Source organism: Scomber scombrus, chromosome 9, assembly GCF_963691925.1.
Source record: "Scomber scombrus chromosome 9, fScoSco1.1, whole genome shotgun sequence".
Classification (NCBI taxonomy): Eukaryota; Metazoa; Chordata; class Actinopteri; order Scombriformes; family Scombridae; genus Scomber; species Scomber scombrus.
In genome coordinates this window covers 8,862,019-8,934,107 of record NC_084978.1, presented here as the reverse complement: position 1 = coordinate 8,934,107, position 72,089 = coordinate 8,862,019, and positions in this window count along the sequence as shown.

Below are 72,089 nucleotides of genomic sequence, written 5' to 3'. Positions count from 1 at the left end.
CAGGACTACAGCTACACTGTCAGTACCAAGCTGCCAACACTTTGAAGATTTTGATAACGAGAAGTCTGTTTTTTTACACACTGTGAGTGCGTAGGCTGCGGTCACATTTTAACAACTGAAATGAAACACTCTTAAATCTGAAATTGTGCAAAAAATACTGAAAGCATGGTTTAGAATGCAGTATCACATACATACTAATACGATTAGTTACTGTAGTTTTGAGTGTTCAATAAATAATGGGTTTTTTTTTTTGTTTTTTTCCTTTATTCACCCAGATGTGGTCAGCCTGTAACCAGGAAACAGAAAATGCCCCAGGTTGATATGTCAGCAAGCATTCATGCTGTTGAAGTAACCCTGAGAAAGACAACAGATTTCTTTCCATCACCTACATCAGTTTTCTATAACTGAACCTCCCACCTGGAAGAGAAGAACTGCATATACTTTTTCTACAAGGATCCATCCAAGAATTGCACATTAAAAGCCAAGGAAGGAACACGACACCTGTGTAGGGCGCAGAGCCCATTTGATAATCAGTAGTAAATAACATGAGGACACTTTTACATTTAAAAGGGTTTCTTTCTTAAATTGGCACTGAATAGGGAGAAATGGTGTAGGTAGCTATTTCAAAATGCATCTAGTCTGTTTTGGTCGCTGTCTGATAGTGATGTCCAAGCTGGTGCACCTCAACAAATCCACAGTGTTTCTCTGAGACAGGCAGAGTGTGAGGTATTTGGCAGTTTGCCCTTGACTGATGAAGTGTCATCATGAGATTTTGTGTGTGATTGTAGACCTGGGATTGTGTATGTGAGCATGCGCAGCACCTGTTTATAGCACTCAGTCTCTGATTTAGAGTAAGTGATTGTGTTGGATTTGATTAAATAAAAATGACAATATGTTTCTTGCGTTATCCTTGTAGAACTGGTTACTGCACTATCAATAAGAAAATAATGTCCAAACAATAAAAAAAATAAAATAAATAAAATTACAAAGAACATTAACTTTACTACGAAGTTGGTCATAAAATTTAGTCTTAGTCTTATACTCATAGTCATGAGATTTAGGTGATAATACTAATGTGGCTGTAATCTTGGGCATATTAAAAGATCCTCTCCAGAAAGGTATTAAGACATAAAGATAGTCTGCTTGGAACCATAAAGTGTCTGATATGATTTTCCACAAAAAATAAGCGGTGTGCATCAAAGCAGAAGGGGGGTTAGTAGGCAGATCTGTTAGCTAAGCTAAAAGCTAACACAACCAGGCCAGCCATTCCATCATTCTTTTTGGTCAACGTTCATTCACTGTATAAAAAATTGATCTGACCCAACTGAGACAGAGTGTTCATCAGAAGATGAGGAACTGTTTTGGGTTTTTTTTTTCCTGATGGAAACTTGGCTAAATTGAAACATGCAAGACTCAGCTTTTCAACTCAATAGGTTGCTCCTCTTCTGTTCAGATTGGAATCAGCTGTCAGGGAAAACTCAAGGATGTTGACTCTGCATATAATTATCTTTCATTATAAATGATTGGTTCCTTAGATTTGAAACATATGAAATCCTGCCAGACTGAATCTGTGTTTTGGAGACTGTCCTTCGTACACTGCAGTTTCAAAGCAGAAATGCTCAGCCATGGCCATGACTGCTTATTTTGCCAATGATATGTCTTGTAGCATTAAAAAAAATACCTCATAAACATGTCAACTAGCTTAAAAACGTGATTCTCATTGGAAGAGGCCTTTTAACAACAGTAAATAACCACATTGACACCACTTTGTGTCTTTTTGGGCTATTTGATGCTTTTTATTAAATATGTACAGATATTGTAACTCAACCTTCGCTATATGATTATTTTTTATCTGAAGGGTCACAAGTGTATACTTTTATAATAAATGTTGTTGGATGAAAATGAAAACTCTTTCTTTAAAGAGGTTGCTGCCTTTGGTGAGAAGCTCTGCAAAAAATACTGACCTAGTGGTGAACTAATTGCTGTCTCTATTGTATAGGCTGTTATTACAATACACCTTGTGATAAGTCATAGCAGGAAAACACAAGTGTAACATTCATATTAGTGATGACTGCATTCCAGTTACATTTACTAGTTCCAATGCATATATAAATGGAACTGAGCAATCATTAGTATTATTAGTGCCACCTGTGTCTTTTCTTGCTATAACAAGTCAAAATGTCTGCTGTGAAAAAGGTTTATGCAGTTGTTCAGCAGGTGCTGGTCCAGGATATGACTTATATCCCTTGTTTTAAGGGGCCAGAAACCAATTGGATTATAGATCTTTGTTCCTGTTCTGTAAAAACATTGCCAGATAGAGAGCTGTGGCCTGGCAGCCTGCTCTAACCCATTTTCAGCCAACCTAGGATGGTAGCACTTCTTGTTATCTAGACATTTCTCCTGAACTCAAGCCATCTCTTGTTTTAGAATTAGCAGCTCCTAATGTGCTACACACAAGTACGCAAACGCCAATGCTTAGACTTGCACAAGATTGATGTCAGACCTTGTTGCATTCAGGAATGTGAACATGAAAAGTCTTAATGCAACAGAAGTTTAAGCTACAGTCACAAAGAAACTTCAAGCTAGGGTCAACATGTGTATACACTTCTATACAAGGTATTTTATTTAAAGGCTAACATTAATGTTATCTAACATTAGCTATAACTTTACCTATATGGGTTATCTCTCATTTTACTAACACCACATGTGTAATGTATAATTGGTAGGAGGCTGGTTGTCATGCAAGTAAGCAGGTGTGACCACAAATAGGATTAACAGCCTCTGCAAACATGGGTCAAACATTCAACCCACAGCAAGAACAAAATGTTTTCCAAAAAGTTTTTTTTCTTTCAGTTTTATGTCTTGTAATTTGAGGGGGAAAAAAAATGTCACATGGCCATGCTGCCACAGATCGTTTACAACTTTTGTGTTCAGTTGTTTGCTTGACACAAACATTTTCATACTGTAAGAGGTACCTTAATGGCTATAGTACATCGATTGGCATATATAAAACTTTTATGACATGTTACATTGTTCTTAAACAATATAATCACAAATAACAGTTAAGTAAAGAAGAAAAATACCACAGAACACGTGGATCAAAGTCTCAGGTTTTACATGCTGTTTGTGGTTCCTGAAACAACCCTGTCACAGTTTGAAACAACCTCAAGGGATGCAGCACTTTGGAGAGAATAATCGACAAACATCAAATTCACAAGAGAGCTTTGCAACAGTGAAGAAAAAAAAAAGTGTCTGAAACTGCTTGTCATCTTTGTTTGGTGCATTCATTTGTATTCATCAGGAAGAAAAAAAACATAATTCACCGAGCAACATCTTTTTGTATGACCATGAATCATGGGAAATATATACGTAGATTGTATGCATTTATTATTGTTACTTCCGCTTTTATGGCACAGGAAGAAATATTTATATTCACATGTATAAATGCAAAGGTTGGTATATTGCAATGGATGGATTTGTGAGTAGCGCTGTGCGTTCTCAAGGTGATCTATCATGCTCCTTATACCACTTGTCAAATCTGCTGAACTTGCTGTTTGCTTTTCTCAAAGCTTTTTCAAATGGAGCTGACACTGTTTTCATGTTAAAAATCCAAGTACTCAGGCATTTTCATTTTTATTATGCAAATGCATGTTCAATTGATAGTTTTTGGGCTGCATTACGATGAACAGTTGTTAAAATGTTATCAAATACCATAAATCATGTCCAACAATGTGTTTTCTTTTCTTTTTTCTTTTTCTTTTACAAGTTCCACAGCAGCAGGTTTATTATTATCACTGTCAGTACGATGCGTTGTTATCCACATTTTTTTTTACACTGCCCAAGGCTGGTAGCATTACAGGGTTGTTGTTAAAAAAGGGATGCAATTATGGGAAAAGGTATTATCAACTAAGTCCAAAATTATATCAAAATAGTTGTCTCTTACTTCACTGAATTGCTATGATTTTACTTTTAAACAAGGCTACATGCAAGCAAGTGTGCAGACACAGCAGGTTTTCAAAGTTTTTGAAATGAAATGAATCCAGTAGTATTAAGGTATTATGGTGTACCTGGATATCTAGAAATCCTGAAGGTATGATTTTCGATAAAGTAAAAATACAAATGCTCCTCTTTCTATTTAACTGATGTGGAAATGCTGTATTGAGACTATGTATTATAGTGCACAGTTTGCATCACCGGAGGTCAGTGTATTGGTGGAACAAGCAGCTGAGCTGATAAAGATTGCGACTGCGAGCAGTGGGGATAATGTTACAGGACTAGTAAGAAATAAAAATGCCTCTGCCTCCCTGTTTGGGAGTATTTTGATTTCAGTCCCGATGATAAAGGTGAATGTAAAATCCATCCAGTAATTTGACAATACCTGGGCTTACAGGGGATCAAGCCTTGGGCCTCACAACATGCATCTCCGAGCCCAAGAGGCCCAGGAAAAAAACAACCTTGTTACCTGTATATAGTTTTTTGTCTCTGGTGTTTGGATTTACTCAACCAACTGCTTTCCTCTGGCGCTGAGACTGGCACAATATACGCACTGAGCTACTCCTTAAAGGAGCTATGCTACTTGTGTAACACATTTTAGTGTAAAAAACATATCAAAAATACATTTGAAAAAGAGATCCCAAATGCTTAGGCCCCGCCAGGAGTCAGCTTAGGCTCAGCGGGCCGCCGGGCTTGTAATACACTGACAGAAACCCTGCATGCCACAATAACTTCTATCGCCAGCGGCTCATTTCTTACGTTTCTTTTTTTTTTTTTTTCACACAAGTATACTGTATACCCTGGTGAAATGTCAGGAAGGTATGAAAAAATAGATAAAGCACAAGCCTAGTATCCAGTGTAGTATCAATGGTCTTTTTCAGTGACACCCTTTTCTTTGTTAGGATGATGCTGATTCTGTAATCCATCTAATGATTGTTTCACATACAATAAACATAATTTAAGATGATAGATCATTCTAATATGGCAGCACAGACGAACAAAAGGTAATTTATCACTGTGTACAAGATACCAAAAAATATACTGTGTATATGAAATTTGTATTTTAATATATAGAATATATAATTAATCATTTAAAGAACAGGTTCACAATCAGGTGCCTAAATACACATTGAGACATTTTCTTGCTGTAATCATTCCTTCTGTTCATACGGGCCATTAAGAGATCATTTCATAATTCACTTTCAATGTAAAAAAGCCACAGGACTCCTTCCATATAAGTAACGGTAAACATTTTCTGAAGCTAATATAAGGCTTCAGCTGTCCAAATTATTTAAGTCAAGTGAAGTCTTTTCAGTGCCAAATGCCCTCTTTTTGTTGTGATCCATCTGCTGCAGAAGGACAGGAGACTGTGGAAGATATACACTTTATGTGACTAATTCAGACGGCTGAAAGCTCACATAACCTTGAGATAAACTTTCAAATACATTTTCGTTCAAGAGGAGGATTGTGGATTTTTTCCACCATCACTTACATTGTAAGCACATTTGGAGGGAATCTTTTATTGGTCAGCATGAACAGGAGGAATAATTATAGCAAGCAAAACCTGTTTCAGAGCATGGGCCCCTTTGAAAAACTGAACCCATCCCTTTATTATTTTTCTCTGCTGATTTTAATATTGAATGGTCCAATCTTCAGATTATTGTCTTTCTCTGTTTTCATATTTAAATGTTAGTCTTATTCAAACTTAACAAAAAACAAACAAAAACAAACTGTCCAAGTGCATGTGGTGCTTCTGTAACCAGCTTCAGACTGCTCAATGCTTGAACGCCGGAACAGATCATACACAATCAATGTCTGTTCTGGAGGGAGTGAGAGGGTGCAAGGTCAGTCAACAAAGTAAACATCCCCTGTTCTCACTGCAGCGGGTGTTAGAGCCCATTATGTGTGGAAGCTCCCTTTGGATGTGTCCTGCTGTCCAAGACTATGTGCCCTCTGGCCCTCATTTGAAAGAGGGACGTGACCTTCAGGCCGAGGACTGAACAGCACGGCACTGAGCCTCACAAATATGTATTATTCAACACAGTGAGGAAGCACACAACATGATAGTTCACAATGATAAAACATACAGAAACAAGTGAAATGTTAATGTTGTAATGTAAATGTTAATTTTCTCTTCTGTGTTACAATGATATGTGGGTGTGCTTGTATGTATCTATTAGTTGCAGCATGACATCATATTATAAGGACTCCCCTCCGATATCAAACATAAGCAACATAAACCATTCAATTTTAAGGGTTGGCTTTTGGTCAGGGTTACTCACATAATGGTAGGTTAAGCTAGCTCTCCAGGGAGCAAAAGTAAATCACTGCATGACTGTACAAGTGCTGTTGCACTTCTATCCTTTTTTAGGACTGATTTGAGTTTTAAATTTGATACAATGATGATATTTTGGAACATTTTGACTTTTTGACCAGTACTCTACTGAAATTCCATCTCTTGAATATCAAATTCTCACCGCCTGCTACTCTATAAAAGTGGCTCTGAAAAGCTTTGCTTGCTTGCTCCTTTCCAGAGGACAGCAAATGTATTCAACTTGGATTCACTGATATATATATATATATAGGAGCTACTCCAACCTATACCTATCATAATTAGCCTCTCTGAATTCTCACTATGTTCCAAACAACAGTTAGAACGGTATGGTTTGTAAAAATTGCTAAATCTGCACTTCTGTTGACGCTACAGAGCAATTACGATGTGATAGCATGACATAGGTGTAGTGTGTTTAGTTATGTTGTTAAGTTTTTATACATTTTTATGTGTTTGTTGGGGTCACTATTAGAGTCTGTTGTAACTACTGAATACAAGCTGACTACAACAGCTGCACTCTATGACAGAGAAAGCTGAATACTGATCTGAGCCGCTCCTTAAGTCAATAAGGGTTAAATAATTGATACTCTGGAGATAGAACGATACGATTAGGGGATAGGGAATGCAATGTGTCAATGAGGGGTCTCATAATTATATATAAGTATGTCGGCTCATTTGCCTCTTCGTGAATTCCATTTCAATTCATTGTCTCTCATGAGGAACTGTAAAGTTGGTTAATGACTATTTTGACACATCCTCTATCACAATCATACAGGCAGTTTTACCACACTGATAGACAATAACATAAAACATTTTAAAAACTTTTCAAATTCAGTTAAGGCCACTTTTCATTTTAAATGTGTCTCTACTAGTTAACAGATATGTGTCCATGTGTCCAAATAAAGATCGTCCAATGGCTAAAACCCACATAGATTATTCAATTATTGTAACTGAAGTTCTACATTTGGGTCCAATTTGCACGCTGATTCATTTTCTCCAATTGTCTGACAGATTTTATTTTTCAGCTGGCATCCATGTCACATCCAAAATTATAGATTTACCCTTTTTTTATAGTATTAATCATTTCATAAGAAGGAGGAGGACGAGGAAGAAAGTGTCACATTTTTTAAAATGATATAAACCTCTTCACTGAGTCATAGTTTACCAGCCGTAATTCTCCCAGACAGCTGGTGAGTGAGTTGCTGTTTATCTTGTCACCTTCAGTATGCCATACACAGCTCTGCATCCACTGTGTTTGCAGTCCTACATATAACGCATCTTTAACTAACTCTACTGAGGGAACTTATTGTATGTATTCTGAGCTTGGCAAAAAAAACATCTCTGAATTTGAAATGGGAGGAAAATGGAGAGACATCCCAGACAGCAAGATCTAATCTAGAAAGTTGACAGGCAGAGCAATCAACCTTCCGAATCATTCAGGATGATGGACGGCTAATTTTCTTTTTACATCTTAATGATTAATCCCCCTGCAGTGAATATTTAGATTTTTAACAGCCATGCGGCATTCATGCTGATGTTGATGGCCTGACTAACAGTGGCACTTATGCAAAAGCATAAAAAATAGATGCTCAGAGAATCCGCAGTGGTTTCCCAATATGCTCATACTACAAAAGCTACTCAGAGGAGTTACGTTTGCTGCCACTCCAAAGTCACTGCTGGGTATTTTCATTGGCAGAGGCATAAGCATAAAGGCAATTATACAGTGCCTGTGGGGTGAACTCTCAGTGTGACCCTGGCTCACATCTGAACAAGGTGTTTGTTTAGATTAAACTCCACTTCTCTTTCTACTTAAGAAGATTTTTGGCTAACACAACAGGTTTTTTAAACCAACTGTTGACTGGGATTTTGGAGGCAAGAAAAATATTCTTGACAAACCTACAAATTTGCACCAGATATGTGATACGTAAAAAAATATTATAAACTGTATTTTATTTCAACAAATTAATCATATGTAATCCTTGTAAATTCGGCAAAATAAGTCATGGTTTGGAGAAAAAATGGGGGGAAAAATACTTGGGTGATTAATTAATCCTTATTTTCTAATAATTTTTTGTGCGGCTGGAATCAATATTCATCAATATTATATGATAAGCTTGAATCCCTCTGTTAATTTATTTGTTTTAGTAATCTTAACTCAAGCACATTGTTGCCTTCATTTTACAGTATACCACTAACGTAACAGCTCAGTGTAGCTTTTTGTGGAAAGTATGTGTTATATTGCAAAATGTCGATTGTCAACATATCTAATTTGTTTTCCATACAACATTCTAAGAAACTGAAGTGTGATTCAAACTTTCAGAATTTAGGCAAAATTTTAATTTAACATTTAATTGAAGCATGAGGCAATATAAACATGTATAATGTCTTCTAATTCCACAACACATGTTGCCTGTGAATCAAATCTGTGAAGGCATATATGTTGAACATATGAACAAGTGCAAAACTGTACAGGTAACATGTCTTCCCGGAGCTATAAAGTAGGTTTGTATGTATGTAAGTACTACTTTATATAGTCATTTTGTTATCTGACAATGTAAGAGAACATTGAAAAGCTCTAAAAACAAACACTACACATTGTCAAAGTGCTGTGTGTATACACAAAGATTTGAAATTGTGGAGATTCAAGCCTCAGTGACATGACACACCAGCAGGGCTCGGTGGTGTTTTGAGTGCAGTGTCACACAAAGTGTGTGTTAATTTTTTTAAATTGATGCCCAAAGTGAAGACTCAGAAGTGCGAAGTGGATTGTGATTAATGTCACAGTGTGGTTTAATCCTTTCTGTTTCCAGTAAAAAAGAATCAACCCCCCTCAAAAAAAAAAAAAAACCCTCAAAGGCTGAATCTGGGTTGTTACATATAAAGCTGCTACATATGTAGTAGATTAAATCCAGGCATAGTATTTCTGAATGACTTTATGATATTTAACCAAAACCACAGCTTTCATTTGGGTGAAAGGTAACCAAAGTACAAAACAAAGTAACTCTTCAGTATTGAACCAGGCCTACTACTACTTTCCCTACCTTAATAAAGTGCTGACGGTGCCTCAACATGATTAAACTAAAAATGTTTTAGCATGCTTTAGTTGCTGCTAGAAAAAACTGAATTGCAAAACTGGGTATTGAAGAGAAAATTAATAAAAATGTCAGCATTTTGCTGATGTCTTCAGTGTCAACATTTTGCAGCTTTGCATATAGCTGAATGCTCAAAGTGGAAACATACAGTCATGTTACAGAATCAATGGCAAGGTGTGAACTTGACTGACTACTCAGTGCTTTTAACTTATAACATCATTCCCCTCTCTTTCTCTGTTATTTTACATGTTTCACATCCTCTCATTTGATACACTATGTGCTATGGATGATTTTCTGATTCTATGATGTGCTGTCTTGGGAGACTATTGAATTACAAAGCAGGCTTTATTTAAATGCTTTTCTAAACTACCCTGCCCAGTATATCACCTTCCAATGATGATTAGCTCCACATCATAAAGACAAATGCCCTCCTGTAATAACTATACACATTAAAATAACAAAGTTAATTAGCTACGGTCACGTTAAGAGAAATGCTAGTCAGAGAAATTACAGTACATACATTTATGATAAATTGCCTCCATTTTGGAGGTGATGAAAAAAACATGAATATTTTAGTTAAATAAAAAAAATCTGTCCAAATTGTCAGCTCTGAGTGGGAGAAAAAACCTAAGTACTTTTGGGTGACAGTGCCCAATATTCAGTTAATGATCTCTCTGAAAACCAATCTTCATGTGAATACAATTTAGAGGGAGCTAACTGCTGTAATATGGGGGATCATCATTGGTATCACTAAGATGCAACCCAGTTCTATGCTCCCTGTTGATGAAAATCTTCAAGAAGGAAAACAATATCTAGCAGCTCATTGCAGAGATGATAATTGTTGTTCCTAACAGAATGCATGGTGTGTGGGAGTGTGATTAACCAGCTTGGCTTGAGAGCTGGCACAAGGGCCAGCCTCAGCAAAAAACAAAAGCAATACAGTACAGTGTAGTCATAAAATTATCTGTGAACAAAATGTACTGCATGGTGATATATCAGTTACCTGCATAACCAAATGACTTTATAAAATGCCAAAGAGCATGATTATTTATTTTAAGCCTGTGATAAACCAACCCCATGATTTTTCAACTTCTTCTTCCTTTATTTCACCAGGTAAAAGTGTTATTGAGATTAAAACCTCCTTTTCAAGAAAGACCTGGCAAAGAGAACAACATTAGCATTGTTGTGCTAACACACACTACAAATGAGTGAACACAATATCCAGTTAATATGCAATGCAAAATTATAGACAAAATCCAGTATACAGGTATGATTTTCCAAAAGCATCTCAGATAAAGGAAGAATGAAAAAAGCAACCACACTGACCAAGTACTATTTTCCTGATCTTTTAGAATTTACTTAAATAAAACAGTAAGCAGCACTGACAGTTTTTAAGTCCTTCTGTACATTGTTCCAGGAACAAAGAGCATGTGCTGCCAGTGCCTAAATATAGCCATGGGAAACATAATAATGCAGTAGTTAATCACAGCAAATATTGTTCGTCAAGAGTAAATATTTTGATGAATAAAAACTAAATACACTGTGTCTGTGAATAATTTTGTAATATGTTTAGTATCATCTATCTATCTATCTATCTATCTATCTATCTATCTATCTATCTATCTATCTATCTATCTATCTATCTATCTATCTATCTATCTATCTATCTATCTATCTATCTATCTATCTATCTATCTATCTATCTATCTATCTGTCTGTCTGTCTATCTATCTATCTATCTATCTGTCTGTCTGTCTGTCTGTCTGTCTGTCTGTCTGTCTGTCTATCTATCTATCTATCTATCTATCTATCTATCTATCTATCTATCTATCTATCTATCTATCTATCTATCTATCTATCTATCTATCTATCTATCTATCTATCCAGTGTCACAGGCATGTGTGTTGCATGTCTACCATCCGACATGACCACCTCCCTACAACTTGCATGTGATACATCGGTGTTGCGTTTGCTACTTTAAAAAAAGCAGATGGGGAAAAACATAACGTAACTGCCTAAAAAGTTAGTGGGATGTTATTTTCTTCTATCTAGGATAGATAGATAGGTACAGTAGATATGTCTGATACAGTACAGCCAAAGCCATTCATTTTCATTACTCACGTGCACACAGACTCTAGATTGATTTGTTTTATAACTTAATACAAATACAGGAATCATTATTTCTGACTAACTGGAAATATCTAAAAGAAAAGTCCTTTCACAGTCTCAACCCTTTCTGAGATCTTTCAGTGTCATTACATGAGCTTAAACAAATAATGTGTATTGACAGAGGACCATTACCTTGTAATACCTCTCTCCTTTAGCTGTGGTTTTAATGATTCATTCATCTTCCACCCCATAGTTCTATTTAGGCTAAATGGTTCCTTTGCAGTTCTCGAATCCGATGGTCTTGGACTTGAGAATCACAAGAGGATATTTTCTGTGTTCCTGGAAAGATGTGAACCTTTGGCCTGCTTCCCACCTATTGTAGGAGTGCTGAGGGATACACAGTGAGAGCCAGGTGAGACTGGAGAGCCATATGGAGGAGTCACTTGGTTTCATAGTGTGAAGACTCTGCTGGACATTAATGGTGCCATTGTCTGAAGCCATAATGAGCCCAGGGTCAGGCTACTTCCAAAATGTCTTTGGCACAGTTGTCGTTGTAGGTGTAAACAGTTGGAAATGGGACATAAACATGATTTAAGAGAAGACTTCACAGACGGGAAAAAAAAAAAACTCTTTAGTATTAATGCTCTGTGTGAATGCTCCCCAGACTAAACTTTTGGTCTTCAGCAGTAAGCTGCTCATTATCCATACACAGATGCATTATTCAGAGGACACACAGAGAGTCACATTGAGTCTTGCTGTTGGTGGTGATGGTTTTATAACTAGTGGATTCCACATTTGCTGCAAACATAAAACCTATGCAACTCTTTACAACAGGTGTGACTGAGATTAAAATGTAATTCTTATTCCATTTTTCATAGAGCTTCTATTTGTTTCAAACGTTTTTTGTCAGATGTTCAAGCCTTCTCACCATTTTCTGTCTAAAAAAAAGAAAGAAAAAAATCTACAATACACCAACAAAACTTCTCAGAGTAGAAGTTCTGATAAAGTTCTGATCCCCACTGTTGCTATGCAACCACAGAAAACTACATTGAAGCATTGCACTTTTACCCAGGTTTGGGTATTATTGTTTATTTTTTCTTTCAGTTGGGTTCATAAACATGCTTAACATTGTAAGGAAGTTTTAAGAAAGATTTTTATTCCATTGAAGAAGAAATGTATTAGTGCAGAGAGAGGTCCCCAGCAGACCTCCAGATATAGCTCTGTTTGTCTTTGGAAGATTTTCTGTATGAAACATATCTTCTTACCTTTTTTCAATCTGTCTTTCTGCATCGTTCATCCTAAATACCTGAAGGTGACAACAAATGGCCAATGCTCTAACACCAGTTTTAACAGTCATGCTTGTCAGAGCTTCACAGATAAAGCATCAGTGAGAGTAGTAGTGGTAACAGCAAGACATTGCAATCCATAACACATCTTGTTTAGGCAGTGTCTATTTTGTTTGGTCAATCAAAGCACAAGGTTTCAAGATAAAAAGTTATTTAGTCTCCCAAGTGCGTCAATGTTTATAGTGGAATAAAGTATATTTTGATATTCGTAGAGCTAAGTATTGGGGGCTGTTTGTTCCATTCATGTAAAATTTCGTTGACACCCCATAGAGGATTATCCAGCCAGATCACGTGTGGAGCTTTTTTTTCTTAAGTGTTTTCTTGTAAGTGTTATTTATAAGAAGTTTGCTGTTGAGTAGCCTTTTTGGGTCTAATCCCATTCCTTGTTCAAGAGCAGGAAACCCTTTTAGTTCCACTACTGTAATGACTGCAAGTAAAAATGTCTTGTGTGGATTAGTCTGGGGATAGCAAGGGACAAAACAACCATTTTTACACTATCCCTCATTTACATGACAATATAAAACTACATTTTATTTGGTTAGTGTTCAAACACATTTGGCAGTTCAGGCAGCACTTAGTTTGTATTAAAGTAATCAGTATTTAATCAGTGAAAATACATTTTGTTGTGCATGCATAAAATAAAACAATGGATATAAATGTACTCTAACATTCACTATATGTCTGAAAAATAAAATAATAAACATCTTAGCATTTAATCGCCTACATATCCATGGTTTGTACTGCACATGCACAAAGAGTTTTTTCTTTATGTATACTGGCTGATAAAACTTCCACTCAGGACTGTGTGGAGATGTACACACCCTGCCTGATTGACAATTCTACAACTCTACTGTTAGATTTGTAGTAGCAGAGAAGACAATTTACACCACAGTATAGCTCCACCTAACTTCATCCAGAGCAAAGCAGCCAGATTAACACAAACCACATTGTGTCCTCCTAGTGTTGTCCCAAGATGGCACTAATTTTCACTACTTCAAGACGAAATAGGTTTTGCCACTAACTTCTTAGCTCAAGGCTATGTCCTATGATCCTGGTTGTGGGACAAAGGAGCTCTGTGTTGAGGATAAAGTCAGGGTCAACCACCTTCCATCTTCCCTCTGGACCAATGGCTGTATATTTTCTCCTGTGTGAGAGGAAGGAGTGTTCAGTTAGATGTAACACTGGCTAGAAATATAGCCTGCTTGATGGGCTTCCTATACCCTGTCAACTATCAGCAGTTAAAGCAATAGATTTTGAATTTTCATTGTAACAAATGCTGTACTACCAATGATACTGTAGTTAACATATGGAAAGGGTAACTCTTTGTACATGTGGGTACCTGGGTCATGTTTAATCGGAGGCAAATATCTTCTACCTGCATTGACAACTATGTGTGATTAATCCTCTTTGACAGTGACTACCTCATCTGTATCCACTGACTTCAGAGAGAAAGGTAAATGGAGCGTTTCTTTCTGTCTCGCTTCCCTGTTGCAGTGACCCTTTTAACCAGTAGCCCCCCCATGCGTCTTCTTCCTCAGTTGGAAGAAAATGACAGGTGGTCCCACAGTGAATCAAACATCTTGTGCACCCACTTTCAGAGCGTCACTCAGTGTGGCTGGAGCTGTGCAGTTCCCTGGTCAGACACTCAGGAGAGGATATGCTCTCCACTTCAGCTGTCAACTTCCTCCTTTATGGATCAACTTCCACACTGCTCTCTGCAACCAAGCACTGACAGAGGGAATAGCTTCTCTCCTGAGGAAGAAGGCCACCACTTCGCAGCTAATCGCAACAACAGGCGGATCGTTCTCTTATGACTAGTGAGTACATAATTCTTTTTTGACAGGTTTGAATTATGCTACTTATTGTTTGCCTAATATTATGCCAATTATACCTGTTGTATTTAGCCTGTGTGTGTGTGTGTGTGTGTGTGTGTGTGTGTGTGTGTGTGTGTGTGTGTGTGTGTGTGTGTGTGTGTGTGTGTGTGTGTGTGTGTGTGTGTGTGTGTGTGTGTGTGTGTGTGTGTGTGTGTGTGTGTCAATCAGTTAGTTTCAGTGGAGCCCTAAAAGGAGGGGAGAACAGAGGAGGAGGATGGGAGTGGGGAGGTGGAGAGGAGTTTATAGGACACACAAGAGGAGGGACACACAAGTTATGTAGCCTGTAACAGTTTATTTTGTCAGATGGCCTTGTATATTTCACTATATACTGTGCTACATGTGTTGCACTATTTTGTAAATCCACAGATGTTCTCTGTGGTGGTTATGATATTACATGTTACAGCCTGAAACACAAGTCGGACAAGATCTGGTACCCTTTCTATTTAGTTTTAGGTGATCAGCTGCTGTTTGTTTTTGTTTTGTGCCGTCATGTTATTTGGTTAGGGGACATCAATACTGTGTTGATGTATGATTGTTTTGATGATTGAAGTAAAGCAAAACACAAAACCCTTATGTACAGTATATTAGGCTGGGATCAATAAATCTTCTAATCTATTGCGGTATTATTTGTTGGTGTTTGTTGTGTCAGAATTCACTAGCACCTCCTATAAACAATCCGGCCTCCCCATGGACCCCCCAGTAATAAATCTCTGGAGCCACCACTGACTATAGTGACTTTTTGTGTGATATTGTTGAACAGTTTGAATTATCAATTCACTCACTGTAAAGCTTCCACGTTGAAACCTCACAGAAGGGTGTGCTTGACTTTGCATGAATTTACAATAAAAAAGAATCAAGAAGTATCACAACTTGATAAAAAAGCAGAAGCAGTCACACATATGCAGAGAATAATTGAATAAAGTCTATACTGCATATCTCCCACTCTGAAGAGCCTTCGTTTTTTATCAGTTAGTCTTTAACTGAAATAATAAATGTCCTTGAGTTTCGATCACATTCATTTGTGATGGATAGTATAGGGATACTCATATAATTCCATGAAATATCTGCACTTCTCTCTTATTCTTAGCTTGACATAGCTTTGCTGCTATAGCTGGACAGCAGTGACCCATGGAGGGTGGTTCTCCATTGTGTAAAAACCTTTTTTCCCAGAGAGCTGGGAGTCCATTGCATGTATCATAGCCCTCCCCATAGCACAATTCATCAGATGGACAGAGCATGTAGGAAACTTTCAAGGACATGCAACCATCTAATTAGACAGACAGTGCATGCATCTGCAATAGGTGTCCATTACACATGCACATACTGAGGAACTGGAGTTATATTAAACAAACTTGTGTTCTGTGGTCTATAAATGTCACAGTTTAAAAAGTAATTTTCCCTTTTTTCGAAAACATGTTGTTGTTGGTGACTGAGAGACAATATGTAGCTGTTTAAAACCATATATTTAAGCCAAAAACAATAATAGAAAATGATTTTTAAAAAGTGTGTACAAGAACATTATATTACATGTATATTGAAAAGTAGCTTTTATGCTGAATGCTGCCTCATGTTGGCTCACACTGGCAGTTGCCACACAATCGCAAAGTGATCTTCAATTAACCCGTCAATCAAATGTAGTTTTCACCACGTTCAGGATTCATTTCTTCCATCAGTCCAAGGTGAAAGGTCTCATTTTGCCATTAGTTTCTCAAAAGCCTTCATATGTGCAGCAATTTAAATCTAACAGGCTTAATAAGGGAAACTGAGGACCACACACCCCGGAACTGACAGACTAATGCACAATCCTGAAGCTTTTGGTGCTGAAACCGTAATTAATTGAGAATAATTATTGCTTTCACAGACTGAATTACATTAGAAAATGGTTTCAGGACCTTCTAAATGACTTGGTGAGAGCTTGGTTTAACTCCCCTTTGAATATTTTTAGATGAATGTTTGTAGATGGGACAAAACTTTACTTGGTATCCAATTATTCACTCATAATGCCAAGAAATAAATTACATAACAACACAAACTAATGAATACTGAAGCCTGACCCCAAATACTAATACAAAGGAAACATAAAATGACACCTTGTCACGGCATCTTATGCAAGGGGATTTTTACATGCACTTGAGTAATTTATAAATACCTTAAATTATTAATATATATATATATATATATATATATATATATATATATATATATATATATATATATATATATATATATATATATATATATATATATATATATACACACACATACAGTATATACTGTATATACATATATATTAGGGTGTGCATCTCTCCAATATATGACGATTTATCATGTCCTGAAAACCCTCATTCTCCACGACACAGTATGGTCTTAAGTCTTTTAACAATGAACCGGGCTATTGAAGCTGTTATTACCTTAGCTCTAGCCGAGTTGTGTCTGAGTTTTGGCTGGAAGAAGTCTTGTATGTCTGTCTTTGTGCTAGCGGAGCTAGCCTCCTCATCGCCTGTTTGCCCATGCCGTCTCACCAAGTGAGTGTTGAGATTTGTTGTACTACCGGTGTACGATTTTACACTCTTTGCATTTACATGAATATACTTTAAGCTGGACGGTGCATTGTGAATAGTGTCGGTGTCGGACATTTTTATCTTTCCCTCGCAAATACAGCTCTACCTGACGTGACTATGACGAGCTTTCAGCAGAACATGAGCAACAAACCGATTCATAACTTTGTTATCGGGCCATCGGCCAGTTCATGCTACGTTTAGACCGATTCAGGGGTCTGTGTACCGATGCACTATCATCGTTTAAATCAAAACCGATTTTCCGATCAAATCGGTTATTTGTTACACCCCTAATATATATATATATATATATATATATATATATATATATATATATATATATATATATATATATATATATATTTTTACCTGTCTTGTCTTTTCTCTTGCCAAATTAATGACGTGTGACCCTTTTGCATGTGCATTTAGTTTTTCACTTGAATCTGAATCAAGTTTATTGCTAAATAGGTTTGCAAATACAAGGAATTTCCCTTAGTGATAATAGTCAAAATTATACACAAAATGAAGTAGTCCTAAATAATATGATAAACAAATAATTTATGATACAATATAGGTAAAATATATTCTAAGCAAGAAGATGTGCTGCCGGTTTAAATATTAACTGAGGTTTAAATATTCAATTGAAGAGAATGAGATGAAATGTAGTTTTATTAGGATTATAATTATTATTATAATTATTATTATTAGTAGTAGTATTATCATTATTATTTTAAGTTGTGTTACTGTAATATGTTAGGTTGGATTCAAGATCACAGATGTGACACAACATTAATAATCTAACTTTTAATATCCAGGGGAGAGTCTCTGTCAGTGGGGGTCACGGGCCATGTTAATGAGACTGGCTGAGATTCCAAGGAAATTGAGAAAATCATGTATATATATTTATAAGTGTGATAAATTAATAATGCACATTATGTAAAACCAGAATTTTGTTAATAGCTATAAAATAAATTAATATAAAATATTAATAATATAAAAATATCTTGCTTCTGTGAGTGAACAGCTATTCAGATACAAAGGAAATAGGTTTCCAGCAGTGTAATGAGGATACCAAACAACAAAAAGAAACACGGCTTTGACAAATACACATCTGAAGATGCATGCATAGGAAGTCCCATGAAGCAGTCTACATGGTAAACATGCTGAACCTTTATTCTCATGTGAGCATGTGCATGTAATTGCATGTGTTGCTGACATGTACCAAGGCCCCTGCTAAAAAGCTAATTAGTCACAGACTGCCATTGGCTCTTGCATGTATTAGTAAACAAAATGTCAAAAGAAACTGTAATGTCTACCTTTCTAGAGGGGGAGGAAAATTAATTCAAATGCTTTCCCATGCTTTTATTTGCCTACATCTCAAGCACAGTCCCACTGCAGCCACCTTGAAGGTTATTTCATCAATAACCAATCAATACATACAAAATTTCAAACTGTAAACATTGCTCTCTCTCGCACTCTGCTACTGACTTACTTTGATTCCTAGATGATGTCTCAGTATCTGTCTCTGGGTCAGTATCAAAATCCTGTTATAGAAAAACCTTTAAACTCAATTTTGTGAGATTTTAATGTTTTATTGAAACGGTACTCTGACTTGATCCTTTAGATGGATTATGTTTTATCACTATAAAGCTCATGAAACACATTGATATCCTAAGGAGCACTACAGAAAATGTACTAGCCATGGAAACCAAGGTGAGTCTTATTTCATGCTTTTCAAAAAGCTTGTTTTTATTCATTTGAGTATAAGTATAAGTTGTTCAAATAAACACAGAAATTGGCAGCACAACATTTAGGGTCCATTACCATTCAGGATGAGTGCCAAACTGGCCCAGAGCAGACTTCACATATAGCATGAAAAAGATGCAAGTTCAAATTCTTACACTGAGAGAAACTGAAGACCACGGCATGGCCTTAATTAAGATTAAGATCTTTGAGAAGTGGATAACTCCCATATAAAGTGTGAGCTCTAAAACTATATGCAAATATGACTTAAAGAGGATGTATGTGATGCAAGATGGCCTATAGCCTATATCAAAGCTGCAAAATAACATCAAATGTTAAATGACAAATTAAAGCTACAGATTCATTTGAAGCAGTCTTTATTGCTAAAGAGATTTTTATGGCAATCAATATATTATTTGTTAAGATATCCAAGTCTGGACCAAAGTAGAAGAGTGAGTGCCCAAAAGACAGACTGACATTGACATCCCTAAAGCCAAGTTGCAGTCAAATTTTGTGTAAGACACAAATGCACAAATCCAGTGATGTTGTTGCTGCTGGTCTTTTAGGCTGATAAAAAGATAGAGATAAATACTGGTGGAAGATGATGAATCCCAGAGTGAAATATGCCCCATATTTCTTGCCTGTAAAAATCATATCCCATTTGGCCATTGATCAGTAAAGTAGATTAAATAGAAAACACAAGTACTAACAGGAATTTTGTTAATCAATATTTGTAAGGCTTGTATTTTTTATATTAGAATATTCCCCACACTTAGTCTATTGACTAAAGTAAAACAGCTACTTGTTTGTTCACAAAGCCTCAGGTGCTGAGCTGCCAGTTGGATCAGGATGGAGTTTCAAAGTAATCACTGGTCCTGTGAGTAGTGTTAGATAATACTGCATTGATTTGCATGCAGAGCAAAACTATTCATGCTGAATAGTTGGATTTTAGATCAGGTTGTAAACAAGAGTGTAAAAAACCTGCAAAAATGACCTAAAAAACAGCATGTTAACAGCAGATAATAGTTATTAAAACCCAACACAAACATAAAAATACCTTGGCATTATCTGCACCACATTTAACATCTTATACATTCAGCAAAATAATTGGTAGACCACATAAATGACATATTGTATGATAAAATGACGCACTGTTTTTACATAATTGTTGCTGTTATGGCAACCAGTTTTCAATAGCTGTCCTTGTAGAAGGTTTGTGAACGTATACATGGAGACAGAGTAGGTGTCCTTGTCCTCGAGGATTTACAGTAATAAGCAACCTTTTGCAGACTAGCCGGATTACCTCACCAATCTGCCAAACACTACTGCAAAGAAAGAATGTGTCAGGCAATGTTATTTGCTGGTCATACAACTCTGCAAACAAAACTCATACAATTGAAAGGACATAGCATTATAGTAATAGTGGAGTACTATTATGCAATGTTCTGGTTTAACCTCCAGAAATCCAGGCAGAATGTTTTTCATCTTTCTTCACATCACTTTGGTCAATGAGGACATTCAGCACATTGGCAGGTTAAGTATGTACTGTACCTGAACACCAATATGCCATGTCTGTAACACAGATAAAATAATCTGTGTACATGTGTATCTTATGAACACAGTCCATTGAAAACAGAACACCCACAACAAACTTGATACATCACTACAGCGTATTACTCTCCCCAATCTATCTAAACTACTCTAAACACTACGGACAAGATGCATGGCATTATATGGTTCCCAAATATACAGTATGTAAAAATATAAAGGTTATAATTACATAAACATAAACCATCAATCAAATTTTATAAAACTTCCAACCAATAGCAAAATAAAGTAGTAACAAAACAAATCTCATCTTTCACCAATTATCTATCTTTGGAACTAACACTTTACAAGGTATTACTTTTGGCACGCTGCATGTAACTTAAATTTGCAGTTGGATAATTAAAGGTTCCCACTTTGGATCAGGGCTTCATGAAAATATTTTTATGTTTTTTGCATTTTTTAGCAAATCCCAAGAAGAATCACAATGATCCCTGATTTCTGTCAAATTATACCAATGGGCTGCTGTAGAAATAACCAATTAGTCAAACAAAACAAATAAGGAACTGTGAGGTAAATGAATATGTATAAAAGGGTAATTTACATTGTTTTTTACAGGGTCATATTACAATATTGATACAATCTAACACAGTAGTTAATTAGCCACAATAACAAATTCTAGTAATTATAGGGAAAATAATTCAATAAAATACTAATAATAGTTGCCACGATTGAGTAATAAACAGTTCATTTATTTTGTCTTTGAGCAGTTACATATTTTTTAAATTCAGTGACCATATTCATCTGTCCATATGTTCTTGTTACTCTACCAGTTTCTTTCTCTGACAGTTCTCATATCTGTTTTTGCTTCCCTTCCACATTCTGTATCTGTTTCTCAGACTGACCCAGTATCTATTCATGTATTTTTTGTCAGAGTTGTTTCTCTGTTTCTGAGCCTGTTTCTTCACCTGCATTACTGTAATAAATCATGAGTTAAACCACAATATACAGTTGATGTTTAGTTTTTTTTATTGTTCAAGTGCAAATTCATTCACACAGGTATCACTAGGCTGACATCCCACGTATCCTGTTGAAAAGGTATACTGACTAACTGTTGACAGAAAGTTGTGCCAATTGCTTTCCTAACATTGAAATAATGTAATGTGTTTTCAAAATACATGAAGTCTTTATATTTCCAGTTAACTAGACGGTTTGTTACACAGAACCATCTGAGAAGTTATCCTTGGAAACTGTTTGGGAAAGGGCAGGCATTTGCATAAAATACTTGGCAGTCGATTGGATGAACCATCTGTCTATCACTGTCTATCACAGGTTAATCAGTCAGATCAATGAACCAATTCCCTCACCCACCGCCTTTTTCCCCCGTCGCAAAGACCTGCCCCTACTCTGCCTCTGATTGGCTAGTACTTCCTATTTTCATTAGTTACATTGGTAGGGTTTAGCCATAGGGAGTAAGGGTTGAGTGAGGGTTAAGGTAAGAATATCAGTGTCAGTGTCAATTACAGGCAGAGAGGGGCAGGTCTTTGCAGAATGTGGCTGGGGAAAAAAGAACCACCTTCCTAGATGATCGAGCCTGGCAAGACTTGTTTCAAGTCAAACCCATCTCTCTCTCTCTCTCTCTCTCTCTCTCTCTCTCTCTCTCTCTCTCTCTCTCTCTCTCTCTCTCTCTCTCTCTCTCTCTCTCTCTCTCTCTCTCTCTCTCTCTCTCTCTCTCTCTCTCTCTCTCTCTCTCTCTCTCTCTCTCTCTCTCTCTCTCTCTCTCTCTCTCTCTCTCTCTCTCTCTCTCCTTGTTTTCGGTCGATCTCTATGCCACTGACTGTCTAATAAGTATTTATTTGTTCTGGTACTTGGATTTTGTAGGTTGTGTTGCTGTCTGTTATCAGTTTTTTCTCCCTCTTTATTATTAGCAAAAATCAGTCAACATTCAAGCAGCAAGCTTCTTAAGATACAGTGAACCAAGCTTTCGTGGATGAAAATGCAGGAAAGTCACCCATGACAAATTACATCAACTGTTAATAAACGTAAATGTAAGCCGTAACCTGTATTCAAGCCAAAGATCATTTGAGAGAGAAGATGCTTCCACTCGCTGTGTGTGTGAAGTCTCCTTTAGTGAAACAATCTGATCATTTATGTCACGTTGATGTCAAAGAATTGAATCTTGCTGTTGAAGTGAAACTTTAAACTATTTACAAATGGAAAACGTATCACTATTGTCACGAATGGGAAGTGGAGCAGGTCGACCCAAATGCAGTGAATACAAACAGGGCTGAGTGAGGCTAAAGAAAATGTCTAATAAAGGCTTACATACAGGCAAAAATAAAACAGGACCAAAACAGGCGGAAATCAAACAGAGTATCGAACACAGACTGAAACCAAAACCTATATACACAATGGGTGATTAAAAACAGGACACAGGTGAGTAAAACAAGACACAGGTGAAATCAACTAAGGTGGGAAAACACTAAAAATAACCACACACACACACACACACACACACACACACACACACACACACACACACACACACACACACACACACACACACACACACACACAAACACACACACACACGCACAGAGGAGAAAGTCTTTCAAAGTAAGACAGGAACTAAAACACATCAGAAACTACAGATGGGATGTGACAAGTATAAGGGTTTTGTATTAGGACTTCCAGTTATGAGGTGCATGAGGCTCATGAAATATGACATGTGCTGTAGAAAAGAGGCTACGGCCTTTGATGTTATGTATATTCACAGTCTAAAATAAATTAAATATACAAATAGTTATTTATATACCTTTGTTAGGTCCAAATGTGGGTTGCTCTTTGAAATGTGTCTTAGTAAATTAGTGTGATCATGTGTATTAATAAATATTGAAAAACAAAACAAAATAAACATTGTGCCACTAAGGTAAGCATTAGGCTTGGAGGCTCTCATATAGCTACTGTCCCTTGATTTCAGTCCTGTTGAACTGCTTGTGGTGTAGTTGTACTAATTTCCTGCTTCAGCTGGCATGCACTTTATGTTGCTTTCAGTGGTGATACAAGTACTCAAATTCAAGATATGTGGACTATTGGTTTTGCAGTATAATTTCCTCCATGTGTTGCTTCGTTTTAGAGGTTAATCTGTACATCAATCAGATCTAAAACCACACTCTTTGCCAAACTAAGCTTATGCATGTATTGCTGATTATCTACTGGATCTTGCTTCAGTAATGATTGAAGCATGCTCCCAGTCTTTTGGATTTTATCATTTACTGCATAGCTGAGTGTTTCAGCCGTTTGCTGCATATCAGGTGGATTGTGGGGTTTAGATTGTTACATCTTGTTTCATTAGATAACATATTCCCCTAATGGTCGGGGATGCTTAGCAGGGGAATGGCCACATGGCAGTTGGTACCTAGGCCCACACAGAGCAGATTTGTCATAATAGCTGGCACTGGGCTCTGAATGTAATGTGGTTTTGGGCGGAAGTTAGTATCGTCACTCCCCACTTCCTGCTGTTTCTTGTGGGTCAGAGCCTAGATGCCAAACACTAATTTTACATAAACTACTTTCAAATAACAATCTACTCATTGTGAGTTGGCTGACTGAAATACATTGCAGTATACTTTATCAGCCACTTTTTGTTAACAGCACTGAAATTTAGCTAATTGATTTGGAATATAAGGTTTTAAAGGTTAAATCAAAGAGACACATTAAAACATTTAATACTTTCGCATACACACACATACGATGCACTACATGGAAGCTAGGGGTGTGCTTGTGTGCATCATTCAGCCTGACATTTGGTTTTTGCAGAAACTGTCACTCCATGTGTTGATTATTGAGTTGATCTCATTAGAGCAGGAGACTAGACCCACCATGTGAAGCATTCCGCTAACAGCACTTCATATTTTCTGAGGCAGTTTAAATGGAAAACATGCTATCAAGGCAAAATAAAAAAAGAGAAAAATATTCTATTAAACTGTGTTGTGTAGCTAGAATTTAATAAACCTCTACAGGTTTATTAACAGTATACTGTACTCAAAATGTCCATCAGTCAGTTTCAACTTGATGTTCCATTTTTGTTATTACATGTTGTTTTGCATATTGTTAGTTTATGCTGTCATGGTTATTATATGTAATTTTGACTTAGAAAGGAGAATCATCAGATGTGTCTTAATAAAAAAAAATGTTTATTGTTTTCTGATTTATGCACCTGAAGTCTGGGCACAGATGGTGTGGCCTCTGTTCAGCTGTTAGTTGTCTTATGTTCCTCAGGAAACACATTAACACGTGTGTCGCCTGGCTTTTTTCAGCTCCAAGTTTCCCCAAAGGCTACGTCTAACAGCGTCTGCATCTTTTTGTTCTCATTATTGGGCTAACAGTGCACCTTCATCAGTATGGAATCCCAACCCTCTGCAAACCATCACAGCCTAACCTTTAAATCACTTGTTAAATATGTACCACAGCCATACAACCTAATATAATCATAGTGCTGACATTAAACAGCTATGTTAAAAATGGAGGAAAAATATGAAGAAAAACATTATAGCACATTTTACTGTATAAAATAAAAAATGATTTGTTGAAAGTAATGATTATCCGATCTTTTACAGCCGACTGAAAAATGCTGCTAATTGGTATCCAACCTTTTATGAGACCTCTAGGAAGTGTTGTTTTTTAGTTGGACAAAGTTATTTAAGATTAAGTAAATATTTATATATGATATTCCATGTTGTGTACTTCTAGGCTGTACAACTGAACACTCTACCTTAATTTGACCGAGCACAATGCTACAGAAAAATCTTTGATTTTTCATGTTATCACTACCTAAGACTTGGTACACAGAAGCTACTCAACTACCAGATATTTTCTTGGCAATGACAAGCTTTTAAGTAACTGTAGCGTTGTCTACTTTAACTAAGGTAGGGTGATTTTATTGCCACTTGCATTGACAAAAATAGAAGACAGTAAACTGCAGATTAGTACGAAGGACAGGGTTCAAACAGGGGATTGATGTCCCATCATGCACTGGCTGAGCACACAATGGATGAGTTGCCAGTTTAACACAGGGCTAACACATACATAGAAGAAAAACATTCACACTCACTCTCACACCTACGGGCAATTTAGTTTCCATTTCACCTTCCTTGCATGTCTGTGGTTTGTAGGAGGAAACTGGAACACCAAGATGAAACCCACACAGACATGCAGAGAACATGAAAATAATACATTTTGTGTTCAAATAATACTGGAGTATTAAACACAGAACTTTCTTAACATTATGTGAATCATTCACTATAAAAGCTGAGTGTTTTTTGTGTTGGCTTTATAAGCATTCTAAACAAGGACATGACATGATAAGATGTACATTTCTGCAGCTACAATAAATGCATCAGTTTAATGAATGAATAACCCAACACATTGATGGATACATTCATATAAATAGGAAAACAGTTACAGATACATATCTCAGCTTTACTCTTAAATCTAAAATCAACCTTAAAAGATAAGGTTGGCAATATTCTATATTTTGTGTTACTCAAAAATCCCATGAACTGATCCTTTTAACAAGCATCATTTGTATTGCCAAAGCCTGTTATATCTTATTTCTTTGAGCCATAGACCTCCACTGTGGTCGAAAATCTATTAAAAACACATCATTGAGAACCATTCTTGCAGTGAGCGATCCTTAATTAGCATGGACATGGGCACTTTTTTCTTTGTTTTTAGAGTCAATCCTACATATAGTGTCCCACTGCTGTAAATACTAAGCACCTCACTCATGCGTTTAATTCACAGCTAAAAATAGTCTCCAGCAAATACCCTATGTAGAGTTTAGCTGAGTATGGTTTGCAAAAAGTATAGTGCCCAGTTATTACATTAACACCCACACAAAACAACAACAACAACAACAAAAAACTCAAAGCAAAATTAAAATGAATGACTCACTTGGGGCTGAGTGCCACAGATGAAAGAATGCATTAATGCCTTCTGACTTCCCCACTTTTATTAAGAAACTAATGCATTGTTGTTTTTCATGGGATTTTTTTACAAAAAGAAAAATATACAATATAAAACAGAACAATAAAACTACAAACAAATAAAAAAAGAAAAAAAGCTAAATCATTACATTCACCTTCATATATTTTATTAGTAATACACTTTGGGGTTCTATAATGTATCCAGATTACTTTTCATTTAATTATCAGATAGAATGTTTATGTTGAATAATATTATATATTTGTATATATACAAAGTAGGTTTATGTATGCTTTTGTTTAATGCAATTAAATGAATACTTTATGTTGTGATAGACAAGTGAAAATGTGACATGTTTTTGTTAATAGCCTATTAACAAACACATCAGTCACACAGACAAGAACGCATGAACCTCACATTGTGACATACAGGAAGACAGTATGTCACATATAATGAATTACATCTTTGAATCACAACATAATTTAAAACCTAATGATGAGAATACTCATCATAGTCTTGGTTAAATGTCAGCACTGAATAGTGTGAGATGGAAATCAAAGATGTGTAATTAAAGCCGGACCTCCACACCCCTACTAGTTTTTACTGCACTGTGGACATCAAACTACTTTCAGCATAGGCAATGAAGTTTACTATTAAATATTAATGGTAACACCTCATAATGCAATACTCAAAACTGTGAGCGGTTAAGAAACAATAGAAGTAATTAGGAACGAACAATGATAATTGATGAATAACTCTGAATCAAGGACTATATAGTAGAAAAGGGTGATTTGATTTGACTAGATAATTGGCCTGAATTATGGTGTGAGTCTTAGTTCATGAATACCTGTAAATCGACATACTGTCCACTCTCTTCATGAGTCATTTGTGATTAACTCTAAATCAGCCAATGACTAATTACTTGAACATTATATGGTCTTTGTGAACCCTCAATGAAATGGTGTATGTATGGTGTATCACACTGAGAAATCACTACGTAATCCTTCTTTTCTTTGTAATTCCTTTTAACTTCATGATTGCCTTTACCATTACTCTCTTTGTGCCCCCACAATGTCATACTCCAAAACTAACATGTAACTACTGATATTGTGAGAATTCTGATGTTTCTGGTTTGTTAATTAATCAATTAGTAAGCAATTGGTAAGTAATGAGTATTTTAGTAGTGAATTTTATAGCAACCTATTATTTACTATGTAGTCCTCAATAAGTTATTGAGGAACTACTTATTAATTATTAATCATCAGGTCATTGCTGATTTGATAGTTATTTATTCCTTTTTAACTACTCACCATTTTGTGTTTTAGGAGACAGAATATATATGCAGTCTGTACAGGCAAATTTTGAGTTTCATTAGCTGCTATTTTGTTTATTTTTCTCTACCTCCATTGCCAGTTAACTTGACTTGGTCACTTTTCTTTCACCTGCTTTGAAGTGCCTCCTCTCCAGTATATTATTTCTGCATATTTTTACAATTTCTGGCTCCTTCTTGTTTGGGGACAAATTTATAAAGGAATGCTGTCAGACTCTTCAACTTCAACAGTGAAAGGGAAAATTAATCTTTAGCTGAGGAGAGCAGATCGTCGGGCGACAAAGCAGCACAGCCATTAGGGCTGTGGAGGAGGCCAAATGTGCTTGTGGTCGTAGATCGACGCAAATGACTGCGCCAGGGGGACAACAATTCCCCTCTGACGGAGCTTCTGGTAGATGATCATTAGTGTGCTGGGTTTGATTGATATGGCACATTTCCGATGGCAGGTGGACGGCTCATCTCAACATGGCAGTCCCCAGTGATTAATCTAATTTTAAGCTGCATCTGGAGGAGTTGACTCATTTGAGACGGGATGGTGTAAATTAAAGTGTACTGTATAATAATGCTGCGCAGACTGAGCAAGTCTGGCGATGGATTGATTAAAGCTCTTGATCGACCATTTTGAAGTCAAACCTTTCAAGTATACTTTACGTACAGGTAGGAGCTGATGGTTGAAGTGGTAATGTAGTGTAGTGCTGATAAAGAGCATGTGTGGTCAGCAAAACAATTAACCTTGACAAATAGAGGTAAGAATACAACAGCGGAGGCTTAGATGCCCAAGGTTAATGATTTGGGAGAAAACTATTTCTGCCCTTAGGAGATTATTGTAATTACAGGTTCTAGAGGATGTAATTTTACGAGTGAAATTAGATGTTTTTGCTGCAGTGACCATAATCATGGGACTGTATAGAGAGGATAAAGAATCTCTTGATATGAAAAGCAGCACGCTCATTTCACACAGTCTAAAACGATTGGGCTTGTTCTGAAGTCTTATTCACAGAGGTTCAGTCAAAGGGCTCAGAGGCTGTAGAGTTCAGTGGTAACCATGGTTTCTTTCATTCAGTTAATGCCTTTTGCTTGAAATGAAACACAGCCCGAGAACTCATTGTCTGCTGCAGATATTTAATTGAAACGGAGTAAGGGGGTTTGTCATTTGCACTCTCATTCTACAGACTTTTCCAACATTGTAAAACTTTCTGTGGCGGGTTGATGTGAAATGATTTCTTCATTTTATAAGTAAGACTGCTGCTAGGAGAACTTTATATTGGGCTAACAACCCTGTATTTCATACAGTACTGCAGTATATGTTAATCTGCAGTTTCAGCATACTGCTATAATTGCATTTTGCTGGTAGTTATAAAAATATAAGAATAGTAGCAGCAATGTAATACTCCTGTTCATTATATTTCCCTGGGCTGGCTGATAAGGCAAGAAAATTAAGTTCAAATGGGTCACGTTTTCCATAAGGAGTTAAGTTTTTATTGGCTTTTAATAGAGGCTATCACAAAAAAAATCAAGATGGATCTTTCAAAATGTAGCTTTATAAGCAACGAGTGTGAAATTAACATCAATAAAAATATAGGATTTAGCACCTCTCTGTCATATAATGTGAAGTGCTAGTGTTTTAGTGGTTCCTCTGGAGGCTGAGGAGTCAGGGTTCTGTTTATGTGCTATGTTTACATTACACTGTGGGACAGAAATTTGGCCTGCATAGTATTACCCATTTATTTAAGGGCTAATACTATGTCTTAGGATAGTGGCCCTGAAAAGTGGAGATATCAACAAAGGTACTTGAACAAACTACTGAGTACCTATTATTTTCACAGGTATTTACATAGATACAACAGTTCACCTATGCTTTTTTTCCATTTCAAGGTCAAGTTTCACATCAAATTATCCTCTTTTCTTTCAATTTCTTTTACAGGTAACTATATTGTCATTTCTCATTTTTTCTTAAACAGGTAAAATGAAGTGGGCATGACATGTAAGTCTTTCTGAAAACGGTGTATTAATCAATAAACATAAATTAAGTTATTGAACTTAAATGTATTGGAAATGAGCAAAACTTGTATGTAAAACATTAGTAGCAAGTTGTCTCTTCTATTTGTTATATTTCTTGTTCTTTATAATATACAGTTACATAAGAAATGAACACAGATGCATTAGTAATTAATCATACAAATAAGCACAATAAAAGTTAATCACACACATTAGCTCATGGCTCAGTAGCTAGTAGCTCAGTAGTGCCTTACTGAGCTACGTGCAATAAAAATGCACTTGATATATGTTGCACTTATGCTAGCCACATGCTGCACTTTGCCGGAGGCTTAAGAACATACCAATTAATAATAGACAAACAAATCAAAACACTGCTTCTAAAACAGGTATCGTAATCAAGTAACATTAAATTTAACAAACCTTTGCGACAAGAGTCAGACTCAGTCAGGACAGCAGCAGGTCGGCAAACTGTCAATCACAGCTGTTTTCCTCCTGTGATTGAAATAGAACATCACTAATACAAAAACATCTGTCTGCATGCATTAAAAGTCCTGTCAATATTTTAAGGGGTTATGGTAGGTTTTGGAGTTTCCTTTTGAGTTTTGGTTTTGGAGTTCTTAACATTTAGATCAAAGGGTTGTGTTTTTATGTCAAGTGTATGGCAGGTGAAGGTCTTTAAAATCAGCAGAAAATGCTCTTTGTTCCACCTCTACTTGACCTAAATTTTATGCTTTTACAAAGACAACCAAACATCAAACACAGAGAAAGTATCACATTCATTAACAACCATAGAACATGGTGACCCCTTTTTGCTTGCTTCATCTCACCTTCCACTGCACTAAAAACATTAAGCTTCAGAAAGGCTCTGTTCATTGCAGGGCTATTGTAATGGATTACATTACAGGTTTTTGTAAAAGTGCATTGCACATCTTACACTGCAAATACATACTGGATATTGCAGTAGTTTGATGAAATACAACTAATCTTCCATAACCTTGTTGAGGGTTTTAGAAGGAATTTCTAATTGATGTCTATGCATTTCTAAATTGATGCAATGAGTTTTAAATAGGGCTTTTGGGCCCAGAGGGCATGAAACTCCTGCAACACATTAATGACGATATAAGATTTAAATTTAAAGCTACAATATGCAACTTTTCGCCTTCAGGCAGAAAAGTGCAATGCTACCACTCTTAACTCCCAACTCTCAGTGGGGCAAGTTCATGCCCCAACACTTGCCATTCATCCTGATGAGCTGTCAACTTTGATACTGTATCCTGCCTGAAGGTAACTGGCATTCTAAAGCCACCACAGGCACTGAGATCAACATAGAGGATCTGCACTATTATATGTATCTTGCACCTGTGTTCCTTGCGTTATTATCTTGTTGCATTGTTGTGGTTGGCATGATTTCCATTTAGAGTCTCATATTTAAAGCTTGAAGGGGATATCGAAATGCTCCCTGGAATTCAAAAGCCCATACTGTAAATGCCTGTTCTGTAGCCTTTGTTGCTAAGGTTGTTCTATGGGTTGTTTGTGTTATCCACTATTTCAGATTGGATGCAGGCTCCAATATGTACCAGAGGAGTTTCTATTCTGAATAAAGAATTATGTGAACTGTAAATCATGCAAAGATCTCCCAGCAAAGCCCAAGAATATAAATATAGACCGGGAAATTTGCATGATACGAGCCCTTTTCAGTCACCTCACCACTGGCCACACAAACAGCAAGTGGCATGATGACAACAATATAGCAGAAAGATGTGCATTGTTACTTTAGGATATAACCTAATAATAAAAAAAGTCATATAAAGACAACAATCACAGACAAAATAGCAATAACAGCATCTTCATGCAGCTTTCATTTATACCCACAACCAAATCGATCATCTTGTTTATAGTGCTGCTGGCTCACTGTGAATGACACTCGACTCCATTACTTTAAAAAAAAAAAGAGAAGATAATAAAACAAAAGACCTCTGTGGTATAACTCCAAAACTCACAAATTAAAGCAGTCATCGGGACAACTTGGAGAATATAGCCTTCCACCAAACTGGAAGAACCTCGCTTGGTCTGGCAAGCTAGTCTTAAAACATATAGGAACACCCTCTGCAATGCCAAAACTGCCTATTAGTCATCATTACTAGAGGGAAAAAAAACACCCTATGTTCCTTTTCAGCACTTCGCCAGGCAACAAAAAGACATAATTCTATTGATCCATGTATTCTTGTAGCTCTAAGCAGTAATGACTTCAAGACCTTATTTATTGAAACAATTCTTGTCTTGTTAGATTTTTGTGTTGCATTTGACACCATCGACCATCAAATAATTTTACAAAGAATTGAACATTTATTTGACTTTAAAGGAACTACATTAAGTGGGTTTAAGTCCTATTTGTCAGTTGATTCCAGTCTGTAGATGTCACTATGAATTCTCCATGCACACAAAAGTTAGTTCCACAACGTTCTGTGCTTGGATCACTACTATTCACCGTATAAATGCTTCCTCAAGGTAATATTATTAGGTAACACTACAAAAATGTAATTGTTATGCAGATGATACCCAATTATATTTATCAAGGACAATCAGTTACATTTCGTATATTTCAAGCATGACATAAAGACCTGGATTACCTGAAAATGTCCACTAATAAACCTCAAACAAAACTTCAAGACAAAATTGGACTTATTGTACTTGACCCTAAACCCCTTAGAAATTATTATCTTATAATAGGGGGCATTTGCTCTGGCCTTCAGTGCCACAGAGAGGAATCTAGGATTTATCTTTGATAGCATATGTCCTTTTAACTCCCATATAAAACAAATTTCATGTACTTTTTTTCACCTAAAAGTCATGCATATCCTGTCTCAAAAAAATGAAGAAAAACTAGTCCACACATTTGTTAACTGTGGGCTGGATTATAGCAATTCCTTATTATCAGGCTGCCCTAGCAAGTCTCTAAAATCTCTCCAGCTGGTCCAACATGCAGAGAAGAGATCATATTTCTCCCATTTTAGCTTCTCTGCACTGGCTCCTTGTAAAATCCAGAGCAGATTTTAAAATCCTCCTCACCTACAAAGCCCTTAATGGTCAGGCACCATCATATCTTAAAGCGCTCATAGTAACCTACTACCCAGCTAGAACACTGTGCTCTCAGCATGCAGGCTTACTTGTGGTTCCTAGAGTCTCCAAAAGTAGAATGGCAGACAGAGCCTTTAACTATCAGACTCCTCTCCTGTGGAATCATCTTCCAATTTGGGTCTGTGCCCCATTTATGCATGTTAGTAACTTGGCACCTCCCCGGAGTTTTGTTCTTTTTGTGCTTGATGCCCATTGGTACTACTGTTATTAGTAGTCATTTATGTCCACTGATTATTATTAGTCATATTTTTATTATTATTATTGTTGTTGTTGTCTCTGTGTCTCTCTCTGACCCCTCTCCCTCCCTTTCTTCCTATCTCAAACCCACCGGTCAAGGCAAATGGCCACCCACCTTGAGCACAGTTCAACACAAGTTTTTTCCCATTAAAGGGGAGTTCACGGGGTAATGTTGGGTCTCTGTAAATGAAAGAGTACAGTTAATACCTACTCTATTTGAAAAGTGCCCTGAGATATCTTCTGTTGTGATTTGGCGCTATATAATATAAACTGACAAAGTAACCTTTTCTAATGAGACTTCTAATTGATCTTTCGGAATGTACCAAAAACAATTACACCCCCTACATGAATGAGTCAATGCAGCTGAGATGCATCATAGAAAGTGCAGTGTTCCTTTCAACACAGAATCTCTTCCATCATGTGTCTCGCACACAATGGTAATCAATACTCAGGGAGTAGGGAAGGTGCCTCTGATTGATCAGGTGGTAACAGTGGATGCAATCAATGCGAACACTGACTGGATCATGAACTTTAGAAGGAGTCATCCAAAATACGAGAACATATATTTGCATTTCTTAAATCCATTTGGCATCACATATGCAATACTGGAATCAATAAATCAGTCACTTTAATTGACATATACAATAAATGTATAGGGATTTACTTTGATGCCATTGGTTTAACATTGACAACTGAAATTTCACACCTCTCAAGGATTTCACATATGTAAACTGACAGCACAGTACACAAAAGTGAGCACAGAAAAGGTAAAAATGATAAAGTAGTTTAGTGTGTGAAATTGTACAGATACATGTTATATTCACATGTGTAATGTAAAGGTGAGATCATATATCCTATTCAATCATTATTCAGTCTGTGAAACACCACAGTCTGTGGCCAAATCACCTTCTGATTTCTGGCTTTTGATGTGTTTATAATCCAACTGAAATCAAATTAATGTAATTTATCATATTTTGTCATTATTAACACAAGAAAAAAAGACTTTGGGGAAAAATCATAAACTCCACTTTTCATCTTAGTGGCAACAGCAGAGTGTTAGCGTCTTTATTTGATTGACAGAAACTGGGAGGCTCATATGTTAACAGAAGATTGAAGAGTAAAGACCATACCCAACCAAAGTGACATGTTTGTACATGGGTAAGACACTTTAAGCAGGAAAGCTACTATGGATTGTTCTTTGTTTGTGTTATGTAGCAGGCTGTTTGTGTTATGTAGCAGGCTGCTGTCTGGCTGACAGTCAGTATGAATGTTTGCTTACTGTATAATAGAACAGAGATGTCCCTGCTTCATAATAATATTGTTTAAGATTAAGTGATTTGATCAACAACAGTTGATGATGATTTTATTCACCATTGTTCGATTTCTCAAAGAACCTGTTTCATCTTATTTTGTTATTGTTTTGCTCGTGTGTGCATGTGTGTGTGTGTGTGTGTGTGTGTGTGTGTGTGTGTGTGTGTGTGTGTGTGTGTTTGCTTCATGTCTTTGTGTTGTACAGTAGGTGCAGCTCACTAATGGCTGGCTGAGGGCACCTGTGTGAAGATGTGGGCTGGGGTTTATATAGGTGACTCCTTCCTCTGCCCACACTCTCTCACATACCTGACACAAGACCCAGTTTTTTGTTTGTTCTCTTACTTCATCCTTTTTTTTTTTGTAAATAAATGTATTCTTTTGCATCTAACCCGGTGTCATGTCCCTCCTTATGTTGCAGCTTTCGAGCTGGTCGTAACAAACATTTTACTCTAAAATTGTAGAAATTGAAAGTAGCAATGAAAACACTTGAGTACAAAAGTATGTACATCAATGAAGGTATTTTAATTAATTCAGCAAAAAGTTATTTACTTATTCTCTAATGTGTATTTAAAAGGCCTGAAAAAAATTGCGATTTGGTCTATAAATAGTACAGATATAAAACACTTAATGAAAAATATTTTTATAGAGTGTAACTGAACCTGAAATCTCAATCTATTCCTTTATAGGCTCACAGGTTGAATACCTGGCCCAAGGTGCTCCGACACAGTCCATATTGTATTTGTTCAGTTGGACTGGATGCTTATCAAATTGTGAAATAGGATTTTTGGATCAATAAACAAGAACATCCTAGGTGTTTTCAGTTAGATGACGGTAGCTTGAAACAACTTTTTACTGAAAAAGTAGGTGGTGTCATTTTTAAACTATTAAACTTTCATTCTTTCTCTCCTTCTCTCGCCTTCTCTCTCCATCTACATACTATATATGTCACTCGCTTCCACATACACAAAAACACACGCTATACACAGCTAATGTGCAGTTACTTTACAAAGGAGATTTTTTTCTCTCAATTTCTCTTTGGGTTTCCTCTTTCAAATTCCTCTTGTGTGTTTCCTATCCTTTCATGGTAGGTTGAGCTTTTCAGGCATTGTCAGGCTTGTTTAAATTTTTAACAAGCGGGGGGAAGAAACAAAAAGACTGAGACGAGGGGAGAGTCCCTCATCTGAAACCGAAGGTATATTTCCCATGAAATGTTGTGCAGTGACGTGGAAAAGTCTTTGCCTTTTGTGTTCTGATGCTGTTGGCCCCTTTTAACCAAATGGTGAACACTATGCATGCTTCAGTTTTCACAGTCTGGATTGGTCTACCAAGAATAACAATACCCAGGTGATTTAAACTGAATGTGTTTCCTTCAATTTCCTTAAATACAGCAGGTTGGCTTCTTCTTTAGTAGTTTGAAAAGTATTTTGCCTTACTGCCTACTGTGCAGATAGTTTTGTGAGCTCAGTTTACTTGTGCTCTAGGGTGATAAAATCTCAATAAAAGGAATTATGCTAATCAGTAACAATTTTCAGTTATGCCCCACGCTTTCCTTGATTGAAATGGTAAAATCATCAGTGAAGGATGTTGATCATGGCTGGCCCAGCAGAAACAGCGTTGTGCTTCATGTTGTCTTTAACAAGGAGTCATCTAATTGTGTGACAGGTGTGTAAGTAATTGAACACTCCCAGATTTTAAAATGCAGAGAAGATTGATAATAACAGAAAGCAAACAGACACAGCCATGCAAACTATTTTACTCAGTATGAGTCTATAAAAGAAGCTATAAATATAAAAGGAACAAAAAAATCTGAATTTTATTCCTGGCAGTATGAGAGAGATCTTTCAAGGAACACTTAAACCTCTTTGTTGGAAGATAGAAAATACAACCTTAAAAAACAACCCTATAATTTAACAGTTAACAATACTTGGGCTCATGTTGTCCTTGTTTTTTGAATCTTAGTTATAGTCCTGCCAGGAAATGCACTTGCAACTAACATTTTGACTGATGAAGACATAGTGGTGTCAAAACATTTGCACTTTTAAAGACTGCAAATCCATCAATGAGTTCCTGTCTTTTTCTCTCAGATGATGACAACTAAAATTGTAAGATGCTGACATACAATAGGATAATAGGTCTTCATGTGCAGTGGAAGACACACAGCCCTTACTAAACAAACACCTTCACTGTGCAGTCATTTTCAGTTATGACTGCTTGCTTGCTTGCTTCTGAGACTTAATTGCAGCTAACGGATTGCATAATAGAAATAGAATAGAAGTGTATGATCCCTATGAGATGCATTTGAGAGCATGCCAATGTGAAATGAAACACAGGGAACTGGAGCGAGTTGGCAAACTGGCTCCATCTCCTGGAGGAGACAAGAGACAGGGCTATATTGAACACACCTCACACCTTCACGTGTGCTTATTATGCTGTTTGTTGAATGAAGCCTAAGGCATGCTTCACAGTACATACATAGCAACTAACAAGAGTTTGCTATAGCAAGTGTTTATTGCATAAATTGCTCCTATAATTGAATAAAGGGTTATATAAATGTGGAAAATTCAAATAATCTAAGAAATCACTAGATGAAGACTGCAGAGAACTACGTTTACAAACAAACTTTTAAGAGAGGGAGAGTTCTACTAAAAGGCTGCAGAGCAAGTAATAATAATAGACTATACTCCATCTAGCTCCATTTGTTTGGGGATGTCTGCAGGTGCAGTAAAGCATTAATTGCTCATCCATGACCAGCAATCATATCCTGTCTAGTAGACTCTGCTTCTGGGAAATAACACAGACAATAGAAAAGCTATGAAATTCCTAGAATCACCACAGCTTGATTGTCACAATCCAATTACTTTGCCTATGTTTGCAGCAGATCTCCATCCTTCCTCTTTCAGTTTCAGTTCATTTCCTGAGGTTAACACCTTTTTTTTTTTTTACCACATTCTGTAACCTGAACTTGAATACATCTTTTCCCTTGCACAAACCTAAAATTGGAGGAGAAAAAAAAGAAACAATTTGATGCCTGAAATGATATATGCTCCACAGTTCATGAATGCACACATTGTCCTGTGTGGCTTTAAACATATGGGACTTTCCAGTAGGGAAAGCATTTGGTCTGGTTTAGAAAACAAGGACTGATCCTTACTGTGCATCTTAAGCTGGTCCTCTGCCTTAAATGAATTCATTTAACAAGCACTTCTCGAGGGTTTGTGTGCCAAGAAGCACTGAGTTACAGCTGTTCCACAATGCCTCTGCCACAGTCCAAATTTAGCAGAATAGCTGGAAGGGAAAGTGCTCTCCAAGCTGGTTCAGGACCTGACATGGAGATGCACCAAAATACAAAGCGCAACCACAATCATATTTTCTCTCCTTTAAGAAACAAAAAGAACAATATTTGCTCAACCATGACATAAAATCACTACACTATGTCAGATGGGTTTAAAGGCTTGTTGATCAAACTGTATTGATTCCTTTTTTTTTTTCTTTAGTGTTGTAAAATTTCGATTCAGAAAGCTCATTTTGCAGCTCATGTTTTGGAAGAACCCCCCCAGTGTCTTGAAGCTCCCAGAGTCTTATCATGTGGTTACTGATGTCCAATTCACTTGTGTCATGATTTGTGAGCATAATACATACATTTCTTTTTGTTGTGAAGTGTTTTTAAAAGACCCTGGGGTCTTTGTCTCTCTTACAGAATTAGCATTTCTTTCATTCTTTCAGTTTCATGTAAATGCAAATAAACTAATCCAAATTAAATATATTGTAATAGCAGGAATAAAGCACCAACATGTACTTCAGCACTGAGCACCCGCTGTGTGTTTATTCCCTTACGTGGTCTTAGCTTGTTTGCTAGTGTGTTGTGTCACAAAATGTTCCGAATAAAGTAACTGCCTGTGCATAAAAATGAATATGATTTGCCTAAACTACAATGCTTTAGTGCCTCATGTACGAAGAAAACAGGAGGTTGTGTTGTTACTGAGAAAGTGCAGACATGCTGTACGTCCATATGGTTGTACATTAATGATACTAGCAGAGTTTTGGCTTCAGAAAGAAATTGTAAATTTCTGTAACCAATTGACTGTAACCAAGAGAAACTAGCTTCTTGGCATACTGGCCAGGGTGTAAAAGGGATACTTCATTTGCCTCCAAATTTTACTTGAACCCACTCAGCTCTCATGGATGATGCCAGGCAGCCAATACCGTGCCTGTTCACCTTGCGGGATCCCTGGGAGATTGGCTTCTCTGGAGCTAACTGATATGGACTGGAGCCCAATTTTAATTTTGGCTAATAAGCTTGGCTACAATACCAGTGGCAGTCCTTATCAGTTTCCAAGCCTTCTGCTCTTTGTCTGTCCACTTTGTTGTTGTTTTTTTAAGGTCTGGACACAGTAAGATAGCATGCCCAAAAAAAGTTATTGTGCATGATAGCAAAGGTTATGAACTCACAAAGCATACAAGCGCACACTCAATATATCTCAAATTTCACAGAGACACGATATGTAAAATTATTTATTATAAAATCTTAAAGCTCTCCAGAGAAATTTATTGTTTATGTGGTAAAATATCAGCAGATTGATAATTGAAAATAATAAAGACAAAAAGGGACATATACCAAAACATTTCCTACACACCGGACAAGCTAAACCTGTTAGCAGCTTGTGATAAAGGATGGAAAGGGGAAATGCCAGCTCAGCGTTGTCTGAATGTGTAACAATGAAATGTTGTATGACTTAGAAAACATCTCTCAATGTAAGCCAATAAAGTTAAACAGCAATACATATCTTCAAAATAGAGACTAAATAAACTGCCTGGGCTGTTGTATTAGTTTGATATAAGTGAACCTAATGAACTGGCAAGTGAGCGTATCTTGTTTTTCATTTCTAAGTATTTCCTTTCCTATCCTTTTAAATGCGTTTGTTGTATTGAGATATTGTTTTTCTGCACTTTGATATTTTCTATTCTCTGCTTTAGTGCCACATCCATGGTGTTTAAAATGGATAAGGAAAGCTAATGAAAATACACTGACAGTAAGAAACCTGCACATAGACATGAAGTTCAGTTGGGGAATATTTGACTTTTTTATTGGGTCACTGTACATAAATATGAATGAGATATTACATAAACACAATTTTTCCCCTATGTCATACTGACACACTTCCTTGGACATTTGACTGTTTTGAATTAACCAAATGTAATTTTAGTGGCAATTATGAACTTGTTAATGAGATTATTTACTTTAAACACATTAGTTAAATGATTCGAGCGGGCAACAGAATGAAAGAATGAAGTGTTGTTCGACTCAGTATAAAATGGTGTGGTGATTGCTATTTGAGAACAGCAAGTGTTTCAGAAAATGTGTTAAGGCCTTTGAAAAAAACTGTATTACTAAGAGCTGTCTGTAAATATTTCAGTGTTAAAGGATTAAAAATAAAAAATACCTGCTGCACCACCATCTATCTTACATCCAAGCCAGGTTTCTATTTACAGTACATGAACCCTGATCAGCTTTTTCAAGCACAAAGTTAAAAGTTTCTCTTTCTCCTGACCGCTTGCCAACTATTGCATTCATTCTCGACTGAAATGCACCAACTGAGCTAAAACACTTATTGTATGAATTTTCTTCAGTGTGCAGGATATCTTCAGCAAACCTTATTCTAATTCATGTAATCCTCAGAGATGGCAAAGGCCCAGCATGCAACCATTCAGGATGCACCAGTGCCCTCAAATGCCTCCTCAGTCCCAGAACACAGACAGTGAGGGCCTTGGGGTAATTTCACACTCTGTTATGATTTTGTTCGAATTAATATGGGTTTGGAGAGAAGTTCGGGTTGACTTCAGAGAAAAAAAGAATACTGGTGTTGCTGAAATTATACTTTATGCAACTCTAACTTTGATATCCTAGAAAGACCAGAACCTATCAAATAAATGCAAATGTGTTTGCATATTAAGTAGAAAAATTACAGTGATTATAGCTTTGCAGTAACAATAAAGCTTTGTTCCTAGTATCAACACCTGGCGTTAGATAAGCAACCATTCTGCACAATCTAATGGAACTGAAGAAAATGTCTTTTTACAATGAAAGACAATTGCTGTGCTCTCTGCTGCATGTTTCATGACAGCAAGAAAAATTAACAAAATGCATTTGAAGGAGAGCACCTGGCAGACACAGGCTCTGTAATGTCTCTTTAATGTGTTTCTTTGAAACATCTGACTGCAGGGCATCACAGTGTGACACATGACCACAATAATAGCAGACTAAAAGAAGCATAGGACCATATAATAGCTTCCATGACCATTAAACTTTAATAGGCACACATACATAACTAATGCAGTTAAACTTGTTGCAGGTTTCCCCTTATCCCAGACCACCAGACACATATTACATTTCTAAACTAGATTGATTTGCACAGACATGACCAATGACTTTAATGTGATAATGCATCATAGGTTAGTGTACTGTTATGGTGGTAGGCAGAATGACCGCGGTCACAATTACGTGACTAGCTTGCTGCTCGCCTGGCAAACAACACAGAATTACCACCAAGCAAAGGGTGTCAAGGCAACCTAATGCTCTGTCATTGAAACCCATCTCAATTAAACTGAGGCTGGACAGGTGCCTGGGAGTTGACTGATTGGTTCTTCCCTTCCCCTCTCAGTGTATGTTCCTATTTTCCTGGTGGAAAAACTGGAGATGTTCAGGAGCTTTGAATGGGGATTGTGTGTGTTGTTCAATAAAGGGAATACACACTCTTCAATGTATAAGGCAAGACCTCCCTGTTATGATAATAGCTTCAGCATAATGTATACAGTAGTGAACAATTTCATTTGATCATTGTTTTGCTATTTCAGAAATATATAAGGGCTGTTCTTCAAATGGAGTTCTACTGGTATAACATTCAATTTTCTTTAACCAGGCTATGGTTTTTTATAACTGAGGTTTTTATAACTGTGTACTCACTCAAAGAAGTGCTGAAATGCAACAACATCCCTGAAAATAGGTTAAAAGTGGGAAGAAACTGCTGTCTGGCTGCAACTTTATTGTTTTTGTTGACTCTCTCAGCTATCATGGCGCCGGTTTTGGCCCCAGCAGGATGCTGTTTTCAAAACAACCAACTATAAACTCCCAGCTCAGCACCAAACAGCAAACAGACACAGTTAGTGATGAGCTGGTGAGCATAGTAGAACATTTAGCAGCCAAAAAGTCCAATATTCCCCTAGGGAGTTGATAAAGACCAAAAACAGAGCAAAAGGTGAACAAAAACACTATTCCAAATGAAAGATAACGTAGCTCCATAACTTCTAAATGATGATGATGATGTTTGCCAATATCAACTGAAAAGTTAGGATATGTCAGTGTTGTGTTCATATTTTTAACTGCCAAAAATCTGATCACCCCAGTTTAAAGGTCAAAAATAATAATCACTACTTTTACAATAAAAACAACAGTGAAACTACATATAAAAACAGTGTAACAATAAAAGGAAGTCATGGGAATAGGGTTTCATATAAAGGTGAGTTTTAAGAAAGGATTATAAAGATATACTGATTTGGCCACAGGCTGAGATTCTCAGGCAGGGAGTCACCAAACTGAGGGAGCCATGATGATTCAGGATACAGTTGTATAACGTGTTCACTCTGTTATGACTCAAAATAGAGGTAAATGGTGTGGGGAGATACAATAGCATGGACCTCTACATGTGTGGCACTCTCCTAGTGAAACTCCTCACTGTCAAGTGAAAAGCAGCAGCTGGCTGGCAGGTCCAAGCACATTAGAGGAAGCAAATGGCAGTCTGCACCCTGCCAAGGCTTACAGAGGGGCTGGCACTGATAGGGACTGAGCTTCACATTGGGAATTGGTGACAAACATCTTTATAATATTCTTGGAAACCGCACTGAAATAAATGAAACAAAAATAGTTGTTTTGGTCACAGCCAAGACAGAGGCACTGAGGTCTTAATGATGCTTAAAATCAACACTATAACTGGACAGATTGTTAAGAACTATTTTTAGATGAATGTAGTGATACCACAAAGTTTTTTCACTGCAACTTGCTGATGGGTAGACCTTATCAGATATCAGATATAAGGAGGACAGTTTCACTCTGTTGGCTCAAGAATCTTAATCACAACCTTGGTGTTGTTGTATTTTTTCTCTCGAGATGTTTAACACTTCACTGCCTTTGGATAAATTCCATGAACGACATGTCATCCATGCTACCTCTTGACCAAATATGCAAGATAATACAAGTTATTATCAGTAAATAATAATTACTTGAAATAATTCTCTCTTTTAAATTATGTAACGCGCATCATGTAGGATGATAATAATGATGTAATGTTTTATTTCAACATATACATAGACACATCTTTAAATCACAATTTCCACATATATATACTGAGCTTAATAAAATAATAAGACAAATTGATCAAATACATAAAGCAACTTACAAATGAGAACTACATTTTGTACAAGAATTATTTAAGTTTAGTCTGTGTGATCAGACCATCAACCATTTGAGCAATTTTACCTCCCCTGTTTAGACTCTTAAGGGGAATTCAGCAATTCTTTGTCTAAACAAGAAAAAAAGATTTTGCATGTGACTCTAAATAAAATAATATAGGTCTGTTTAATGTTTGACTTGAAAGCAACGCCTTTAGTGGCATCATATTTCCTGTAATTTTGCCACTATCTGTCTGCAATAAAGGAAAAAAGACATCAATCGATTTAGAAGTGACGGCGCAGTGAAATATGAAATGGTCTGTACATTTAAGATTTACACCACAGACTATGCTGCCTTTCATACTGGCATCCAGTCAGTGGTTCACTTTATTCACTTGATCCCCTGTTTGACCTTTCTTTCTCATGCAGTTTCTACAACATTCTTGACACGTCTGATAATGGTTTTCAAAAGAAGCACTATTGATGAAAGGGTAGAAATTGTGTTTTACCCTTAATGGTTTCACTGGAGCGAGAGTGAACAGTGTTTATAGAAAGTTCTACTGTAAGTGGAAGTGCAATATCCTCAGAAAGCAAAATCATCTAATGTGCTTTGGCTTTCAAGAAAAAGGCTCACATAGATCTAATCAAAGGATATTTAAAGTTAAACCCAAGCTTCTTCTATGTCATTTGCAACATTTCTTTTTTTTTTTTTTACAGAACACCTAATGGCTACAGAAAATTATTCATTCATACAGTATACTCATTCATATTTAACATAATAAACAACAATATAAAATATATAATGCCAATTTAATTCACGCTAGTGACATATTCTATTTTGTTACATGTTAAACTTTGCATACCAGAATGGGTTTGGCTCTTGAGATCTCACTTGGTTGTTAAACCACAGAATGAAATTAAGCCTCTGTTTACAGCTCAGTTTATTTAGACTTTAAATTGAATTGTTTCACTTTTCTTTATTGCATGTAAAAGGCAATACGCTTTTAGGAGGGAACAGCATGTAATTAAATGTTGCCTCCTATTAGTACTGTTTAATCTGTCTAATCTTGTCTTCATTAAAGATCATTTATAGTACATTTGTCAGTGCTCTATTTAAAAGGTAGTAAAAACCTGATCAAACCAAGGATTGATACATAGATAGATAGATTGTGTGATAGACTGTGAGGGTCATAGTATAGGATTCATATCATTTTCATACTTAACAAACCACTGAGTGAACCCTTGTGCCTTATGGATACAGGCACTGTCCTCCCAGAAGAGACCACTCCCACCAGGATAGAAATGTTTCAGGTTAAAGGAAATATGTATATAACACTGACAGCAAGTGTTTAAAATATTGGAGGGAATCTCCCCCGTCTCCTCTTTCCCAGACTTAGAGCTCACGCTGGTGGATTCTATCTCAGTTGATCCAGTTTGTTTGCTTTCTTCCACAGCTGCAGCGCGCTGTGTTTGTGTGACAGTGTTTCATATCTGGCCACATGGGGTGTTGAAATGGGTGTCAACCTGATCTCACAGAAATACATGAAATAACCACAACCTCTTAACACTGCATAACGTGATGGCACGTAACATGTTGCAATTATGTGCCACCACTACAATCATGTGGAAGGGGGAAGTGGGCAGAATCACAAAGGCCAAAACAAGAACAGACATTGTGCACCAGAAAGGATATTTCAAAAGAGAACATACTGGCTGTAGTATTATAATCGCATAATACTACAGCTAATGTAGCATGTTTTCTTAATCCCATATAACATGTCATGGTTATTTTATGAGTTAGTACTGTAAATATATTACATATTGTCTCTTTAAAGGTGATCACATTTAGAGCAACGTTGTAGTGATTTGCAGTGTTGCTTCCCTCTAAGGGGACAAGTGCAGCAAAATGCCCCCCACAGCAGAACTTGAATTCATTTAGATGTTTTCCTCTTGCCATCTTCAGAATCAACTGGGCCTGCTCAGCATTTTTATACATGCCACAAAACATGATTGGATGTTAATTGCTTAATTGTACCATGCAGTGCATCTGTGTGAAAGCATCTGCATTCATTATGTTTCTCCAACCATTTATACAATTTTTTTCCCCTTCAATTTGTCAACAGTCTGTCGTATCAACACTTAACGATAGAATTACAGTATTAATCATAGAAAAAGAAACTGAAAACGAATTACAAAATAAAATAGCTCAACACAAGAATATAAGAAAAGAAAAGAAAAAAAAACATTAGTATACACTATAATTATAATAAAATATTAACATAGGATAACATTACATGTGTGCAAAGTTGGAGTATAACGATGTGTAAATTCACCATGAGCAATGTTATTGAAGGAATGTATCCATCCAGGAGAAATAAAAGCTCTGCTGTGCACAAGTGGAAAGATTCAATTTTTGTGTTTGCCAGAGTTCTATACATATAGCTGTTATAGTTTCTTATGACAATAAATCTCTTTCCCAGTAGTGGAATAAAACGTATATTTATTCAAGTACTTAAGTTCTGAGGTACTTTTACTTTACTCGAGTACTTCCATATACCTCTTCTAGACTATTTTAGAGTGAAATATTGCACTTTTTCTACATTTATTTCACAGCTATAATTACTACTGTTACATCCCCATAACTAATATAAGGTCTAAAGGGAACACATATACACTTTAGTCAGGGGGAAAGAAAGAAAGGGAGACAGATGAAATGTAACTGACATACAGACACAACAATGACAACAACAACACTATTAAACAATATAGCAGCCTCTGCTTCCAAAAGGGGGGAAGATGGTACACATCTAACAGAGACAACAGTAACAGGTAACCTAAATTAAGTCAAGGTTGAAAAACACTCCTCACCCTCCTATCAAAAAGGAGTAAACCAAAACCTTCAAATACTGGTACACAAGCTGCCACATCACCCACCAGCCCTGCACAGTTCTCTGGGTCTTTACCCACCAGGCCCTGGTGAGTGAGTGAACACTGCTGCGTTTAATCACTCACCGCAGCTGAATGGAGGGGGAAGGGGGGTACCTAGGAGAGGCACAGAGAGAAAAACACACACACACACACACACGAGACAAAGGCCATAACGCTTGTTACTTATCAAAATAGATTATGTATTTCATATTTATAAATAAATTAGATCATTTTGTAGAGATCTGTCATTTCCTGTTGATCAGAGTCAAACAATCCACATTTGAGAGGAGTGGTGATATTATGCACGATGAGTACTTTTACTTTTAAGACTTCAAGTAAAATATCTCAATACATGGGTCTTTCCATTTGGATCATTTATATTGCCAAAATTCAAAAGAAACACTTAAAAAATAAAAAATAAAAACTAGGATGACCATCTGTACTGACAGGGCAGCGAAGCCTTATTTTCCTAAAAATAAGCATTCAAACTTCAAATTATAGCTATTGAAAAAATTTGAAATGAAGACACACCAGATTTTAGATTATTGATCTACCCATGACCTATTACATGAAAGAAAACATTACCAATCACACCACACACATAGACATGCACAAGAAAAATAGTCTGTGGATAAAAGGAGAGTGAGCATTCTCAAGAGACAGAGACCTGTGCACCTGCCAATTCAATTCTGTTCTTCCCTTCGTGATGCTTTAATTCCCAATCTCTTACAATTGTACCAAGCAGTCAGTCATGAGGTCTGTACTCCCAGGGGATGACAGGGTGACCTAGCGGTGGGAGGCCATCCAATGTCCGAAATGCTACAGCTGCTGAATTTTTTATCCTTACCCACGTGTCAAAGTAGACTTGAGTTAGATATTGACATATTACTTACTCCAGTGGCATGGCATCCTTTTCAGCATGCGCTGTTCCCCTTGTTATTTTAAACTGTGTTCTAAGTTAACTTTCCTCGTGAGGCTGAGAGCAAATACTTTGGTTTTAAAATTAGTTTTGTCTCAAATCTGTTTGGAGTTTTTTTTAACCTTTGGAGTCCCTGTCGTCTGACAAAATCCACTCATTTCAAATAAAGAAAATACAAGAACAACAAGAAATTGATTTAAATGTTTTCTATTTTCTCCTCCTTTGTAGTTCATTTGTACTTGCACAAATGTGATTTGGATTTGTGACCGCAGTGTTGCTTAGTGTTCTTCCACACCAGTAGATTTGTCACAGAATACAGCATAGAGAATACTCCTGTCCAGATTAATTTTTAATTGTTAAAATGAATTAAAGTAGGCTTAGTTGTATATTTTAAAATCCCTATTGAGCATTGTATTAAAAAGCAAATTACCCTGGAGGAAGGAGCTTGTGTTGCTTCACATAATTAAATTGCTTGTTTAAATACACAAAAACAACCAATAAATAATAAATAAATCATCTTTGAATATGAATAACTTCCTTTACTACAATCAGTCTTTACACTTTATATTAATAACGTCCCCATTTTTTCACTAGACAGTTATTGGTAATATTGTAAAGCACTCTTATAGGTGGTTGGAAGTTCAGCAGATGTATTCCACCACCAAAGGCTTTCTGGAGCAGACAAAATTTCCAATGATGAGAAGCTTGAAAATGTGTCTCCAACCAGCTGCAACAGGATGAAATTGTACAGATTTTTTACACATTTGCATTATCTGCCTTTACTCCATTTATTGCAGGAAAGACACACATTTGAATCAACTAATTTATTTGTATCAGGTCATAAAATTTGCTGTTGAAAAAGACTCATTTCAAATGGTGGCACCAAATGTTCAAAGTCGAAAGTGAAGAAGCAGTTTGTGACTGTTAAAAAGAACTGTAGTGATTTTTTATTAATTATAGCATGGGATATTTTCTTGCAGCCAATCTGTTTTAATGGGGTTTCCCCACATGGGCCCTTGGTAACTGACAAAAGCAGATGTGAAGTACAGTAAGTGTTTTCTGTTAACGTAGGAAAAAATCCTTGAATTGTAGAAAATCGCTTGCTTAAAGTGACTTGTATCAGCAGTGACCACATTGTATTAGCCTTAAGCTGCACAGCAGATACAGTACTTAGTGAGTTCTGTAAGGCCTCAGGTTTAGTGTCAGAATTAAAGCATTGCACGGTACCTTCCAAGGCCAACACAAGCAGACACTTAACGCCTGCAGAACAGTCACGATATACTCGAATGGTCTTTCATACTCTTGTAGCTCCGTAACCTTCACCTCTCAAAATGCCTGAGGAAGAGGGATAGTGTTTCATGTTAACAGCTCAGAGTTCAACCGTATGCCACCTAAAAATCAAAAGCCTCAGAATCAGAGCACGTGCCGTCCCCTCTGCTACTGACTCCGTAGCTCCAGGATAAAAAAATGCAAGTTAAGATGTGAAAATCGTTTGAAAAGGAGGAAAAGGCAAAAGGAACAAGTTGGTGATTATATTACATCGTAGGTTCCTTGTCATTGCATCATTTTTCGAACTAGTACAAGTCACTGCAAAGGCAGTGACTCGAAAAATGATAAGAACAGTATGACAGAACAGTATGCTGTAATAGTTCAGTGTCTAATTGTGCACTGCAAACAAGTTAGCTGATGTATAATATCAGAATAACAGTACAACAGTTCTTTCATTAAATAGAAAACCTTCTCCTTATGACACAAATTGCATTCAGGACGCCTAAATGGATATTTTTCTGATTGATGACAATGTGCCCTATAATATAATAAAGCTCATTTGGGTGTGAAATACAACACATCATTTCTATGAGTCCACAAATCCTATCTACTGCTTCAGTGAGCTCCACTGCCAATGGAGCAGCTCTGGGTTTTCTCTCTTCATCACATCACAAATTAGAGCCTCAGTTCTACTGTAGCTTTAGGATTGAATTGCTTAAGCTCATAAATAACATAGAAATGCTGGTTGAGTGTTCATCAGATTGCTGCTCCTCAAAAATACCAAGAGCAAAAAATATCAGGACGACCTGCTCTTGCCATGAAATAGACTGATAAGGTGGAGGTTATGATCTTCAATTGATTTCACGCCGATTTCACTCATGAAGGGAGATGTAGATTGACTTTTTAAGCCTGGTGACATGATGGAAAAGGACTGCAACATTTACAAGATGTGTTAATATTTTGTGTAGTCAAAATAGGTGAATGCAAATGATTAGACCTGCCTGGGAGGAAACGGATCTTGGAAATTATTTGTTGGATTTTTTTCAACCTTCTATCTGTGATTTAATTACGCTTGTCAGAATGTTAAGCTACAATAGTCATATGTATCCAACATAACCTTAATAGGTGCTGGATACCAAAACAATTAACCTACATACATAAATAAACAAGGACGCAATATACAGAGGTACTTGCATCCTGGAATAAGAGCTCCCTTAAGATTTTATTAGCAGGGTTAGCGTTAGATCCAACATAGGACTTCATCAGAGGAAGACCTGTCTTGGGTTGAAATGCTGCTAATAAAAGCTTGTGGAAACTCTGAGAATGCAGCCACTTTGTGTTATCATAGTCTTGTTATAGTAATGCATGTCAAATGGTATTCATCAGACAATTAGGTAGGACTTTTGATCCATTTATGTATTTTTTCATTGTTTTAAAATCTAAAATCATCTAGTTCTTCACAGTTGTTCCCATATTGTTGTAAATGAACATGTGTGTATGCTATAGGGCATGGCTGGAGGTTGGATGGATGATGGATGGGTTATTATGAGATTCAGACATTTATGCCATCATCTGGATGAAATATAATAACTTTGGTTAACCCTGTGACCTTTCATCTAGCCCATCATCAGGTCAATGCTTAGTGACTTAATACTTAATTTTTCATAATGAGACATTTGCAAGATTCCCATAAGCTTTAGCAGTTTGTTTTTCGGCAAACACTCTTTTTTTGCTAACACTCTTAACTAAGATAATGAACATGGTAAATATTATACCTCATTAAAATCAGCCTGTCATTGTGCATTAGCACGTAGCTCAAAGCAGTGCCAGAGCCCATTCATTCAGCCAAATACATTGCTTTATTGCACACATAATATATTATGATTGTAATATTTAAACATACCCCACGGTCAAAAATGAACTTTGAAGCTCAACTTTTCTGGCAACAAGAAAAAATATACAATGTTCATTACAACTGGGCAACTTCATCTACTGTTGGCAGTTTTATTATTATATTATTATTATTATTATTATTATTATTATTATTATTAGTAGTAGTAGTAGTAGTAGTAGTGGTAGTGGTAGTGGTAGTGGTAGTGGTGGTAGTAGTAGTAGTGGTAGTGGTAGTGGTAGTAGTAGTAGTAGTAGTAGTAGTGGTAGTGGTAGTAGTAGTAGTAGGGGTAGTAGTAGCAGTAGTAGTAGTAGTAGTAGTAGTAGTAGTGGTAGTGGTAGTGGTAGTGGTAGTGGTAGTGGTGGTAGTAGTAGTAGTGGTAGTGGTAGTGGTAGTAGTAGTAGTAGGGGTAGTAGTAGCAGTAGTAGTAGTAGTAGTAGTAGTAGTAGTAGTGGTAGTAGTAGTAGTAGTAGTGGTAGTGGTAGTGGTAGTAGTAGTAGTAGGGGTAGTAGTAGCAGTAGTAGTAGTAGTAGTAGTAGTAGTAGTGGTAGTAGTAGTAGTGGTAGTAGTAGTAGTAGTAGTAGTGGTAATAGTAGTAGTATTGTCAAATGCTGTTTCTCAAGTTTAGAATTAACTCTCTGTAATGGTATATCTCACACATATGAAGGTCAGAATGTCTAATAAAAGAGCCCCCTGTTTTTGATTGGAAACCATTCACTGTAATATCTCTGAAAATAATATAAAATAAAATGGAATATGGTATTGCATATAACTTACAGAGTAAACACACGTTGTGTATTTATGCCATGAGCGTAATTGATTTATGGATTAAAAAATAAAAAGGAAGCTATTCAGTTTAAAACATGAGGCGTCCTACTGTACAACAAAACGGTGCAACTTAGTATGCTGCATGACATCTTTGTAGACTACCTCATTATGTTTAATGCATCAAACAAACACAGTGCTTCATATTAACCATTACAAAATGAAAAAGAAAAAAATGTAGTGGTTGCCGCTCACAGAGAGGCAGCTTGAACAGACTCTTTATACACCAGATGCACCCTCAAGTGAGTAGGCACATAATCAGTGAGATGTCCCTCCCCACACACACTCTCTTTCAACTCCACCATCTGGCTGATGCTACAGGTGGTTCAGAGGGAAGTCAAAATATTTCAACCATCACTTCTTCCCCCTCAAGCTGTGTCATCTGTCATTGTAAATTGTTATTGTGTCATTTCAACTACAATGACATTATTACATTCATTTCAAATGGTTGATTGTGGGTTGTTTTTGGAGGCAAAATAAAAATGCGCCATGAGTGCTAACCTATGGAAATGTGCACACATTTCATTTTAAACACACTCAATCAACACACTGTACAGAATAAACACATTTCTGTATTTGATAAAAAAAAACACACAAAAGGGAAGCAAATGTCTGTCTGAGGATACTAGTAACCTCCCATGTTCTCGTCTGGCTGCCTTTCATTTAATATCAGGCAAAGCATTGCATGTGAAGCGACTGCATATTATCATTCTTTCAACAGATTATATTATAAAAACACTGGAGGTGATGCAGTCCAAGATATATTTACTCAAGTCCAAAAGTATGTAAAGGACAACAAGAGAAGTCTACAGCCATGCTAGCGGCAATAAACTGTTAGATTTAGTCAAGTATTGAACACTAAACAAATTAAATGATATAAATAGAAGAACGTCTTCACATTGCAGATATTTCCCTCTGAACCACAAGTGTGAACCTGCTGGTAGCTCAACACAAGAAGCCAGGAAATCACCATATATGGTTCATCCTCTGAGAACAACACATTTCATATACATATAGAAACACATTTCAGTCTATACCAATAGTTGATATCCCACAGTTACCAAGTGAGATTGCCATCCCTCAGACCGCGCTGACAGCATGGCTAAACAAACAGCTCATACTGAAATTGATGGCCCAGAAAGATATGATGGTGTCTTAATTCATATATGGAGGTTAATTTATTCTGTACATATGTTCTCAGCTTGTGTGCACAGTACAAATACAAATATTTGAAATTAAAAATTCCCACTCAGACAACAACTACAGATACCTAAACAAACATTTGAGATGCACTTTTGAACCCTTTCTGGTGATTTGAAATTGCATTGAATCAGAGGACAACATGAGCTAATATATACAAGGAAAGAAACAAACGTGAAGAGAGGAGGAAAACCGCTTAAAACTCTTCTGTGTGATCTTTTTAAATTATGCAGAATATCCTTTGTAATGTGTTTACAAAAGGTTGAGACAGTGTTACACAACCACACAGTCCCACACACAAGATTATATTAACTGAAACTGAAAATTGGCCCTTAACTAAATAAATGTCTGGGGGGGGGGGGGGGGGGGGCCGCAGAAAAAGAAGAGAGACAGAAGGATGAAGAGAAAGAGATAGTGTGAGAGAGAGAGAGCAAAGAAGAAGCAATGGGTGTGAGACAGCGAGAGATTTGGACTTGCTACCTACTACATTGTGAAAGATATCTCTCTATTAGCATAAAATTACAATGGTGAAGGGTTGCCTCTGCTTGAGGGATTGTCTGAGATCAGCTTAATCTCCAAGTGCCGGCAAATCTGATGACTGATGACTCTCCCAAAGTTTAATCATGCCACCAGGGCAAGAGAGGACCTGACGAGTACTAAATGACACACTGGGGTATCCACTCCAGCAAACCGGGTTCTTTATGAGCACTACATGATCCCGCAATGCCTAGCACAACAGGACATCAGAGTTCTAATTTGTCGGCTGGCCCCCATAAATGTTAGAAATTCCATGACATCAAGTGACACCTATGAAAACTATTTTTTCTCTCTCATCATGTTCATACCTTATAGTGCTCTTGCTGAAAGACTAGTAAAAGAAAGACATAATATATTCTATGTCTCGGTCATAAAACAATACTGATGTTCTTTTTGCCAGCTGCAAATTCATCAGTGAGCACATTAGTTTACAGTTTTGTAAAACATTTGTTTTTTGACCAAAGACCAAAAACATGCAGGTTAGGCTAATTAACTAAATTGCCTGTAGGTGTGAATGTGAGTGTAAATGGTTGTTTATCTGTGTACTATATGTTAGCGCTGTGATGGAGTCATGACCTGTCCACCTGCCCATGGTTAACCCTGCTGCACTTGGCTCCAGCCCTCCATGATCCTCTGCTATAGTATAGAAAATGAATGAATAAATGAATGATAAAACATATGTTTCCCCTGGAGATTTAACATGATTTGTCACACCACAAAATATTTTTTGAAATGACATTGTTTAAAATTGCCTCAGTTCAGTACTAATGTATTGCTAGAATACCAAGGGTTATTAGTCAGTTAATGACTTAAAAAGTCAATAAAATTCAAATTATAAAATGTGTTTTGGACGCCCTGTGTCATCAGGACCTAATTGCGTCAATAAAAAGTATTTGGTCGACTTTTTGTATCTTATACTGCTAAGAAAACATAGTTAGTTTGTAGCTACATGCAGCTGTATTAGATTTGATTACAATAAAGTGTAAACAGCTTTTTTTGTATTTTCTTTGTATCTTAGATTGCAGGATGTATTCTCTTTTTGTGGAATGTAAGATCTGCTAAAATAATAATTATTTTCCATGCTTTTCTTACAATATATCCTTAAAAATAGATACCAATATACTTTTAGTGACTGAAGTCCCACCACAGTATATTTCCCCTTCTACAACCACATCAGGCTCTGCACAGCACAGAGTTTTAGTTTTACTAAAAAACATAAACAGTGTTTTAGAGACATTCAGCTGAAGGCAGTTTTGCTTTGACCATACTGTGATGTGTTGCATTGAGTTGGTTCTGTTCCAACTGTTCAGCAACTTGGGCTGCGCTGCTACCATGAATACAAAATACTGTGTCATCTGCATACATTATGGTGATAGAATTAGGGCACACAGTTGGCAAATCATTCACATATAATGAAAATAAAAGTGGACCCAAAATGGACCCCTGGGGAACACCTGTGCTTTGATCTCAAGACGAAAATGTGTTACTTAGGGATGGTAGACTTGTTAACAAACACAGTGCATCCTGACTGTTTAGAAAAATAACTGAATCAATCACTTGCACAAGTGCTGGACAAATATGGCATTATATACAGACCCCAAACTCAATCAGGATCATTTATTTGGCTCATCGGCAACACTGTTGAACTGTGCAGGGTTCTTCATGTCTGCTACATTTGGCAATGAAGCACTTGTTTTGTATCCCAAACAGTGCCACACAAGACATTTTCTGAGTGAATTAGTTATTGTGATCCCCGCTGTCATATCACTCCATTATTTTATCCTTATTGTGAGCCTAATGTATTATTTGTTGCCCATAATTGACTGACATTTTAGCTATTAGGTTTCTGTTCCGACAAAGAGCAACTTGGAAATTTCACACAATGTGTTTATCACTAATTGTCTTTTTCTCAGTCCTTTGCAATTCTATTGAATAAGAAGTGGCGTTACATCAGAATTATCTATAGACAAGTTCTCAAGTTCTTCAAGTTTTTTTCCTTCTTCTTTCTGGCCTGGGGGTTCTTAGTTTGCATTCAAGGTCCAGTAAGACATGTTTGATCTTTACAATGCAAGTGCCAGTAAAAGTTAAGCCTGAAGATTTAAATTCACTCTAAAATTCATCCTCTCTCCCCAAGAACAATACCTCTGTAAGCTCCAACACTTTGTGCACTTCAAAGGCCTTAAAACTAGGGCTTCTTTGTGCTTAAAACAAAGAGGGCCGTGCTTTCTTTCAGGATTTGGAGGGCAATATCAACAGAAAACCTCTAAAGAATTACAACACTACTCTACAGAAAAATTCACCTGGAAAAGTTTTTACCTTTTTTTTCTCAGATTCTACTGCAAAGTTCTTGAAACAAACGACTGTACAGCTTGAGCCTAGACAAAGCTTGTAAAAAGCGCAGGGAGTAAGCGAATGTGCCCCGTCTTATCATCTGCTGCCACTGCACAGATTAGTGCTGAACGGAATAGAAAAAAGGTTGCGCAGGAGAAAAAAAAAAGGAATAAAAGCTGCTCTCCAGTATTAGAACAGACAGTTGCATTAGCTTTCTAATAAGAAGAGACAGAGCAATACTGAGCCCTGAAAAGGGAGAGAGAAGCGTTTCCTCGCTCCTAGCTGGGTCCTCTACCCCCCCTGTTCCCACCCACCCACAGTGTTTTGCTCTCCACCCACATTTTCTCCTCCGTCCTTTCTACTTAAATCAGATAGCGGTGTGTAGCAGGAGAAACATGTCATAGGTTTAACTCATACAGTATTAATTATACTCCCATCCTCTGACCTCGCTTGTACAGATAATCTACTTCCCTCAACCCTGCTCTCTGAATGGAGGCTCTTATCGTTACTAAAGTTGAACCCTTTAGCATCTTCTGCACCCTGGTGCCATGTGATCCCCTTTGTCCTGTAGGCCCAGATGATTTATGAGGCTTCCAGCTGGTATTCATGGTAATATTCTGGATGTGTCAGACAAGGCGAAGAAAAACTCCTCCTCACTTTTCACTTAGCGGACTGTCCGTATTATGGTGATGAGTCGGTGATCCTGCGATGGTGTATTCATCTGACATACAGCTTCACAGTGCAGCACATGCATGGTGCATTTAGATGGACTGCTATTGATGTAGTTTTCATATATACTCAGGATAAAAAATGTATTAAAGATACAAAGTATGTATGGATTTTATTTTCACTTTAAGGGTGTTGATGTTATATTCATCTTATGTTTTTGTCAGTCACCTGCCACTCATCATGATGAATTATCAAGGTTATGTGGTTAAAAGTACACTTATAGTTTCAGTCCTTCATCTGTGCGATATACAGCTGCAAAGAGTCTCTAAAGTAACTTCAACATACGTGCCTGCTGCACTGGAAACCACATTTAGCTAAAATACCTGCCATGTGACTCAAAGGACATTGTTTGAAATATGTCTTTGTTTTGTGTCATTTCTCTCCCTTAGAATAAAACAGCCATAACATGAAAAACTTTCAAATGCCCCTCAAGTCTTACACCCCTCAATGTAGGCCATAGGTTCATTGGTGCAATCATGTAAAACGTAAAGAGTAGCATTTTTCCTTGACAAGATGACCAGTAACTGCAAGGTGACGGGGATGAGTGATCACAAAAGATCTGAGAGCCTTCAATTACTGTCACCACAGGTGTCCACTGGGCTCAGGATGAGAGAAAATGGAGCAAACCACTGTCAGAGGTCTTAGTGTTAGACAGCACGTACACCCTGCCAAGGAAGGAAATGGAGGAATAGTGAGCTGAATCCCAACACCTGGCTCTAATGAGATTGGCATGCACACCCCGCAGCCATTAGCTGCAACCCAGCCGTGTGAAATGTAGATTCCTAGAGATGGCAAAACCAATAGGATTAGCCTCCAAGGTCTTTTGTCCACCTACTCTATTTCTCAAGGCTGCAGTGTAACGTCTACCACACACGATCATCAAAATACCAGGTACATAACAGCTGAAACATTGTGTGTGTGTTTAAAGAAGAGGACCCACCCCTGTCATTTTGTCAAAAAATGTGGAGGAGTTGACTATTCATGGCCAATCATGCAGAAGAGCTGCTGTGTATTATTTTCATTTGTGTTTTCGCTACTCCTTCTGATTTGTTGTGTGCCTAATGGTGAGTCTGCTTTTTCAAAAGATGCTGTGTTACTCAACATCAAGCAATTAAAACTTTAATTAGGCTGTAATGAGAAACTGTCTCTGATGCTTAATTTCTCATTTACTCATGTAAGAGTGAGGCTATGAAGTTTCATTAAGCTCCATCCACCAGGACAACCAATATAGATCTGCTACAAGAGCTGGAGCAGCTATCTTCAAATTATTTGATTTATTCAGGCTTTGCAATGACAAGAAAAAAAAGACAGATGTGCATGAAGCTGTAGTTATTTTAGTGTATCAACTTGAGAGATAAGCACTTTATACTACTGTGTGATTAAAAAATTGAACATTCAATAGCTGTAGTAATGTTAAACAAGTTTATATTTTATCAGAGCATACATAACATGCAATAAAAAGCAGACAAGCTCCCCTTGTCTGGAATAGCAGATACAATTTACTTTATACAGTGGGAAAATATAACCGACAAATCCAAATTCCAGTTTTTCTAGACATTTGTACCTTAAACCCAAACACTACTGAAGCTTGCCTTTTCATTTATATGCTTTGGTGCAAAGCAATTTACAATAATTTCATAGCCCTACTTAAATTTCTAAAACCATTAGGAACTTCATGGGGATTTCATCCCTTGATTTTGATCCTTGAGATGCTTCAGAAAAGCCTTACCATGCTCTTGATTGCCTGGCCACCTTGAGATAAGGGAAGTTAAAAATTCAGCCCTGGAGTGAAAACAGTTTCTCTGTTCTTTGGTTCTATTTTTTGTTTTTATATACAGTAACTGCAATGCAAACCAATTATCTACATGAATGTGCCTGCTTTTAACAGTGCATTGACCTGAATATTGATGCAGTCTTGTACATTTGAATTTACATTTCCTCTGTGGGATACTTCAGCTGAATACAAAACAGACTGGATTCTCTCATTTTTAAGGCTAGTTCTTGCGTCTCAGGTCAAGGACTGTGCCTACTGTTGCATAGCTTCAAAGATTTTTGGGGGGATGAAAGTGATAATCTGCTTTCGAGTCACTCCCCAACTGTGCTTGCTTCTTGGGCCACACAGACACCACTTGAATCAGAAATGAGGGTCTGGCTTCCTGTCAGTGTCTGCCAGTCAACGTGCTGAAGCGTTTGCCCACTCCTTTCTTAAAGGTGCAGTGTGCAAGATTTAGTGGCATCTAGCGGTGAGGTTGTAGTTTGCAATCAAATGAATAATCTTCCCCCTCCCTTTCTGTGCATGTAGGAGAATTGACATATTAACTATCTCGCAAAAAATGCAAATGGTCCTCTCTAGAGCCATTGTTTGGTTTGTTCATCTGGGCCACTGTAGAAAATGGCAGTGCAACATGGCAGGCTCCAGGGAATCCTATGTAGATATGAATTGCTCATTTAAGCTAATTCAGGTGATTATATACTAATTAAAACATGCTTATGAATATTTTATTCCATTTCTGCCAAGTCTGTTCTGTTAGATGCCACTAAATGCTACACACTGCATCTTTAAGACTAAGGAACTCTACTGAGGGCAAACAACCCAACTGCAATGATACAAATCAATCAGTATTCCTGTCTCACATTTAAAATATAGAAACGCAGCAAGACGATTGCTCATTTCCTCTGTCTCATTTACAATCCCACACAACCGCACAGATTGTTAGTGTTGTTGTGCACCGAAATCTGGTTTGCCCTGCATGTCACAGCTGACATCTCTTCCTGTTATGAATCTGTGCTCGGACTGCAACTAAGACAGGGTGGGTTCAAGCTATATGAAGGAAGAACAGAATTTAACCTAACTGAGGTAATTTGGCTTATTTTTTTCCGTCATACTTTCATTTTACCAGGTGTCACAATGAAATAAAAACAAAAAAGTATTGAAATGTCTGCATATCAATAACACCCTGAGTGGAAATTCCTCAACAAAAAAAAACTGCTTGTAATTTTAGCAGCTGACAAAAACAGCTGACCCACACTCAATTTCAGAATTTGCTGACATTGATAATTCATCAATCACTTTACATTTACTTCTTTTTACTTTTAAGGATGATATGTTTTACAGAAAGGCACAGTGATATACAATATATGTGTAACCTGCACACTGCAGTAGCTGAAATCTGTATTTTTTTAGTTTTGTCACAATCTGTATCTGTGAAAGATCAGCATCCAAGAGTTGTTCTTCATGTTAATTAGCCACTGCAAAACAGATAATTAGGTGCAATACTAATGTAGTTACTGCATGCTTAATTTTTTGCAAACAACCTGCAAAATGTGTCACTTCCAGTGCTTTAGCTTTAGTTTGAGTGGACTGACTGTAATGGGCCTGAATTCCTACATTTACAGACAGTTACTGCTCACCAATTAATATTTACATTTCATAGTATTAGTTAGTTATTGCCTTTTAAAAGGTTTTCTATGTGTAGTTTAAAGGTGATCAGTGACTTTTTTTTTGCCTTGCTTAAATAGTAGACATTGGGTAGCTGCTCATCACCAAAAAAGAAAATACACATTATCAATGATGAGGGTTTATACTGTATATGTACTTCCAAATTAATAGAGCAATATTCCAATATTTCATGTAGAGGTTTTTTGTTTTGTTTTTGTTTTTTTGTTTGAAACCAGGTAAAAATGCTTTAATTTCCCATCAAATCCCCATACAGTGAATATTCAGCCAAGAGGAGTATTTTTAGTCAACCAAGCTGCCTGGGAGCATATTCTTATTTCCAGCATTGGCCTGAGGCAAAGAATATAACAGGCACACAAACACAAATGGGAGCTGTCCAGTGAAATTTCAATGGAGCAGTTGGAGTTTAATTGTCTTGCTCAGGGGTAGCACAGTTGAGGCGGTTAAGAGCGGATGCTAGTCAGCCTGTTCTCTTTAACCTCCATGATATCAACCATTTAAAGACTTTTGAAGTGAATTCAGAGATTACAGATGGTAACATATTACTTATTGATGTTGTTAATGTTTCCAACTGTGTCCTTCTGCATTATTGTAAAACACAAACATTTATTCTGTTGATAAATATTAAAGGATTTATTGGACTTCCCTGTGTCTGGGTTAACAATCCCAATGAATTCCTCTTTAAAATATCAGATACAGTAAAAAATAAGTTTTACAACACATCCCCGCAAACATCACTAGACTGCTACATAACACATTTTCCATGCTTTGCAATGGTAGGGTCAATCCTTCCACAACAGCTCTACCATCTTTTTTGTGGAACAAACATCCTTTCATATCTATTAGAGGGCATGGTGTGGTATATAATGAATGGAGAGTGTGCAGTTCTGCTTTTCCCAAATGAATTGGGTTTATTGTGAATGGCCCATGGTGGTTCATTTTAACCTACACAAGGCATTAGCATTTTATTGGATTTTAAGATCATTGTAAACCCTGCATCGCCAACACATTATCCCACTTTCACAAACCTGTCAGCAGGCAACAAAAACACAACCACAAGAACAAAAGAACAGCTATTAAAGCCAGATTGGATGGATTAGATTGATTGGTGTGTTGCTTGACCTACTGAATCTTGTGTCACTACCTGACAGCTTTTTATTGATGTAATGTGTAAAGCACTGTGCAATGTCAGCATTCAAAACTGATCTAAGTTGAACAGTTGATTAAAAAAAGGAAATCTGATAAGCCAATATATGGTGAACTTCTCCTGCTCAAGAAAACTCACACAGTTACCATTCAATGGCAAAATAAATACTTTATAAAATGTGAGTTTAGATTGAAAAGAAGAGTTTTAAAAATGTTTGATGTAAATTATTTAGAGGGTTGGATCACCTCAGTTACATAAGTTACAATAAAACTAAATTAGTGGCAAAACAACAAAATCAACATGATGATACTCACAGTAGAAAAAAAGATAGATGGGAGAGATCATGCTGGAGAAAATCTAGATATCGTAATTTGAATTTCTATACTCAAATGAATGGAGCTGGAGCCTTTGCCAGCATGCAGTAGTAGTCAAGAGGCAGGGAACCTTGAATGGGTCATCAGTCTGTCAAGAGGGTTTGCAATAATAGACAATCACATTTGTACTCACATTGAACAATTCAGACTTTTCAGCTAACCTAAAGCTAACCACAGGTTGACAGACGTATGTGTTCACTACATAAGACAAGACAACGTAGCAACCTAGTGCTAAATATTTCTCTGCAGCACTATGTTTTCTGTGTTTAATGTGCATTTAAGGTTTTCTCCTCTTCTAAATCATTTATTTGTGTGTGTGTGTGTGTGTGTGTGTGTGTGTGTGTGGAAAGTGACAGCCTTTCAAGCCCAGACCTGTCTGTACACCTCAATCAGTGTTGAAAATGGCAGCTGAACCAAGATCAACACAATTGCAAAGCACGTTTAAATATGACTCATGTCAAGGATGAAATAGATATGGAAGCACACATTTCACAACTTTTATGGGTTCCGTATTAAGTTTGATACGGTAATACCTCAATTGCCCGCGTTTTCCATTGCCAAGGACAGCAGAATCATGTCAACTATAACTTTTTTATTGCTGAAGCAAGGCTGTTGTGACAACAATATGTCTGTGCACATGGTGAGGAGAATATATGGAATTGGGTTGTCAAGATTACTGGGGCAGAATGATAGCTGTGTGTTTCAAAGAGCAGGCTGTCTAACAGCCAATTTGTAACTGTGACTGTTGGGAACCATGCCTGTGGTTTGTGTAAGACTACATTTGGTGTGTATACTTTCTGATGCAAGATCAAAAATATTGAGGATACGACCCATGATGGTGGATCCATCAGAGGACCTGAAAGCCCGACTGAACCTGCGCCTCCTCTTAAAATCATAAAGTCTAAAACCCCAAAGACCAAAATTAATGGTGAATTTGGGTGCAATCAAAAACCATCACATTTAACTCTAGTAACACTCAGACTGTGTCAATATCAGTGATAAACTAAGATAAGTTTCATTATACCAGTTAAAAGTAGCAGGGTAGAAATTTTAGTCCAACACTTGATGGAGTAGCAAACTGTGCACCACATTAATGAAAAATATTTCCATATAACTTTCATTTCTCTGTGATTAGCATATCCATGCTGCTAAAAAATACACACAGTGAAGTTTATGACTTGCTTTTATTATTTACACCATCCAGGGGGTATTGTTATTGGTCTGTGGGATATATATTTAAATAAAGGAAAGCTTGTTCACAGCCAAAAATGAGTTGAGTTTTTAACCTTTTAGAGTTCTTATTTTGCAGTATATTTACTCATTTTTTTATAACACAGAGGAGTAGCACTAATGTTACAGCTATTGCCATTCTCAGCATGCAGGCTCAAGGGTGATCGCAGTTCAGCCACTTTTAAACAGGTAGGTAGGGTCAGGTGCAAACAGTTTAAACTAATGCCATTATAGAAATAGTGCCGATAGAGTAGATTTCAAAAGGAGTGCCATGCTTAGTGACTCATGACCACATGAATACAAACACCTGGGGCCTCATGTACAAAGGGTGCGTACGCACAAAAACGTGGCGTACGTTCTTTTTCACGGCAAAGTTCAGATGTATCAAGAGTGAAATGACCGTGGAAATGTGCGGTGCCTCACGCCAACTTCATGGCTGGCGTACGCACGTTTCTACAGCTGTTGATCCTTTGGCGACACTTAGAGGTTATGCTGAGAAACTGTTATAATAAATAAATGTGAAAACAATTAGTCCTCAGACTGAGTGATGTTCACATCAGAACATGAACAATTAACACTGATGAACAATTAACACTCCCACGTGTCTGCAATTACATGAGTGGATATAAAAGCAGATTCATTTTTGCGCGCCTCCATTTCAGTGAGTAGCGTCTCTAATTCGCTTTCTGTGAAGTTCTTCTTTTTTCCCGTCTTACCCATTCTTTTGTTTTAATTTTCTGATCGTGCAGAGAGGGGAATCTCAGGTGGAGGGCAATTTAAATATGATTTGCGTATTTAAATAGGGGCGTGGACAGGGAGGGGTGTGCGCTCAATTCCACGTTGATTGGGATGTACAAAGGAAATGTGCTTGGATTCATGCGTAAGCACAGATTCATACATCTGGATTTTTTTGTGCGTATAACGTTTTCTGGGTTTGAGCGTACGCCATGTTTCAGTAGGAAATCCACGCACGTCTTTGTACATGAGGCCCCTGGTCAATATGGTGTTGCCATGGGATATTTCACAACTCTTTGAGTCAATAGACCCTTTTCATGGCAGACATTTTCACCTTGTCTGACTGTGGAAAACTTATTTGTGGGTTTCAACCATTTCTGGGCAGTGATGGTGACTGGAGAAAAAAAAAGAAAGAAAGAACTGAAATTGCACCTATTCAGTTCATCCAGTATTATCTATTCAAAACAGCAATAGCCCTGGGCTCACTTTTGTCTGGAAAACTGTTCTTGGTACACTCAAACAGAGATTGATGCACTTAAATCTGCCTCATACTATGCCGGTACATTTACCTCTGTTTTGTCCAATTGCTAGCACCCTGATGGGTCAGCAGAATGCTGTTCTGTATTGAGATATTTTGATCTCAGATCGTTTTTTACAACTGTTCTCAAGAGGGTGAAAATGAATAACAAAATTGTTATGATGTAATTGAAATGTTCAATGATACAGTCTAACCCCATGTATTTCAAAAGCTGTGAAGGGTTGTAAAAATAGAAATGACCATGTCATTGGCTGACCCACTTGGGTGCCAACGAATGAGTCCACTACTACTGAAATGGAAGGCAGACCATTATGCTTTATAGTTGTAGTTACAATCTATGTTAACAGATGTCTTAATTCATTAAGATACAGATAAAGTGACAATACGGCATCAACAACATGATGAGTTCCATCTGAGGACCAGGCAGTGGTCAGGGAGCCAAATGACATGTCATAGATCTTTCTCTTTGAAAAGTGAAAAAGCTCAATTAAAACGATCAATATTTATTTTCTCTTTATCCTTATTCTAATACGTTTGGTGTTTAAAAACCATGCTCACATCTTCGTTTATTAATATGGACGTGAGCACATTCATTGAGTCAATCTGAAATACACATACAATATTATTTTGCTGTAAATACCCCTGTCGCACTAAATGTGTATTAATCCAAAATAGCCCTAGGCTAATGCACTATTTGTTATTGTTTAAGTAATGTTTGCTAATTTCCTAACACTAGGAAGTCACAAATATAAAACCATATATTTGTGATCCTTTTTTCCAGATTAATGGCTTGGCGCTGAGTGCCAAAGAAAGACTTAGAGACATGTTTGGTTTTGGCCTTGTCATGATACACTATACAGTATAGACTAAAGTATTGGGACACCTGGCCATTACACTTACGAAACCTTTTATGACATCCCATTCTAAATCCATAGGCATTAATAAGGAGTTGGAACTCCTTTGCAGCTATAACAGCTTTCCTTCTTTTCCACAAGATTTTGGAGTGTGTCAGTGGGAATTTTGCCCATTCATCCAGAAGAGCATTTGGGACATCAGGCACTGATGTTGGACGAGAAGGCCTGGCTCGCAATTTCTGTTCTAGTTCATCCCAAAGACGTTTAATGAGGTTGAGGTCAGGACTCAATGCAGGCCAGTCAAGTTCTTCCAACATGTCTTAATTGATCTGGCTTTGTGCACTGGGGCACAGAAAAGGGCCCTCCCCAAACTGTTCCCACAAAGTCGAAAGCATAGAATTGTCCAAAATGTCTTGGTATGCTGAGGCATTAAGATTTCCCTTCACTGGAACTAAGGGGCCTAGCCCATGCACTGAAAATCAGTCCCTCATCATTATTCCTCCTCCACCAAACTTTACAGTTGGCACAATCCAGTCAGACAGGTAACGTCGTCCATCAGGCTACCAGAGAGAAGCATGATTTGTCATTCAACAGAACACGTTTCCACCCCTCCAGAGTCAAGTGGCAGCGTACTTTACACCACTCCATCCAACGCTTGACATTGTGCTTGGTGATCTAAGGCTTGCATGCAGCTGCTTGGCCATGGAAACCCATTCCATGAAGCACACAGTTTTTGTGCTGATGTAAATGCTAGATGTTTGGAACTCTGCAGTTACTGAGTCAACAGAGCGTTGGCGACTTTTAACACTCTGTACCTCAAGCACTCGTTGACCCTGCTCTGTGACTTTATGTTGTCTGCCACTTTTTGTGGCTGAGTTGCTGTTGTTCCTAAACACTTCCACTTATAAATAATACTACTTACAGTTGACCGTGGAATATCTAGAAAGGAGAACATTTCACGAACTGACTTTTTGCAAAGGTGGCATCCTATTACTTTGAATTCTCTGAGCTCTTCAAAATGACCCATTCTTTCACAAATGTTTGTAAATTCAGACTACATGGCTAGGTACTTGATTTTATATTTTTTTATGTATCTGTGGTCTGAGTAAATTACCTGAATTCAATGATGTAAAAGTCTGTCCCAATACTTTTGTCCATGTAGTGAATTTGTTAATAATAAGAAAAATAACATTGCACCACAGCGTCCTATAATATTCCATAGGGTGCTATAGTATTGTATATAAAATATACCGTGGGTGAAAGCTTTGGGGAAAGGATTAGACAAACTTGCTTCATCTCTATTGAGAACAAAATCTTGACAATCAGATGTCATTTTGAACCAAACAGCACTTAAAATGATGGTTAATCTGTCAAAAAAAATTGCTTAAAACATTGGTTGCATGGATATACAGAAATATTTGAAACTTCAATGCTGAGAGATGTTCATCTCAAAGAATAATGAGCAGAAGTGGATGTCTTGCCCCACATATGAGAGCAGCTACACTGGAACCTCCGGTTATTTCCCACAGCAGTGCACATTACCCCCCGAGGCTAGTGCTGTGCGATCGTGTGCAATGAACTAATGAGCAGTCATATTATTTCCTACATCTTTATGGTTTACGTTAATGTAAAACACTTAGGGAGAAGTAAGGGTACTTCCTGTTTATAGGAAATAAACATACCATACAGAACCAAAGTATTTTCACCTTAAAATGCAGTAGAACTGTCAGGCCATTCAAATATTTCACCATTTACAAAAAGCCTACCTGTTTCAAACTATTAATATTCAATTAATCTAACTTGAGAATACTGTTTCCTCATCTAGTATCCATCCTCAGAGACTCAGCAAATATGCAGATGAGATTTCAATTCCCACAGGCAGTCACTACAAGCGGAGGATATGAGATAGGACAGCAAGGTTTTAATCAACTAGTATTGATTAAATGAAGCGACTAAGAAGCCTGTGTAACAAGATCAGCTTCCTGTTGTAATGATATAGTAAAAGGAATAAATTCAGCACTTTAAAATAATGACAATTTAAACAATGGGACTAGTGGTGTTTGTCACACCATCTAATGCATCAGCTGGGAGTTGAAGAAAGGATGAATAAACCGCCCACAGCCAAAGGGAGGTGCTTGTCATGTAGTATCGCATCAAGTGCTAAATTCTTCAGTAGTATTCTGATATGAATGCAACACCCATTTGAAAACAAACCATCTTGTTTGCATATTGGGTCAACCGTTGTATTCAGAAAGCTGGCATGGAGTCTGTCTTAAAATAACCACAAAATAACACATCTCTTTTCAGATGCACGTGTGTGTGTGTGTGTGTGTGTGTGTGTGTGTGTGTGTGTGTGTGTGTGTGTGTGTGTGTGTGTGTGTGTGTGTGTGTGTGTGTGTGTGTGTGTATGTTTGAGTTTGTGTGTGCTCATCAATAATATTACATTTTGACTGTTCCCTTTTGAAATGCACTCATTATGTACCCTCAGGCTACCCCGAGGTATTACTCTAATCAAGCCAAGTACTTGATGTGTAATTGCCTTTAGCTTCACTCAAAACAGTAAAGGGAAATATTCCTCACTTCTGTGCATTTACAATGTGACCAGGATCCAATGGCATCTCAAAAAGTGTGAAAATGGGAAGTGGAGAGACAGGTTCAGCAATTTGCACTGACTTATATTTTCTCCTCAATTAACAACCCAAGGTTGAGGTTGCAGAATATCCCATGCTGCTTAACCTCTCTCCGAGCTTGTGTTTTCCCCTCACACTCCTCGAGCAGCCACAATGCATCTATCACAGAACCCTCCAATAGACTGTCTGAATTCAGTGCTGATAGTGAAGAATATTAATGTTTGCAGATACCCTTTGGCTACCTATTAATTAACCCAGCTCATTTACAGTTGATTGATAAACTGCTCTAAGTTGTTACAGCACGGGTGCTAAAAAGGTGATTTTTAGGGAGACTGTGTTGGTTAAACTCCTTGCTGATTCTGTATTTAGGACTCAAGGCTCATTAGAGGCTGCGTATAAAGCATTAAAGATCTAAATCTAATCAAATCTAAATCAAATGCCAAAATGAAGAGATACAAACATTTACATTTTTGTCAAAGGAAGATTCACAATAACAACGTTTTTATATCAGGTATTCCTTTCCAGAACTGACCCATACAATGTTCAAACAACCTCAAAGGTCTTGGCTTGTTCCTTATAGCTTTAAATAAATTGAGAGGCATTAGCTGAACAAAACTGAAGGAAATTAGTGCCCATGCTACCTGTTTTGCAAGTTTTGAATCTGTCCTCAGGGTTTGCTCGTAATACTGTAGGTTTTAAATATCAACCTTTAAACAATGTACTGCAGATTGATTAAGTGAAGTGAGAGATGATGAAATGACCTTTATCCTAAGGAAAATTGAAGTCAACCTTAAATACAAAGCAGAAAATGAATCAATTCTCTTATAACTTATCTTTAGAATACTCGAAGGTCTGGTGTCTGTACAGTGTTCAGTGCACATTGTTTCTAAGAACCTGCTGTATGAATCCAATTACAAAATGTACATTATGTACCTTGGAAAGGTGCCTGCAAAGCCTGTTTCATCTGGAGCAACTCATCATGTTTAAAGGTTATCTCTCAACAGGTTTCAAAATCAGAAATGTTCAGTCTATTAGATGACTGAGAGAGTAAAGTTGCCCTTTAAGCAGGTGCATCAAATAACATCTGATTTTGCACTGTTCATTATGTACAGAGCAGCAATGACTCTCGATTTGAGCGATTGGTTTGAAAGAGGAAACTATCAAAAGGTGGCCTTGAGATAAAATCACTGTTCAAGTATGCCACGGTGCAGTGTTTAGAGGTGCAGAGTTTAATGTTCATCTCCAGCACTGACTGGTGAAAATCCACTTTTGTTTAACTGGCTTCTGCAGAGCACTATCAATGAAGCTTCTCCTTGGGGTTAATCTTTCAAATCATTTTCTTCTGAAAATGTCAGGGATTTAAAGAGAAGGCAAACTAAAACCCCAAAATCAATAATGAAAAAGCTAATAATAGCCAAGATGGAGAGTTACAGCGTTTGGTTGTATTTTAATGTAAAGGATGTACATAGACAGTTGATGATTCACAGTTTGATGACTGCTCACAGCAGTACATTTTATTTAAAAATAATAGGGTCATGTCCCTGAATATAGAAATCACCCCCCTGAAATGCTTTGTAGTTAATGTTAAATGTTACATACAAATTATCTCAATATTTAAAAATCATGCCTAGATAGTTGAATTTGTGAGTCCTCAGTATAATAGTGATAAGCAGTCCCTTTAGGACTACAAGGTATAATCAAACCATACAGTTTGTCACAAAATCAATAAAACCAATTTGATAGTCTGTATAATATGTGTGTGTAATATGACAACTGAAATGAGATTAGTGTTCCATGTGACAGCCACTGACATTGTCACAAACAAAGGTGAACTTGATTACATATATATAAACAAACACACACACACACACACACGCACACACACACACACACACACACACACACACACACACACACACACACACACACACACACACACACACACACACACACACACACACACACACAGACACCTAGGCTTGCAGTGTTAAGCCTCCACAAAAATATGTACTCTGTGATGCTTGTGCTGTACTGTTGTATCAACTCAATGTACATCACTTTGGATAAAAGCATCTGCTAAATGAATTGTAACATTGTATCACTGACTAATCCAACATATGAAAACATGACATGACATGAATATAGCTCCTGTTTTTTCAGGGTCATGACATGCATACAGATCATTGCTGTAGTTTATATAATATTCAGTGATGATGAACATCCACACATATTCACAAACTTAGGCTCATCTCAACATTGGGTGTCTTTGTGGCTAGCAGCAGTAATTATTTACTATATGCCAGAAGCCAAATGTGGGTTATTTTTTTCTAATCCACTCCGAAGGATAAACAAAATGTGTTTCTGGCATTTTTTTAGTCTTGGAGGGAAATGCATTTTATCATCTTTTACCCTCATTTAACATCTTTCCAGTGGAGAGAAAGACTGACTTTAACATTGTCGCGTGCTTCAACTTCTGGTTTACAATTTTAATATTTAACCAAAAAAAAACACAGGGTTTTCCTTACCTTAACCAAGTAGTTTTCTAAAAATAACCATACAATCAGACAAACAGATTTGTTCATTCATTTTGTCATCATGTTGATTTAACTCAATTCAGTATTTTTAGACTGCAATGTTTGTTGGTTCTGTATCTCCTTATAGTGTTTTTCCCATCTGCTGCACTAATAAGAGAAATAACTTGACATATCCAACAAAACATTGCAGGTCTGCTTATTATATTCTTATTACTATTATTATTATATTAAACACATGTATATGTGGGTTACATTTTAACAGCTGTACATGTATGTAACCCTTGTCTACCTCAGTCACTAACCACTTGTAATACAAACATGAAACATTCACCATCATTTTCTGATTTGCTAAAGTAAATCCCTACAAAAATATAAAAGAGTTTGATAAACATTGCCATGTAATTCTGATCTTCTGAAAGAAAATATTTGGTAATCCAGTAGCTGTTTTTTTAAACTCAAAGAACCAAAGGGATATGCGAAGTGAAATTGAACTCCTTGGACCATTACACACTGAAGTAGAACACAGGACCCAATCCACAGGCTTTCCAGGAATACACTCTCACTGTAGGAATTATGCAGGAATTAGGCTTCTGACTGCAAATGACTAAATGGGGAAATCTAATTAAATACAGGATTTGTAAAAGTATCTGTGCTGAGGATTACAAAGGCTCAGCCTAGCTAAATCCACAGAGTGATATTTCTCCAAATGGCGGTTACATAAACCAACGGACAAGGCGGACCTCTCTCAGAAGGCCACCTCTGTATTTCTTTTCATTCTCAAAAGAGGGTGAACTTGCACAGTGTCTTGTATTATCGGGTACCCTTTCTATCAAAAAGATACACCCGCTCACTAAAGGTGTAACTGTGATCCTTTATTTTCTGACAGTGTCACAGGAATGGAAATTAACTCCAATGTCAAACATAGCTCCAATGTCATCATTAGTCTGCAGACCATCCTGGGCCTCATCGTGGACAACAATGAGACAGACTACAGAGAGGAGGCGAAGACACTAACCAGCTGCTGCCAGGACAACATCAGTAACATCAGTAAAGAGATGATTGTGGACTACAGGACAGCATGGGAGTGGACACACTATCCACATTGATGATGCTGAGGATGAGGTCACCAGTGTGCACATCATAGTGGACCTCTCCTGGTCATTACACACAGATATCATGCTATAATAAAGCTTACCAGACACTGTATTTCTTTAGGAGCTCAATAAGTTTAATATGAATGCCAACATATTCACAAACTTCTACAGGTGCAACGGCCAGAACTTGCCACGAGCTGCATCACGGTCTGGTACTGGAACTGTTCTGTTCACTGGCAACACACTCCCGTCCAATCAAGATATTTTCCACCAGCTGTGGCTGCGGAAGGCACACAGCAACTTCAACCATAGGCACCCAGCACACTAACTGTTCTCCTTGTTATTCACAGACAATATGACGGTACATACCACTAGACTTAAGGAGAGTTTATACCACCAGACCATCAGGCTTCTCAACTCAAATATATAAATATTCCACATCATATATTTGCTTACCTGCTTGTACTGCACTGCTTACATAAAAATGCACTATTAACCATGACTGCTGCTATAGAGCCAGGACTGCTACATACCCAGTGTGTGTATTGTTGTATACACTTTTCACTTTTACTTTTGTACATAAATCCTCATTTTAATAAAGTGCTATATTTTATTTATCTCTCATCCCATATTTTTAAATGTTTTATCTTATATTCTATATTTTATGACTAGTGCTCCTACCGCTGAGCTGACCTATTTTCTCATCCAACGCATTTCATGGTACCATTGACCCTGTGTTAACCTATGTATGACTAATAAAACTGAACTGAAATCTACACTGCATGACACTCAATCCACAGCTTACTTATACTTAGGAGTACTGAGGACTGCTATTAAGAGGAAGGGCGCTCTAAAGGATAGTCTGTGCTGCTATGATGAATGGATGTTCAGTGTCTTTTGATGCACTGAAAAATAACTGAGCTCACTTGATAATATGACCCTTTAACCTTATACTGCAACAATGTAGCCTTACCAACTATGAATTATGTTCACATGCAATTATTTGGCATTATAAATTAGGTTTTACATTTCTGCATTATGGTCATATGCCAACATGTTTCATCTGGTTGTTCAAACAATATCTGCAATTGCAACTAATTTATCTTTAAAATTAGGCAACTAAAACCACCTGTTATCAACAACACATTCTCATTCCCAACTCTTCAAATTTGGCAACTTAATCAGTGGCCCTATGCTTCATGCTATGGTGATGTAGGTACGCCTCTAACATCAGTTTTGCTCATGCATGGTGATTTAATAGATATCAATGGTGTAGTGTTCCAGTTGAAAAATGTAAGCCTGGACTGATGGTCTAATGCCATTTATTTTGTTTCTTTGCAGTTCATAAACCAATGTAAGAGCTTGTTGCCATTCTCAGCTGGAGCTAAAATCCCATTTACCCCACCAGCTCTCCTCATTCATCCTTATCACTTGTTTCTCTCTCTCTGCTCTGTGTTACCGTTTTTGCACTGTTTACTCCTCTTTTACTGTCAGTTTCTGCACATTACATGCACTGATGCTAGAGCATTACAGTTTAAAGTCACTCTCTACTTCTGCTGCTGTGGCATTTAATATAGCTTTTCATAAGCATACCCCACCCTAGCATCCACCTGTGGGCAAGGAGTCTACCTTTCCCTGGGGGGAAAGCTATTATAGTCACTCTCCATTCCCTACTGGGCTGAGCTTGGTTAACCTGTAGGGTGATGACATCAGATAAAAATACCAAATAAGCCTTGTGACTTGACTGACTGAACTGTGTTTGGTGCGTTTTACACCTTGTCCTACATAACTATGGATACATATCAATTTAGTTAATATGTAATGTACTGTGCAT